The 72,089-nt window shown below is 39.7% G+C and overlaps 3 protein-coding genes and 2 long non-coding RNA genes across 6 annotated transcripts; 3 read left to right on the top strand and 2 right to left on the bottom strand.

Annotated features, from left to right (window-relative positions):
• The first annotated feature begins 2,250 nt into the window (after positions 1 to 2,250).
• Positions 2,251 to 3,030, top strand: LOC147514825 (uncharacterized). The gene has a single exon (XM_086592700.1). The coding sequence runs from the start codon at positions 2,251 to 2,253 to the stop codon at positions 3,028 to 3,030; it is 780 nt and encodes a 259-aa protein (XP_086448826.1).
• Positions 3,031 to 3,107: 77 nt separating this feature from the next.
• Positions 3,108 to 7,329, top strand: LOC147514824 (uncharacterized). Its single transcript, XM_086592699.1, has 5 exons — positions 3,108 to 3,677; positions 3,750 to 4,320; positions 4,433 to 4,672; positions 6,467 to 6,480; positions 6,562 to 7,329. The coding sequence occupies exons 1-5, from the start codon at positions 3,108 to 3,110 to the stop codon at positions 7,327 to 7,329; spliced, it is 2,163 nt and encodes a 720-aa protein (XP_086448825.1).
• A 30,208-nt stretch (positions 7,330 to 37,537) lies between these two features.
• LOC147514823 (uncharacterized) lies at positions 37,538 to 38,541 on the bottom strand. Its single transcript, XR_015209694.1, has 2 exons — positions 38,408 to 38,541; positions 37,538 to 38,337 (listed from the first exon to the last, which is right to left on the bottom strand). It is a non-coding gene; the product is annotated as an uncharacterized LOC147514823 (long non-coding RNA).
• A 1,122-nt stretch (positions 38,542 to 39,663) lies between these two features.
• Positions 39,664 to 52,774, top strand: LOC147514822 (uncharacterized). Its single transcript, XR_015209696.1, has 2 exons — positions 39,664 to 39,785; positions 49,393 to 52,774. It is a non-coding gene; the product is annotated as an uncharacterized LOC147514822 (long non-coding RNA).
• A 637-nt stretch (positions 52,775 to 53,411) lies between these two features.
• LOC147514821 (DNA-3-methyladenine glycosylase 1-like) lies at positions 53,412 to 70,096 on the bottom strand. 2 transcript variants are annotated; one of them, XM_086585259.1, is made up of 3 exons: positions 68,698 to 70,094; positions 61,539 to 61,607; positions 53,412 to 53,859 (listed from the first exon to the last, which is right to left on the bottom strand). In XM_086585259.1, exons 1-3 carry the CDS (start codon positions 69,717 to 69,719, stop codon positions 53,838 to 53,840), a joined length of 1,113 nt encoding a protein of 370 aa, XP_086441385.1. In that variant the 5' UTR covers positions 69,720 to 70,094; the 3' UTR covers positions 53,412 to 53,837. The 2 variants fall into 2 exon arrangements, with proteins under 2 accessions (XP_086441385.1, XP_086441382.1); XM_086585256.1 differs by lacking the exon at positions 61,539 to 61,607 and having other exon boundaries at positions 68,698 to 70,096.
• Between the last annotated feature and the right edge of the window lie 1,993 nt (positions 70,097 to 72,089).

Genomic DNA, 72,089 nt, shown 5'->3' with positions numbered 1-72,089 from the left:
TTGGAGGGATTTCAAATCCCCACTGGTCCGCTAGAACGATGCAAGATTTGGGGCTATCGCCAAGGCTTTGTAGAAGTCCGAGAGAGGAGTCTCTTTCTTCCCCATTATATCGGTGGTGTGTGTGAAATAGTAGTTAGAGGTGTAGTGGGTGGTATACTAGATAGATTTGATTGTTGATGTTGTTGTGTATTTACGCTCGGTGTTTTGTTCGGCCGGACCTTAATCTCATGCAAGACTAAGTCGAACTTAACTAAACATGCAACACTCCAAACAATTCGATATACTAGTATAAACCTCTAACGAGGAGACGCGAGGTGTGGAAGAAAGGAATACCGACAAGGTCCTTGCTTCGGCTTATGAATAGCGTCTTGTTTACGCTTTGTTCAGGTGTATATATAGCGAGTTAGAACACTGAAAAATATGAAAGATCAAAGTTTGAATCAAAACCGTGGAAACCGGAAATTTTTTCGGCGCTTCAAGGCAGATAGAAGCTGGCGGTCGCCGCTCGGTAATTTTCAGATTACAGTGTTTTTAGGTATGGTCGCGCTCCAAATGGGGCGGGGTCGCTTCGGGAAGTCGAAGTTCAGTGTTTGAGCTGGTCGCTTTTGGTAAGGCGCTGGCTTCTTTGGTAGACTTAAATTCCAAGAACTTAGCGCTGGTCGCTCTCCTTTGTGCGGTGGCTGCGCCCGTATTTTCTCGAATTTGTCAACGCTGAACCGGGCAACCACAAGATGAAACAAACAAGGGTGGGTGGGTTTAATGGGACTTAAAAATGACTACTTCTACAAGGAAAACAATGCTAAAGTGTAACTAAGATGGCAGCGGCGCCATTTGATAAAATGGGAATGTATAGTCTACCTACGAAATGAACGATGAATTCACAATGTAAGTAAACTAAAACTGGACTTTTACTAGTCTATTTATCAAATCTTCTACTCTCAATGCGAATTGCACTAAGTGGAGTAGGAAGTTCGTTCCACTCCTAGTTCCCTAGCATGGATTGTTTTCTAAGTCTAAGAAATCGTTCTTAAGTCAATGAGAGATTTTACGAATTACAAACTAGACTACGATGCAACTACCCACCTAAATGCAACTAGTCGATTATCGACAACTAAGGGAATGCTACGTTGATTTCGATGATAAGGAGTTAGAGGGGATTGATTCCACCTTAACTCAACTTAATCCACTAGCTTAATTTAGTCGTCAGTAATCCGAATTGAACTACTACACGTAACAATCGGTTCTTCCTAATCCCTAATTACACATGGCATTTCTACCAATTTATAACTAGCATGTGAACAATTAAACCCATTCTCATGGTGAACTAATTATCCTGGCGTGGAATAGGAATTACGACGACTCTACAATAAACGGAATCAAGCTTTCATCAAGGCTTCTCAACCCCTCTAATGGAGTTTAGCCTTGAATCATTCCATAATCATTCCCATTTAGATTAAAACTAAACATAATATAAAGCATTGAAATTTACTTAATTAAACAATAATGAAATCTAATTTAATGACTAAAATGAAATAAGGACAGAATTGAAATTAGATCTAGAATTGGAAATGACAAAACGAAATTGAATACTAATAACTATTTTATTGATCTAATTAAATGAAGAACAAGATTCAAAGGTTTAATCTAATAAAGGATTTGAAACTAATTAAATAAAACAATTAAATCTAGATCTAGAAGCTATTTTAATGGCTACTTTCTAAATTCTAAGCTATCTACCTAACCTAAGCGCCATTGACTGCCATTCTGCGTCAAGCTTTTGTTTTATACATCCAGATCCAAAAATCGTGCATGGGCTTGGAGCCATGTTTTGGGCCGAGAATCAGCCCAAAACCCAATTCTTTTCAAATTCCAAAAGGCCTCTTCAGCTGCAGTTGGCTTCCACAGACTTTTCGTCCACTTTTGCTCCTCTGATTGGGTCAAGGCTTGGACCATTGCAAAGCTCTTTCCAAGCCGGTCGTTTTGACATAAGGTAGGCCTCAATCCGAGGTCCGAGTCCAAAGATATGGCATTAGGAAGTTCTCACGACGTTTGCTCCTTTATCTCGCTAAAGTGGCACATTTGCGTACATAATGGACTTTGAAGCCTGAAATGCATAAAAACACGTAATCAGTATTAACTCTTACTTATTATTCACATAATTGGTCTAACAGTATGATTATTAAGGGGTTAAAACTACAGTTTTGGGCTCTTATCAGTCATCTAGCATATTTACCTTTGCACTATGTGTTAATGTTTCCTCGTGGAGAGCTTGGGTGGTCACCAGATCTGAGGCGTTCGGACCCCTCAACTTCAACCACCACTGCTGACCGCCTCACACAGATGGACTTCTATTCTTACCTGCTATTTCAGCGCCCCAACGAATATTCTTCTATTCTGCGAGGGAAAAAACTATTTCAGGAATTCTTAGTTGATGCATGGGCTGCCACTGAACAGAACAGATTACGGTACTACAGATTTAGGCAAGATGTACTTCGTGCTGAATTATATCAAAATCTCACTGATGTCCCAGCAGAAACCTTAAATCCAGATCAAGTTGGAAGGCGCGTAGTTCTACCAGCATCATACGTCGGCAGTCCAAGGCATATGTTTGAGATATTCCAGGACTCAATGGCTATAACTCGGTTCAACAACCATCCAGATATATTCCTCACCATGACTGCGAACCCACATTGGGAGGAAGTTAATAAGGCCTTGCAGAAGAACGAAACTGCTACTGATCGACCGGAAGTGGTAGCCCGTGTGTTTGAACTAAAGCAAAGAGCCTTAATGAGAGAGATCAGAGACAAGGGTGTGCTTGGTATTGCTGTTGCACATGTTTACACAATTGAATTTCAGAAACGTGGTCTACCATATATGCACGCCCTTATATATCTTCGACATCAAGACAAGATTCGCGGTGCCCCTTTCGGGTTGACCGCATTGTTTGTCTTGAATTTTCCGATCCGGACATCGAACCCGATTTGTTTTGTAATGTTATCAAATGTATGGTTCATGGGCCATGTGGCTTAAAAAATCCAAGTTGTCCATGTATGGTAAATAGGCGTTGCAAAAGTCAATATCCCCGTGCTTTCGAAAATGTTACGACCATGGATAATACTGGATATCCTATCTACCGTCGTCGTAACACTAGTAAGAAATATAATGTTAGAGGGCATGAAGTTGATAATAGAGATGTTGTTCCATACAATCCTTATCTTTCTAAGATGTTCGATTTCCATATTAATGTCGAAGTTTGTGCCAGGATACGTTGTGTCAAATACATTCACAAGTACATATTCAAAGGACACGACAGGACAACAGTGGTGTTCAATGACTTGGATGAGATACAACAATATTTAGATGCACGATATATCGGGTCACCTGAAGCGGTTTGGAGGTTGTTCGGGTTTTCTCTTCACCAAGAGAAGCCGGCTGTTGTGAGATTGGCACTTCATCTCCCTGGAATGCACCGAGTAGTTTACAATCCTAATGAATCAACAGATGCTATTCTCTTAAGGGCTCAGCAACAAAAGTCAACTTTAACTGCATTTTTTGAGCGGTGTACTTCAGATCCTGATGCACGAGGGCTTACATATCAAGAATTTCCAGAACATTATGTTTGGAGCAAAAGGTGGCATAGATGGACAAAAAGGACTCAAGCACCGCTATTGGCGAATGTACTTTGCAAGTCCTAACTCGGTGAGCGGTTTTATTTGCGGTTACTTTTAACTGTTGTAAAAGGTCCGCAGTCCTTTGATGATCTAAAGAGAATTGGAAATGGTCCTCCGCTTCGTACTTTCAAAGAAGCGTGTGTTATGCGTGGACTTCTTGAAGACAACAGCGAATGGGTGCAATGTTTACAAGAGACTGCAATCATGCAAACTGGGTATCAACTTCGTCGACTTTTCTGTATTATTCTCACGGAGTGCAATCCGGTGCAACCTGAAGCCTTATGGAATGAATTTTGCAAAAGCATTTGTGATGACCTCCTATACAAGCTTCAAACCATGTTCTTCATTCCTCATCCTACAGATGCCCAGGTACAAGATTATGGCTTATTTCTCCTAAATGATATTCTCTACGAGTCAGGTGGTCGAACTCTTGCTCATTTTCCTACAATGCCGCTCCCAATTAGAAATTGGAGCTTGGTTGTTGGGAACAGACTTATATGGGAGCAAAGGCAATTTCAGTTTGACCCACACAATGAAGAGGCACATGCTAATGCCATCCACTTAAATGCTGAGCAACACTTTGCATATAGTGAAGTGATGATTCAAGAGCTCACAACAATGACGACTATTATTTTTCTTGAATGGGGCAGTCGGCACAGGAAAAACTTTTGTTTACAACACAATTGCTGCTACGTGTCATACTCAAGGACACATTGCTATTATGGTGGCTTCATCTGGAATAGCTTCCTTACTATTGGCAGGTGGTCGGACTGCTCACTCAACCTTTTGCATCCCATTAGATATTATGGATAACTCTGTATGTGGGTTCAGTAAGCGTTCACCACAAGCTGATTTATTCAGACAAGCTAACCTAATCATATGGGATGAGGTCCCGATGCAAAACAAGTTCTGTTTGGAAGCTGTTGATCACACATTTCGTGATATTCGAGACAATGACAACCCATTCGGGGGAATCACTGTTGTTCTTGGTGGTGACTTCCGCCAATGATAAGTGCTCAAAAAGTGCTATTTAACCCTCGATTATGCCTCTTGTTTAGCCATCTTAGTGGACTAATAGTGTTTATAAGTTGTGTTTTAAGATTCTACAGGTGAAAAAGAGAGTTTTGTAGAATATTAGAGAAAATAGGGTAAAACGAAGCAATTCCGAGCATCAATGATCACATGGGAGGTCCGTGGACAATCATGGAGAAGGCCAAGGAATTGGAGCTATTAAATATGCGACTTGGACCTATTTTAAAGTCTATTTGGAAGCCCAAGGCCAAAGGATTCGTTGCTTGGACCAAAGCCCGCAAAAGAGGATAGAAGGATAGAGTAGAAGAGAGAAAATCGGCTTATGCGTCTGGGACGCATGGATCGAGCGTCCAGACGCATTGATTGCATCTGGGACGCATAGATCGAGCGTCCAGACGCATTGATTAAGTCTGGGACGCATGGATAATGCGTCCAGACGCATGAATCGACACTGTAGCCAATTCCTTCTCAGTTTTGAAGACGAAGTCGGACTCTGAAAGAAACCTATTTGTATTAGGAAACAAATGACGGTTTGGAATGCTTCTAGAACTCATTGTAACCCCTATAAATAGAGGACCTAAGTGCCTCATGTAATTTGCCAATTCACTTATATTCTTGTCTCCAGAACTTGAGGCAGAGAGAGATTAATAATAAAAGATCGGTTTTAACTAGCTGAGTCTTAATAAATTAGTCTTTCTAGTCTTATGTTCTTCAACTCTTCTTCTTCTCGTTCTTCGTGTTCTTCCTTCTATATGGAAGGCTAATCTTCTCCTTCAAGGGAGGAGATGAAGCCAGTGCTTAAGGTTTAATGATTCTTCTAGTTCATGGTGTTCTTCAATCAGGTTAGTTCTTTATGTTTGTAGTTATTAGTTCCATTGCCCACACCAGGGGATGGAAGTATAGAATAGGGTTTATGTTTTGCAATATTAATATCATGCTAGTGTTCTTTACTTTTCTTCTAGTAGTGTAATTCTTTAGAATTAGGGAAGTATTCTTTGTGTTGCCTTAGAAGGGGTAGCTCAGGAGTGGTGCCTAGGGGAAGTATTCTTTGTGTTTGCCTTAAGTGGTGATTCATTGAATGGCTGCCCTATTAGGAAGTACTCCTTGATGTTGCTCTTGGTAATACATTGAATGGCTGCCCGAGCTTACATAAAAGGAAAGAAGATATTAATAGCATAAACATAAGAACAACCTTAAGTAGAGTTAATTGTTAACGATGTTTCATCCAAAGGGCATCGGCACTTTCATTTCGATTGCCTAATTGTAGTCTACTTGTAAGAACAACCATGAAGCAGAAGGTCATAGATCAAAAGTATTGGTGGATTCTAATCTCTTGAATTCTCTCTCTTATAAATTCTCAATAGTTTAGTTAGTTTAGCTTAGTTTAGCATTAGAATCTACAATCTCTACAATATTAGTTTTTAATCCCTCAAACCTCCTTTCCAGTCCTGTCCTTCACATAACATACACTTAAAAGTGGAACGATACCCTACTCATCCTTTACTTAGTGAGGGATAATTAGGTTTTGATACGCTTCTCTTTTGTTCAACGTTCATCATCTATCTACATCATCCATACACCATCTAAACACACAAAAAAGAGGCAGGTCAGCCAATGCCTGGCAGTTATACCCAGAGGGTCCCGAGAGCAAATTGTTCGTGCTTCCTTGCGATGCTCTTTTCTTTGGAATCACGTCAATGTTCTCACCCTAGTACAGAACATGCAATTAGAGCGTGGCACTTATGAGAATTTACTTTTTGCAGAGTTCTTAACAAAGGTACGAACATTCATGTCCTAATTTATAATATTCCTCTATTAGAATTCTCATAATATTCTATTTCACATTTTATGTCATCAGGTTGGAAACGATCCTGAAGCGGTTATTGAGCTACCCTCAACGATCCATCATTACACACATCTTCAGGACCTGATTTCTGCTACTTATCCTAATTTGGATGATATTTCCACTGTCACCCCTGACTATTTAACTGAGCGGACAATTCTTTCTGCGAGGAATGATGATGTCAATGCCATTAATGCAACAGCTTTACGTATGTTCCCAGGAGAAACTAGGACTTTTCTGGCTGCTGACAAGTTGGATGAGGCAGATGCAAACAATCCTAGAAATATTAATCAGTATCCAAATGAGTACCTAAACTCACTTGATCCCATGGGTCTGCCACCATTTCAACTCAATCTAAAAAAGGGTTGTCCAATAATGTTGCTGCGCAATATTGCACCCAGAGATGGGTTATGCAACGGGACTCGCTTGATGGTGTTGCAATGTCAACCACACGTTATCTGGGCCAAAATTCTTACAGGTGAAAAATCAGGTAACCGTGTATTTATTCCAAGGATCTCTTTGTCACCATCCTCTTCAGATTTTCCTTTCAATATGACAAGAAGACAATTTCCTATCCGTTTGGCTTATTCCATGACTATAAATAAATCACAAGGACAATCCGTGAAGTTTGTGGGAATCGATCTTCGAACTGAAGTTTTCAGCCATGGCCAGTTATATGTGGCATTATCCAGGTGCACTTCCACAGCCCACATAAGTATTCTTCTACCTCCAAACACTGAAAAGCTTACTACAAATGTCGTATACCCTGAAGTCTTGCTTTAAGCATTTGTCAGGTCAGTGCATACGTAGTTTCTTTTCCTTATTATTAGTTTTATTTTATTTTCATGGTTGTTTACATTTACTTATTCAACAAGTCGATCTATTTGCACTCACTTTATTATTAATTCTTTTTTCCTTCTTATGTATTAAAGTAATCCAACCGACCAAATGTGGATAAGGGCAAGCGCCCAATGCACCCGTCAATAAAGACGTATTTATATTCCCCCACAAGATAGGCTGATTCTTCAGCCACCTCATGGCTTCTAGGTGTTACTTTAGTTACCTCATGGGTTACTATCTGTACAACATTGTTTTGTTGCATTGCAATTACGTCTATTATTTATTTATTTTATCTTTCATAATTGTTCAGCGCCCAACGGATAACATTCCTCCGTCTCTTCTACTGTCGTTTGGTGCTCACGTAAGAATTTAATTAAACTTTCGCTATTAATATTGTCCAACGTTTTATTCTACCGTTGTCTTGCTTTAAACTTTGTATACCCTTAATTCTTAATATTATTGTTTGTCAAGTTCAAAATGCTCTGGCCTGAATCAAACTGATTACATCTTGGATCTTCAATGCTCAGAATTACCCATGTGCGCCGATGAAATGAGGAAGAGCAGGCACTCTAGGAGGATCGAGGTACCTGTTCACGAGACTGTATATAGTGGAATGACAAAAGCCCAAGTCTTAGAAGCTCATGATAAAGAGCTTAGGTTGGTGCAACAGGATCAAATTATGGAATGAACCAAAGACAAAAAAAATGCTTTGGAAGCTTATGTCTATGACATGCGTAATAAGGTATACCATTGTAGTAAACAATGTCTGGAAGCTTGATATAGAAAATAGGACAAAGTGGCCATATAATTGAATTGAAGAACTTAACATAAATAATATTATTTAACACTGCATTACAGCGCTTACATGTGAGTTTATTTTCACGTTAGATGTCATTTTGTTATAGTGAACAAAGTGGACAAGAAGACAATTTCCGGTCCGTTTGGCTTATTCCATGACTATAAATAAATCACAACGACAATCCGTGAAGTTTGTGGGCATCGATCTTCGATCTGAAGTTTTCAGCCATTGCCAGTTATATGTGCCATTATCAAGGTGCACTTCCGCAGCCCGCATAAGTATTCTTCTACCTCCAAACTTACGGCAAATGTTGTATATCCTGAAGTCTTGCTTTAAGCATTTCTCAAGTCAGTGCATAAGTAGTTTCTTTTCCTACTTATTAGTTTTATTTTCTTTTCATGGTTGTTTAAAGTTACTTATTCAGCTACTGATTTTTGCTTTGAACCAGTTGAGATATTATATCATGCGCTACAAAGCACAATTGTTGACCTAGGAGAGAAGGCATTTAGATGGCAACATCGAGATGTCACAGGACATATTGTCGAGATAGTGAGATTTTATTTTTAGTTGTGTTCAATGTTTTCGTTTCAGTCTTTATGTACATTTTTCTTGAATGCATATAAAGAGAGTGATTTGAAGAATCTTTCTGTCACAGTGGCTTACATTGATGAAGACTACGATAAAAGAGTCAGAATGGATGGAAAACAAGTCAGTACCCACAAAGAGCTTGCAAAGACTTGTTTTGGATGATGTGTAGAGTGGTTCACCTCTTTTACATGAGCGACAATGGATTCTCATCAACCAGAACTAATTCAAGTAAGAGAAGTATATATATTTCACTTCTTTTGAGAATGATTAGAATTCTGTAGTGCATGGCAAATTAAAAGAGGCTCATGTTCTATTTTGTTCATTTGTGCCCACATTATGCATAATGAGTGTGATTCTATAAAGAAAAACGCCCTGATAAACTGAGTAGAATTCCACTTTTGCTAGATCATAACACTATAAGAGTAGGACCCTTCAATTCATTTCACGACCCATGCATTAGAATGCTACTACTGATCCACAGATCCAGCTGCCGCACGAATTAGATCTCAAGTTTAGTACAGTTTGCACTTGAAAAAAATGTCACTTACTAACTACATCGGTAATGCTTAGTATATGGAAACTAATAGACTAACATACTAAAAAAACTTTTAATCCGGCCTTGTCAGGTTCCTTGACAAAGTAATGAGTTCAGCAGTTGTCACTTCAGATGATTGGGAAGTTTGTAGCATTACTCAGGTGGAATAAGCAAAGGCAGTGTTGCGTTTAGCTCCAATTTGGGCTACTTGTTTGATTTATGGCATTGTATTTGCACAGTCCTCAACCTTCTTCACCAAGCAAGGCAGGATTATGGACAAATCAATAGGATCGAACTTCAAGTTACCAGCAGCTGCCCTCCAAACTTTTATTAGCCTTTCTATTGTCATCTTCATTCCCATCTATGATAGAGTCTTTGTTCCTATTGCAAGAGCTATTACCGAGAAACCCGCAGGAATAACAATGCTGCAGAGAATTGGTTGTGGAATGTTCTTATCGGTGATTGCCATGGTGGTGGCAACTGTAGTAGAGAAAAAAAGGCTTCAAGTTGCTATAGATTCTGGGCTACTTGACATTCCGATAGCAATGGTTCCCATGTTGGGTGCAATTGCTTACTGGTATTTTGCAAAGTCATATAGGTATATAACAAGGTAACTGGGTAAACAAAAATAACCTGTCTTTATCTTGGCACATCTTTCTACTGTTTCTGTTGTTTTTACAATTGTTCCACATTTGTATGTGTATCGTAGGGAACTGGGAAGTAGAATGTCTCAGGGACTCTATCTTAGGATATTCACTGCTATATCTACGATTGGGTCTATGTTGTTGTGCTTATAATGATTTTGATTACCGTAACGATCAATTATATTTCTTATTTGTGTTGTAGTAATAACATTCTACACAATTATAAACGCTGTAGATTTGTAACTATAACAGTATTTGGACCGACTTTGTTTCAATTATCATTATGCAATTTTGTTTATTAAAATGATTTAAGCGTTAACATTTTTTCATGCCGTTGTCAATGGTGGAATTACATCCCATGACCAGATAATTTTTGTTTATGCACGTTTTACATCTCTCGAAAGTATGTTGTTTCCTAACCACCTTAACAACGGGAATAAATTTTATTGAGTTCCCACAAAGTGTTTTTGTGCTGTCCATGTCCAATAGTGATTGTAAGCGACAAACTTCTTCACGCCAATTAAACAAGACAAACAGATGCGTCAAGGTAGCGCCGCAGGCGCGTCGACACTTCGTGGGCCGTAGGAACAATAAATGTTCACACCCAAACAAATATCAACATTGATTGTTCATACCCAAAAAAAACATGAACCTAAAACAAATATGAACATTGATTGTTCATATACAAAACATATATGAACAATAAATGTTCATACCCAAAACAAACATGAACATTGATTGTTCATACCCAAAACATATATGAATAATAAATGTTCATACCCAAAACATATATAAATATTGATTGTTCATTTTTTCGAGGCGCCCAAGAAAAGGCCGAGGTCTGGGGCGTGAGGCAACGGACATATCCTAGAACTTGTACCTACTGATTGAAATTTCTGCAAACCCAAAATCAGTAATTCTAAAACCACATCAAGGAGTTGAGATCTAATAACGACGATCGAAATGAGGAGGCGACTTTAGCTAAAAAACAAAAATATACTGAATACGAATATGGGTCGGGTTCGAGGGACGTGGTGTAAGAAAATACTTGTCACTTTGAATTAGATCTAGGTTAATCCAACTTTAATTAAATTAAGATAGGTTGCCAGAGGTAGACAACTGCATGCATAGTGGTACATATCCACTACCTTATATATATCTCAAGTTCACCAGCTTTTATTCCGAACAAATTGTACAAGTCTAACTTTTCAAAAATATTTGTAAGCACATATCAGTTTCAATTGAGTAGTCAAGCTAAACCTTATATCAAGTACTTGCAATTAGTTAAGAACTTATTAAAACTTTGTGAGCTGAGTTAAGCTAAGGTGATCTTAATGCCTTAATGGGGATTGAGGAGGTGACTGATTGACTTGAGAGCCAATGCCAACTTTAAAGATAGTGATAGAGTGCAGATTTTCATACTCTAATACTTTGCTTGTCAAAGTTAACCTGATATTGCTAAATAATTGCTCGGGAGTGCTAAATAATAAATGTTCGTATCCAAAACAGATATGAACATTGATTGTTCATACTTTCTTTATGTATGAACAATCCGTGTTCATACCCAAAAAATACATGAACCCAAAACAAATATGAACATTGATTGTTCATACCCAAAACATATATGAACAATAAATGTTCATACCCAAAACAGACATGAACATTGATTATTCATATATATGTTTTGGGTATGAACAATAAATGTTCATACCCAAAACATTTATAAACATTGATTGTTCATTTTTCGGGATAGAGCTGCAAGCGCGTTGAGGTCTCGTGGGCCGTAGGCACGGGCATACCCTTTTGTATACAAGTCCATTTAACTTCTTTAACCATCCCTGATACGTTTCACTTGAACATGACGTGCATTTCATTTCAGTCTTTCTAATTCCATTGTCTTTTCTCCTTCAAGTTCTTGTAATCTTTAAGTCTGTTTAAAAGCACAATCCAAAGCTGTCTTTTCCTACACACTTTACTAGCTAATAAGCCCATAAGGAATATTTGTCGTTGGAAAGCATGGGGTGTGTGACCATTTCTTCATATATTTTATCACATATATAGCTTCTAAATCAACTATATAGTTGTTCTTCATCAACTGCTTATTAAAATAGATATGAACAATAACTGTTCATACTCCAAATTATGAACATTAGCTATGAACTATGTTGCACGGACGTGGACGCAGACACTGACGTGGTGACTCGGTTATATCTCAAAAAAGTAGGACGTGGACACGGCAAAGGACGCGAAAATTAATTAATATTTATAATTTTATTTTATATAAATTAAACATTAAAAACTTAATTAAATGTATCAACATTCATAAATTCAAAACTATTAAAGATAAATAGCTACAAAATTAAGTTTAATATTTCCTAATCAAACTTTAAAAACATGTTATAAGTCTTAACAAAACAAAAAAATGAAAAAATTGAGTTTTTTAATATTATTTTGATTTATTTTTTATTTTTTTAGGTCAAAATCCGCGTCCTGACTGTGTCTTGACCCGCGTCCTGACCATGTTGACCACGTCCTGACCATGTTGACCGTGTCCTGACCATGTTGACCATGTCCTGACCATGTTGACCACGTCCTGAGCACGTTCGACGGGCATCCATGCTGCGTCCGTGTCCGCGTCCTAACCATGTTGACCGCGTCCTGACTGTATCTTGACCCGCGTCCTGACCATGTTGACGTCTTTTCTCCTTCAAGTTCTTGTAATCTTTAAGTCTGTTTAAAAGCACAATCCAAAGCTGTCTTTTCCTACACACTTTACTCGCTAATAAGCCCATAAGGAATATTTGTCGTTGGAAAGCATGGGGTGTGTAACCATTTCTTCATATATTTTATCACATATATAGCTTCTCAATCAACTATATAGTTGTTCTTCATCAACTGCTTATTAAAACAGATATGAACAATAACTGTTCATACTCCAAATTATGAACATTAGCTATGAACTATGTTGCATGGACGCGGACGCAGACACTGACGCGGTGACTCGGTTATATCTCAAAAAAGTAGGACGTAGACGCGGCAAAGGACGCGGAAATTAATTAATATTTATAATTTTGTTTTATATAAATTAAACATTAAAAACTTAATTAAATGTATCAACATTCATAAATTCAAAACTATTAAAGATAAATAGCCACAAAATTAAGTTTAATATTTCCTAATCAAACTTTAAAAACATGTTATAAGTCTTAACAAAACAAAAAAATGAAAAAATTGAGTTTTTTAATATTATTTTGATTTATTTTTTATTTTTTTAGGTCAAAATCTACGTCCTGACCATGTTGACCGCGTCCTAACTGTGTCTTGACCCGCGTCCTGACCATGTTGACCACGTCCTGACCATGTCCGACGGGCATCCATGCTGCGTCCGTGTCCGCGTCCTAACCATGTTGACCGCGTCCTGACCATGTTGACCACGTCCGACGGGCATCCATCCTGCGTCCATGTCCGCAGCAATGATTGTTCATAGTTCATACCCAAAACATATATGAACAATAAATGTTCACACCCAAAATAGATATGAACATTGATTGTTCATAGATGTTTAGGTATGAACAATCCGTGTTCATACCCAAAAAAAACATGAACCCAAAACAAATATGAACATTGATTGTTCATACCCAAAACATCTATATTAACAATAAATGTTCATACCCAAAACAGACATGAACATTGATTGTTCGTACCCAAAACATATATGAACAATAAATGTTCATACCCAAAACATATATGAACATGATTGTTCATTTTTCGGGGTAGCGCCGCAGGCACGTCGAGGTCTCGTGGGCCGTAGGCACGGGCATACCCTAGTATATATATAGTCGCCGGCTAGGTAGACAGCAGAATTCAAAACAGCATCCAAACAGCAGAATTCAAGCCGTTGGATCATAGCTTATCAGATCAAGATGAAAATGCGATATTTCAGAATTTGGGTTTCGAAATTCTTCTTTTACGAAGGGTTTGGGTTTCAAAATTTCTAAACAGAAAACAACAAACTACGAAATCAAACCACCGAAATCATCAACAACAAACCCAAAAACCCAAAATTCAAAACCCAAATAATTCGCAGTTCATGGGCGAAGCAGTTTGTGGATATCAATTTCGATTGTATATGGCATGTTGAATTTCAGTTGTTAGCTTTGCCTTTTAACTTGTTAGCTAGTATTTCAAACCCAAAATTTAGAAATGGAGTCAATGGGAGATAATCTAACAATCAGTATCGACAATGACAATGACGTAGTTGTTGGGTCTTCATCGAATAAATCCCCGGATAGACTAGTTGCTCCGTTTGTAGGTATGGTTTTTAGTAGTGTTGACGACGCAAAGACATACTACAGACAGTATGGTCAACAAGAGGGATTTGAAACTCGTATTCGGTCGACAGATTGGAAAACCGGTGTGGATTTGGCTAGAGGTTATTTAATAGTTTGTTCACGTGAAGGGATCCATAACAAGAGAGAAGTGGGAGAAGTGAGTGTTTCTAGAAATACTAGTACTGTCAAGTGTAGTTGCCCCGCTAGAATGCGTGTTACAAAACGAAAACACGATGATATATATACTATGTAAGCTGCGTTGAAAATGACCATAGCCACAGTTTGGTTAGTCCAGCAAAGAGAATTCTCATGATATCGAATAAAAATATGTCTGAAGCAGCGAAGAAGTTGACTGAGATTTTTGGTGAAAATGGTTTACCTGTCGGTAAAGTTGCAGCTGTTTTTAGTGGGGAAGAAGTTGGGTTTACAAAGAAGGATTGTTGGAACCATCATTATGGTTTGACTAGGAAGATGCCTAAAGAGGGTGATACAACTGCCGTGCTTAAATATTTTATGCAGAAGAGTGTCTATGATCCCCAGTTTTACTACGCTATTGATCTAGATCTGAATGGGACTGCAGTAAACTTTTTCTGGGTTGATGGGAGGTCTCGAGTGCAATATGAGTATTTCGGGGATGTTGTCTCTTTTGATACCACATATCGTACGAATGCATACTCTATGCCTTTTGCACCTTTTACTAAAGTCAATCATCATATGTAGTCGATTTAGTTTGGTTGTGCGTTGTTACTTGATGAGACAGAAGATACATTCATATGGCTGTTTAAAGCCTGGCTTGCAGCCATGGGTGGTCGTGCGCCAACTGCAATCATTACTGACCAGGATAGAGCGATGACCGCAGCTATTGCTAAAGCATTCCCTAATACTCGTCATCGTTACTGTCTCTGGCATATTATGCAAAAATTCCAAGAGAAGACGTCCTTTACCAAATTTGATACATTGGTAACTGAGTTGAAGAACATTATTTCTTTTTCGTATAGGATTGCGGATTTTGATAAAAGATGGTGTACAATCATTGAGAAGTATGAGTTGTCTGAAAATCATAATTGGTTAACAGAGATATATTCAATGTGGAAGAAATAGGTTCCTTGTTATCTCAGTGACACCTTTTTTGCTGGCATGCATACGATTGGGAGGAGTGAATTGATGAATTCTCATTACAACCAATTCGTAAATTCGAGCACTATGCTAATGGAGTTTGTACATGGTAATGAGAGATATTTGGCTTTGATTGCTAGGAATGAAAGAGATGTTGATTACCGCACTGAACATAGTTCACGAATTGTGGCTAACGATGCTTTCCTCCTTATGCATGCTACAAAGGTCTATACGATTAATACATTTAATAAATTTAAGGAGCAATTCGACAAGGCAAAGATGGAGTACAAATTTGATAGGGATGAGATTGTCAACAATGGAATCGGAAGCTACATGGTGAAATTTAGAGACTCGCAGAAGAAGTCCGTTTGGAAAGTGAGTTTCAATAGAGGAACCTTAGAGGGGAGACTGTGAATGTAAGCATTTTCAGTTTATGGGGTTATTTTGTGGTCTCATGTTAAAGCTTTTTCAGCGTTACGAGATCGAAGAGATTCCAAGGCATTTTATTTTGAAGCGGTGGTTGCAAAAGGCAAACACGTATAGAGCGGAGTTTCATACTAGATTAGTGGTCGGTCATGAAAACCATAAACTTTTGAGAGTGGCTCATTGTATCAAGGTTGCTTCTCAAGTGGCTTATGATGCGGGGAATAGTGTTGAGGCTTATTCATATTTTATAGAAAAGAGGGATGAAAGGGTTAAGCATGTTTCAACGTTGAATAATACTTCCAACGAAGGAGACGAAGATAGTGAAGATGATATAGTTGAAGAGTCTTTCGTTGATACCTCACAAGTTATGATTGTGATGTTTAATTTGATATCGGTTTAGTGTTTAATGTTATTTGATTTATTTTAATTTTTAATTTGATATAAAAAATTATTTGATTTTGACTTCCAAATCTTTATTTCAGATATTGATTTTGAATCCCAATATATCTCAAACAAAAGGGAGGAAGAAGAAAGCGGAGAGATGGAAATCCCCTAAAGAGATAGCCCTAAACAATCCAGGAAGAATGTGTAAAACCTGTGGAAAGATTGCTAACCATGACTCGAGAAATTGTCTAGAGAAAAATAAGACGTAATTTGTGAAATGTAAGTATTTTTGGTTGCTAGGTTGCTTGGTTTGTTAGTTAATACGTACTTGATGCTTATGAAGAATCTTTGCCATTTTGTGTAAACTAATCCTTCGATGCTTGCAGTAGCTTTGGATTGAATCTTGCGGTGTTTTAACTTGTTGGGAAGACTTCGGCACTTACGATGAATGTAGTTGGTGTTGTGAAGGATTGGTTATTGATGCAAGCTGAGTTCTGTCAGAGTTAAGGGTGTGTTCTGTCAGAGTTTTCAGTTCTGTCAGAGTTTTTAGTTTCAGTTCTATCAGAGTTTTTAGTTCTGTCAGAGTTAAGGGTGTGTTCAATCAGAGTTTTTAGTTTCAGTTCTGTTAGAGTTAAGGGTGTGTAATAGCTTATCCAATTTCGAATTTTGTATTGATGACCATACTATTGCATTTGGTATTTTGTATTTTGTATTTTGTATTGGCTGTCAAAGTGGACTGTCAGAGTTTTGTATGATGTGTTTGTATCTCTGCAAGTTTTGGTGCAAGTTTTGTATCTCTACATACATAATTATTTTTAGTGCAGATATAGGTCCAAGCCCAGCTCAGCTCGGCTTAATAAGCTAAAACTGATCAAATGGAATTCTGTCAGAGAATATAGAGACTAGAACCTGATCAGAACAAGTTTTGTCATAACATAGCATATTGGTTTCGAACTGCATATGAGAAGCTATTAGTTTTTGCATATTGGTACTAGAAACTGATCATAACAAGTTCTGTGAGAGAAAATTTTGAACTGCCCATATTGGTTTTTGTTGTATATCGAATTTTGTTTATTTTTGCCAGAGTTTATTTCGAACTTCAATGAATATGTGATGGCTCTAAGCACCTATTTCTCATGCCTGACATTGTTGGGTTTAAGTTTGTCTCAAATCTAGTAATCCAAGATTTAGCTGCAGCCTGACACAAATCAATCCACCATCAAAGCAATTCAAACTGGGAATACACATTAACAGATTGGTAATCCACGATTCAAACTGGCAATCCACGATTTGAACAAAAAAAAAATGGTACACTAAAGCAGGAAAAGAAATAGAAATGTCAGGAAAAAAAAATCCTCTACATTAACAACCAATCTGTTGAAAGTTTACAAGAACGATACTCCAAAATTCACCAATGCAAGAAATCCCACACTCCAAAATTCACCAATGCAAAAAAATAATGAGTGAAACAACAGAGAATTATTTGACAATCATCTTCAAGATCAACAAGGAATCTCATCAATGAACCATCTGATTATACTAATTGGTAGCTTAATGAGAGACACCGTGAAATTTGTCAATCCAGCACAACAGCAACAACATGGGCACAAGCAACTAATGAATCTGTGATAGCTCTAAGCACCAAAGAGAATACTCAAGGGTACAGCTGTTTACTTGATTAACAGATTACCCTCGCCTACATTAGCGCACTTGTCTCCACTGGAAAAGTGATTTGGCACCAAACCAGACTACCATTTGTTACCCATGTTGCTGCTACATCTATGCCATGTCCCTCAGTTGTCTCTGACTGTGCTCCCTCATCCGCTATTGATCCTGGCCCCTTCTATAGCAGGTGTACTACGGTCTCGCCCACATCCTTTGTTTTCTCTGGTTGAGATACCTTCACTCCGTCTTTCTTCTTGGGGGCAGTCTTCCTTGAGGTGTCCCGCTCTATCACATCCGAGACATAGATTTCTGATATGCAAAAGTACAACCATACAGCTTTCTGATATGCAAATACTCAAGGGCTCTAAGTACGAGAATGCATTCATGCCAAATACAGTTATGATGTTGTCTTTAATGGAGCTGATTCCTTGTGTTCGAAGTACCACAAATTTTGCGTTCTTTCTAGTTGTGTTATTACAAACTAATCGAACTCCTTTAGCAATAAGGGCATACGCCTGAAATATAACAAGGCTGTCAAAACCAAACTACAATCCCACAGTTTCAAGATGAGTAAAGAAATTAGCTAAGCACTCACATTCAATAAAGAAATTAGCTTTGCATACTCCTTTCGGATATTGCGACTGAATTCCTTGCTTCGAACAGGCAAAGAAGAGAATAACCTCTCAACAAGAATCGTGGTACCAAATGGCGGCGTCTTTGTTTTCCTTTCACATGTCAGTAAACCTGTATGGTCAAAATTCAAGTGTGTTGCCGTTGGTTCATCTTTGGTTCTTGTTTCAACAGTCAAATTCCCAAGTGCACACAGGGAACTCAATGCCTCCCCTCGAAATCCAAATGTCACCAAAGACTGGAGATCAGGAAAATCTGATATTTTATATGTATAATGCTTCTCAAGTACCAGAACCTGCCAACAAATTATAACCAGGTTAAACTAACTCCGGGAAAAAAATCATGAAACAAATCTACATCGATTATAATAACCATCCGAATATCATGTCGATCTACATCAAATGCATATAACAAATACAGTTGAAAAAAAAACAAATAACAAGAAGCAGAAATATTGTGTCACAAGATCGAACTAAAAATGATAAATTCTTACCAGATAAATTAAGAATCAAGCACGAGATGATTTGTTTTGGGGTTTGAATTTTGGGTTTTTGGGTGGTTTTGATTTTGTTGATGATTTTTGGGTTTGATTTTGGGTTTTTCGGTGGTTTGATTTTGTTGTTGATGATCGTAGTTTGTTGTTTGCTGTTTAGAAATTTTGAAACTGAAACCCTTCGTAAAATAAGAATTTCGAAACCCAAATTCCAAAATATCACATTTTCATCTTGATCTGATCAGCTATGATCCAACGGCTTGAATTCTGCTGTCTACCTAGCCGGCCCGATATATATATATCTTAATATTAAAGCTCCCACCTAGGGTATTTTTCGAGCTCTATTAAAATTCCACATCATCATCTCCTATTAAAATGAGAATTCCTCTCCTATTGAATTTTTTTTTAGGCACTTCTAATTAAAACAGGAAAAAAAAAATTCTAGCACTTTTGATTAAAACATGAATCATTCTCTTATTAAAATATGAATAATTCTCTTATTAAAACGGTATCTCTACCCCAGTTAAAAAAATGGGTTTTTAAAACTTAATTAAAATAATTTGTTGAGAAATTAAAACGAGTTAGCGACGAAAACATGAATCACGATTTGTTAGAATTACGATTGTTGAGCAAGTTTTTAAAAGAGCCGGTGCGTATGCACGGATCTACTTTCTAGTCTTAATATTAAAGCTCCCACAAAGGTATTTTTTGAGCTCTATTAAAATTCCACGTCATCTCCTATTAAAACGGGAATTTCTCTCCTATTAAAACAAATTCTAGCACTTCTAATTAAAGCGGAAATTATTTTCCTATTAAAATGGTAATTCCTCCCCTATTGAAAAGGGAAAATCTAGCATATCTAATTAAAACAGGAATTATTCTCCTATTAAAACAGGATCTTTCTCCCAATTGAAAAAACGGATTTTTAAAACTTAATTAAAACTTCATTTAAAACAATTTGTTAGAAAAATAAAATTGGTTAGCGACTAAAACGGTAGTCCCAATTTTCTAAAAAAAATATAAATGTTTTCAAAAGAGTCGGTGCTTATGCATGGGCCTACAAGCTAGTCTTAATATTAAAGCTCCCACAAGGGGTATTTTTCGAGCTCTATTAAAATTCCACGTCATCTCTTATTAAAATGGGAATTTTTCTCCTATTTGAAAAACGAGAATCTTTTTTTTATTATTATAATTCTAACACTTCTAATTAAAGTGGGAATCATTCTCCTATTAAAATGGAACTTTTTTCCCTATTGAAAAGATAAAATTTAGCATATCTAATTAAAACGGGAATTATTCTCCTATTAAAACAGGATCTCTCCCAATTGAAAAAATGAGTTTTTAAAATTTAATTAAAACTTCATTTAAAACAATTTGTTAGAAAATTAAAACGGGTTAGCAACTAAAACGGTAGTCCCAATTTTCTAAAAAAAATCTAAATATTTTCAAAATACCCGGTGCGTATGCACTGGCCTACAAGCTAGTCTTAACATTAAAGCTCCCACAATGAGTATTTTTCGAGCTCTATTAAAATTCCACATCATCTCTTATTAAAACAGGAATTTCTCTCATATTTAAAAAAAAAAAAAAAAAAAAATTTATAATGGGAATTCATCTCCTATTAAAACAAATTCTAACACTTCTAATTAAAGCGGGAATCATTCTCCTATTAAAATGGGAATTCCTCAAAAAGAGAAAATCTAGCATATCTAATTAAAACGAGAATTATTCTCCTATTAAAACATGATCTCTCTCCCAATTGAAAAAATAGGTTTTTAAAATTTAATTAAAACTTCATTTAAAACAATTTATTAGAAAGTTAAAACAGGTTAGTGACTAAAACGGTAGTACCAATTTTCTAAAAAAAATCTAAATGTTTTCAAAAGAGTTGGTGCGTATGCCCGGGCCTACAAGCTAGTCTTAATATTAAAGCTCCCACAAGGGGTATTTTTTGAGTTCTATTAAAATTCCACGTCATCTCCTATTAAAACAGGAATTTCTCTCATATTTGAAAAACGATAATATTTTTTTTTACAATGGGAATTCATCTCCTATTATAACGGAAATTCCTCTCCTATTAAAACAAATTCTAACACTTCTAATTAAAGCGGGAATCATTCTCCTATTAAAATGGGAATTTCTCCCATATTGAAAAGAGAAAATCTAACATATTTAATTAAAACAGAAATTATTCTCCTATTAAAACAGGATCTCTCTCCCAATTAAAAAAACGGGATTTAAAATTTAATTAAAACTTCATTTAAAATAATTTATTAGAAAATTAAAATGAGTTAGTGACTAAAACGGTAGTCTCAATTTTCTAAAAAAAAATCTAAATATTTTCAAAAGAGCCGGTGTGTATGCACGGGCGTACAAGCTAGTCTTAATATTAAAGCTCCCACAAGGTGTATTTTTCTAGCTCTCTTAAAATTCCATATCATCAACTCCTATTAAAACGAGAATTCCTCTCATATTAAAAAGAGAAATTTTAGTACTTCTAATTAAAACGGGAATCTTTCACATATTATAATGGAAATTATTCCCTTATAGAAAAAGAAAAATATAACACTTTTAATTAAAATGGGAATCATTCTCCTATTAAAAACGGGAATCATACTTTTAAATTAAAACAGGATCCCTCCAATTAAAAAATGGGGTTTTAAAACTTAATTAAACCAATTTGTTAGGAAATTAAAACTGGTTAGCGACAAAAACATAAATCACAATTTGTTGTAAAATTTATATATGTATAGTTATGATTGTTGAGCAAATTTTTAAAAGAGCCAATGCGTATGCACGGGTTTATTTTCTAGTCTTAATATTAAAGCTCCCACAAAGGGTATTTTTCGAGCTCTATTAAAATTTCACGTCATCTCCTATTAAAATGGGAATTCCTCTCCTATTAAAATGGGAATTCCTCTCCTATTATAACGGGAATTCCTCTTCTATTAAAACAAATTCCAACACTTCTAATTAAAGCGGGAATCATTCTCCTATTAAAATGGGAATTCCTCCCCTATTGAAAAGGGAAAATCTAGAATATCTAATTAAAAAGAGAATTATTCTCCTATTAAAACATGATCTCTCTCCCAATTGAAAAAAATGGGTTTTTAAAACTTAATTAAAACAGTTTGTTAAAAAATTAAAACAGGTTAGCGACTAAAACGTTAGTCCCAGTTTTTTAAAAAAAATCAAAGTATTTTCAAAAGAGCTGGTGCGTATGTATGGGCCTACAAGCTGGTGCGTATGTGCGTATTTTCAAAAGAGTCTAGATGCATATTACATACATCACTAGGTCCTCGATATATATATACTAGCTTGTAGGCCCGTACATATATACATGAAAGTAGACTCGTGCATACGCACCGTCTCTTTTAAAAACTTACTCAACAATTATAATTATACATATATAAATTTTCTAACAAATCGTGATTCCTATTTTCGTCGCTAACCTGTTTTAATTTTCTAACGAATTGTTTTAATCAAATCTTTAAAATCCATTTTAATTTCTCAACAAATTGTTTTAATTAAGTTTTAAAAACCCATTTTTTAATTTGAAGAGGGATCCCATTTTAATTTAGAAGTGTGATTCCCGTTTTAATTAGAAGTTCTAGATCTTTCTTTTTCAATAGGAGAATAATTCTCATTATAATAGGAGAATAATTTCCATTTTTAATTAGAAGTGCTATAATTTTTCTTTTCAATAGGAGAGGAATTCCCGTCATCAAGCTACCCAAGTCGAGTTTTTCTATACTCGAGCTCGACTAGCACATGCAGAAGCTCGACTCGAACTCGCCTTTGAGCTTAATATTGAAGCTCAAGCTCGACTCTTCTAGTTATACTAATAGCTCGAGCTCGAGCTCGACTTGTTTTACACTTCGAGCTCGAGTTTAGTTATGCTCGTTTGAACTCGAGTTCAAACTCAAATAAAAATGTATATAAAATATTAAAACTAGTATAAATTGTAAATTATAGTTGGGTATAAATAAAGTATAAAATAGTGTATAAATTATATACTATGTATGGGCTTATAAAACGAGTAGCTCGATTGCGAGCTACTTGAGCTCAATTCGAATAGCTCACGAACTACTCGAACTCGAACTACTCGCTATCTAGAATGAGCTTTAAATTAAGCTCAAGCTCGACTCATACTTTTGTGCGGACGAGTTTGAGTCGAGCCTTTGACGAGCTGAACTCGAATTACTCACGAACAACTCGACTCGATGACGAGCCCTATTGATGACGTGAAATTTTAAGAGTGCTAGAAAAATACCCCTTGTGACCTTTTTAATTTCTCAACAAATTATTTTATTTAAGTTTTAAAAACTCTTTTTTAATTAGAGGAGAGATCCCGTTTTTAATTGGAGAAGGATTTCCGATTTAATTAGAAGTGCTAGATTTTTCTTTTTCAATAAAAGACGAATTCCCATTATAATATGATAATGATTCCCATTTTATTTATTATTATTTTTTTTAATTAGAAGTGTTAGAATTTTTCTTTTCAATAGGAGAAAATTTTCCGTTTTAATAGGAATTGATGACGTGAAATTTTAAGAGAGCTAGAAAAATACCCCTTGTGAGAGTTTTAATATTAACTAGAAAGTAGACTCGTGCATATGCAATGACTCTTTTAAAAACTTGTTCAACAATCATAACTATACATATATAAATTTTTTAACAAATCGTGATTCCTATTTTCGTTGCTAACCCATTTTAATTTCTTAACAAATTATTTTAATTAAGTCTTAAAAATCCATTTTAATTTTTCAACAAATTGTTTTGATTAAGTTTTAAAAACATGTTTTTTAATTGGGGGAGGGATATCATTTTAATTTAGAAGTGTGACTCTCGTTTTTAATAAGAGAAAAATTCTCGTATTAATTAGAAATGCCTAGATTTTTTTTTTTCAATAGGGGAGGAATTCCCATTATAATAGGAGTAAGATTCCTGTTTTAATTAGAAGTGTTAGAATTTATGTTTTTAATAAGAGAGGAATTCCCGTTTCAATAGGAGCTGATAACGTTGAATTTTAAGAGATATAGACAAATGCCCCCTTCTGGTAGTTCCGCTCTTAGAAGTACATACTTAAAATAAGTACGTAAATAAAACTTCACCTATAAAATAAATTCAAACCTAATTTTTTATGGATGTGATGAACTCACTATAAAAATCATCTCCACAAAATTTCATCTCATTTGGAAATCTTGAACCTAGGCAAAAAATGATTGCAAAAACTCGGCATTTCTAAACCGTTAGATTTTTCTTTAAAGATGACAACAATTTTTATCTAGGTTAGAGGTTTCCAAATGAGATGAAATTTTGTGGAGATGATCTTTACAGCGAGTCCATTATATCTACAAAAAAAATTAGATTTGAATTCATTTTATAGATGAAGTTTTACTTACGTACAAGTATCTAATTCTAAAATCGGGACTATATATAATTAACAGTGTGGCTCTTAAAAGGACCTTATACTAAGCACCAAACTTAAAACAACCCACAACATCGCCCACAAAATTAATTAAAACCTAATTTTTTGTAGATACGATCTACTGACCATAATATCACCTCTATAAAAATTCAAGTCGTTTGATATTCTCCAACATAGATAAAAATTGGTGTCAGTTTCTTTTTTAAAAGAATCTAACGACCCATAAATACATAATTTTTTGCAATTATCTTTTACTAATCTTAACATTACCAAATGAGTGTTGGGTAATTGGATTTCAAACTTTGAATTGTGAAGAAATAGGTGAAGATTGATGGATTTAGTACCCATCCAAGATTTTCCAAGATAATTCGATAATTCGTAATATTGTCTCACTTTAGACCACAGTTTGTGATTTCGAATGGAATCTTGGAATTCCGTTAAATATTTTAGTTTTTTTTAATTCTGAATCATGAATCATATGTTATGGGTCAAAATATTACAAATCTCGAAATATATCCAAATACCGGCTGAAATTCCAGTTTTAGAGTTGTCTGCCAAGTCCGAAATCTTGATCATATTTAAAATTTACTTTTTCCTAAACTCATTGTACTTATAAAGCATCCAACGCGTTGTGCTTAACTTTGATTACTTTGCGAACATAAACAGTGATCATATTTAAATTGTTATTGGCAATTTTATAAAAGGTACGTAATGCGTGCAAACTTCCTAGTATATATATTATTACATGCCTTCTCCAAATCTAGTGGGAAAACCATGCAGGACTAAAACCAGGCCTTCATCACTAATTAACAACTATTTCCTTTTGATATCATTTTATAGACCAACTAAAATTTGCTAATTTATCCAAATTCTCTTACCCAAAATAGTATAGTTCTAATGATAAAAAGTACATAACAGTGTATCTAAGTAGGAAACAAAAGATCTAAAAGTACAGGGTTAGTTTAATCTGAAAATTAAGAGGAGTAGAATAATCCAACGCGTGATGAACTTAACCACACAATTTCCAAGTTGATTAGATTAATTTATTGGATTAAACACTATAAAATGCTTAAAATCAAGTGATCCTATTACTTAGCTCTTATTTAAAACATTGATAGGTCAACACATACTGTCTTTCCAGTGGACATAAAAGTTGGGTGTCAGACTTTGAAAACTAACCCATGTGCTCAAAGACCACTACCAGTAACAACATGGCAAGTGTCACATCACTAACTTAAAACCAATCTTACTCGTTTATTAATCAAATTTCTTAATAACTAAAGAGGTTTGAGAAATAAAAAAAAGACAAAAAATCAGAGTTGAAATGAGATAATGCCTGGTCTTAGGGGACACGTGGCAGAATTCTAACCACAGCAGTTTAATCTTAAAGTCTGTGCCAAAATTATGGTGTCATCACTCTGTTGCAGTCCGTGAGTTGTCATGGTTAAAAGTAACAGCTTTCCTTATTTAATGAACCTGATCAAGTACTACACGACGTATGCAAATTATCTACATAGTAATCAACACTGTTGTTTCACATTACGCATACACCACGTGGAGATTTAGTTGGTTCAATGGTGTGTACGTGTGTTGAGGATAATAGCTGTTGAAATTATCGAAAAAACTAGCTGTTGAAATTGATGACAAGTCATGATTTGCTTGTGGACGCGTAAATGCGTAATGTGTCAGGGGAGCGCATGCAAGTCTCAATCAATGTCAACTAAGCTATCGTACGCTTGTAGTGTAGTTTTGCATCATCACCGCTCCGCACGAGTTGTATAGTACAACTTCTCCAGCAAGCGTTGAAGTTTGCATCGTGGGCCATGATTGAAGATGTTGATGATGGAATTGTGGATCTGGCGGTAAACTTATGGTCCCCCAGTCTGTGTTTCAAATGTCAGCTTTCAAAGCAACTTGGTTCATTGGAAATATATATATCGATGTATCAAAGTATAACAGAGATATATATTAGTTCGACATTTTTCGACATATCCGTGAGAAATTCATTTCCCAATTCCCACCTCACCTTTTCATTAGGATGGTTTAATTTTTCAAGAAATTGGTCCTCAGATCTATTTTCGAGTGAAAATCACTTTCAAAATCAGCGATTTTTTTTAGAGCCGCAATATTGGCACCCCTATAAATGAGCTAGCACCTTTTTGACCAATTCAACGATACTAGCATCCCTCCATTACATACACAAAAAACAATAACGACAAGCACCTGCCGCGAGATCACACAATCCACGGCATCGGGTTGCCGCGAGATCCCATATCCCACGGAAGGTGGGTGCCGTAGGTCTTTTTAAATTTTTTTTTTAATAGCCACCATAAAAAAAAATTAGTTACCGCGAGATGATTTTGTTTACTAAAATAGAGTTTTTGTTTGTGTTAATTATCAAAACCCTTCTTCATTAATTTGATCACAAAATTTCCTTATAGCATATGAAAATATTTGCCGCGAGATAACAAAATTATGACTCGATTGTATTTTTTTTTTGTCATGGTTTTGGTGTTGTTCTTGGAGTGTATAAAGAAACTTTAAAGAAGAAAATGAGGTATCCATATATCGTGTGTGTTCAATACGCAAAATTTGAAATGAAAAAAAACAAAAAAACACAAAAAAAATATGTTGCGGCAACTGCTTGCCGTGGGATATGCGATCTCGCGGCAACCCAATATCATGGATTGTGTGATCTCACGGCAGTTGCCTGCCATGGGATCTGAGATCTCGTGGCAACTGCCTGGCGTGGAACTATGGACATGTGGGGTGTAAAAGGACATGTAAGGAATAACCATTATTGTTTTATTTTTTGTCAAAGAGGTGCTAGTCCCATTTATCGGGTGCCAATACCGCGCACCTTTTTTTAATCACTCTCAAAGACAAATTTCGGGTGAAAATAACTCAAAAAACCATTTTTCGAGTAAAAAATAACCTTTAAAGACAAATTATCCAGATTTGAAATAAATATTTTTCGATTTTACCCTTTCTGTCGTTTTGCTATGAACAATGAGTATTCATACCTTATGTTAATGTATTAATAGTGATTGTTCATACCCCAAATAAATATTAACAATGATTGTTCATAATTCATGTTGATGTATGAACAGTGATTATTCATACTCCAAATAAGTATGAACAATCAATAATGATTGTTCATAGGTCATGTTAAAGTATGAACAGAGATATAAACAATCACTTTTTATATTATATATACCGAGTCGTTTCGATTGGGCGGGGCCGTTTTTAACTTCACGTCAAGAGTATACTTGACCTTTCATCTACTCTGTCATTGTGAGTGATTAAAAAAAAATGTCCTCTAGAGTTATTTTTTCCTCCGATCTTTCTTAGAGAGTCACTCACAGTTAATTTTTCATGTTACATGGTGGATGTAACATAATTATGTAAGTATATGTAACCACCACCAGGCCACACCTTAAAATCCACATCCACCAATCCACCATGCATTTGGAATGCCGAATGCCTCCTATACCTATGAGTGAATTTTTATTTTTCATGTAGTTTCATTATAACCAGAAATCCATAAATCAACACTCAAATTAAGATTCAAGAAGAAATCACATTACCCAGTCAAGAATTCAATTGATTTAGATTTTAGAGTAACTAGAAAATTTTGACATACTGTTTGGGCATCTTCCCAAAATTTTATTTCATCCTTCCACTTATGTAGTTTATCCTGTACCATTTTTTGGAGAGTATTTATGGTTTCCTTTATTTAATTCTTCCTCTAATTCTTACCTGTCTTCTCAATTTCTCATTGATTTTCCGCATATTGTAGATGTGGACACAAGGTGAGAAGAAGTCAAGAACATTCGATATCGTGGTCGTCGTGCCGTGCTTAATCATTCCGATTAAACACTGAAACATCAGAATGTGGACGCATCATAAGGGGTTAAGGAACTTGCTAAGGACTTAAGGACGTTTGGGTGGGTTGCATGTTCTGAATTTCTGAGCAGTCACAAATTAACTCCTTACCTTTTACTTTTAACCCATGTCCGCATCACTGGATGGGAGATTCTCATATATCTTCTTTGCAATAATGCAATCCGTTTTTCAAGTGTGAATTATCCGGCGTTGAGACTTGAGAGTACCATTCCCTTGTAATCTTGGAATATTTGTCGTGCCTAAGACCTATTTTAGTGGAAAAAAAACCAAGACCGGCCAATACTTAGAGCAAGATTACCCACCCATTTTCGCAACATAAGTTGACATTTTGCCTTTTTTAATTCGTTGCTTCAAAGTCGAAATCTGGCCTCTAATAATAATATGATTGCTAAAATAACAGACAGTATACCAATTTTTCAAGAGAAACAAAATAGAGGAGAGGAGAAGCATGCTACAAATTGCGATTAATTATTATTTTTTATTTTTCACGTTTTATTTGTGTTCGTACCTTTAGTTTTTTGTGCGCTAAACACTACATTTGTCATTGTAACATTGTCAGTATTACTCTATTGAGAACTGACTTTCTAAATTTTAGGTTTTCTAAATTTTGAACAAAGTTTACGGTTATGAGCTGAAGGCAAAATCTCTTCTAAATTATAACCACAAATCTGTGGCTACCTTTTACATTTATTCCAAAGCATCCAATCCAATTAAACGAGCTGATTTATTCCAAAGCATCCAATGCAGTTACCAAAAAAAAAAATAAACGAGCTGATTTTTCAGTAAGATGATTTCCATAGTATCCGAGTCATCATGCCCTAGTTCCACGTCGTTTCTAACCAAGATATATGTGTTTTATGAGGCTAATGTCCAACGAAGTTGGACAGTTTAATCTTTCATTATAAAAAAAAAGATAATTATTCTGCCGAAAGGTAAGAGCGTGTATTCCTGGTTTGGGAGTTTGGCTGGATGAAGCCCTACATGTATATTCCTATAGCAACTAAGTTGTGTGCACCAAAGTCTTATCTCTACATCAAACATTACACAAACAACAACAACAAGAGAACATCATTTGAGAATTGAGATCACATTAGAGATACTGTGGTCCTAAATACTTATATTCTTAAATGACCCCATTTGGGATTTGAATCATTTTAATTGCTCTTTCTTTTGATCAGCAAGACAGCAACAAGACTTCGTAAGCAGCTTTTTACGGTCCCAAACACATCCTCAGAAGATATTCAAAGTGGAGAGATGGATAAAAAGAAAATACCCCAATGGTTGATTTTTGTTTCTTTGTTAGTGAATAATATTCGTCCTCAAATGTATATTGATTTGCTGATTGCCTACACCATCTCACCTTCATTTATAACTTCATTAAGTCTCTTCCAGCAAAAAAGAACTTCGTTAACTCGCGCCTACTTATTCTCATATATATAGGCCAATGTTGTTAATTATGGGCCTGCATCTCTTTGCAGAGCCCATATTCAACACGATCCTTAGCTTTCTCTCCTGTTTAGGCCTGTGATGCAGACATGCAGTGGGTTAATTAATTGACTATTAAACTTTCCGAACAGAGCCCATATTCAACACGATCCTTAGCTTTCTCTCCTGTTTAGGCCTGTGATGCAGACATGCAGTGGGTTAATTAATTGACTATTAAACTTTCCGAACCTTTGTTATATCTGGACCAAAGGTGCAGTGGGCTCAACATTTTGTTCAGATGATGCACTCATGTACGTGAGCCTGTCAAAATTGTCATCAAGCCTCAAGCTTTTTAAGAACGGGTGTAAGGCCCAAATTTGAGCATTCCTCAATGTTTTTGCTTCATATAACCGTTGGTATATGTAAGGATACTTATATGTTTGGTGTAGTGTGTGTACTAAACACTGGTGATAATCAATCAAGTTTAGTGCTTATAAGGTAAACACTTTGTGTACTCCTTCGAGGACTAAGGACTTGGCAATGTATGATTGTATGTACAAAATAACCTTTTATTGATACGGAACTTCCTTCACTAATCTCATAAAAAAGACTGTAAGGACAGACGGCCTGAAATTGCGGACGAGAGAAAAACTCCATCTCCATCTCCATCTCCATCTCCATCTCTTGCAATCATATTCCCATGTCCCCCTTCTTCCTTCCCTTCCAATTTCTTTGCATAAACTGTAGAATCCAACGAAAATAATAACAATGGGCTTGGGCCTTGACCAGAATAAATCTGACCTAATACTTGAATTTCACCTCTTAGCAGCTTATCCTTGGCAGCCCATCTTTGTATCTTACCTGATGTTGTCTTAGGAACGCTGGCACTTTTAACCAACACCACTAATCCTACTTCAATCTTCTCTTCAATGGAAACTGCCTTTCGAATTCCTTCACATATTCTTCTCAACACTCTGAGATCACCTTCACTTTTCTGCATCTCAGCGACAATAACAATTGTCTTTGAAACTGCAAATGCAGCTATACAGCCCCCTCTTAGAAGTTTGGGGGAGCTGTTGTAAGCCGTGGTTTCGATAAAATGTGGATGCCTTTCTCCTACACTTTCAACATTAATAACATCTGACGTTCGACCCATCACAAAAAGATACCTCTCTATTCCTATAACAACTCCTCTATCACCAGTTCGAACAAAACATGGACTTAACCTTCCTTTAACCCTCGCTTGAAACACTTCGCGAGTTAATGACGGGTAACCAAGATAACCAGAAGCGTTACTTGAAGAAGAAATCCAGATTTCTCCTTCGATACCATCTTCAACTGGCTCAAGTGTATCTTCATTTACAACCATAATATTTATCTCATCTTCTTCATTATTTTCTTCTGAGGAGGTTGATGCCAACCTTGCACTAGGTATGAGATTTTTGTAGAATGGCATGTTTGGGAAATGATTAGTGCTGCCAGCACTTCGCCATGAAGTTGACACAAATGTGCAATTTTCGGCCAACCCATAAGATGGAGAAATACAAGATGAACTAAGTCCAAATGGAGCAAATTCATTGATGAATTCTTCAATGGACCCCCTATAAATTGGTTCGTTGATGATAATTAAGTTCCTTAAGCTCCAAAGGTTTATTGGTGAAGTACCTTGATCAATCCCACCTCGACGAATCACAAGAGGCAGAGTGAAGGAAGGTACTGGTGTACAAGTGGCCTTAAACTTAGTGATTAGCTCAAGCCATATTCGTGGGCGACTCACGAATGCACTAGGCGAGGTCAGGACGCAAGTTGCACCCGAGACAACTGTGAGTAACAAAAACATTAGACCACAGTCATGGTACTGAGGTAGCCATGACACAATAACACTACTTGGATGGAGATCATACGCCTTTCTTGCTGTCCTAACATTATGCGCGGCAGCTCCTGCAGTCACAAGTACTGGTTTTGGGATTCCAGTTGCACCAGAGGTATACTGAATCAGGTAAACATCATCAGACTTGCAACCAAAGTATGTTGAATATGAATTTGAATCCAAAGAAAATGGATTTGAAAAATGTGTCATTTCGTCTTCAATTCCGTCTATGGAAATCCATCTTAACTTTTTCAACAAGTCGCAAAGCTGCTCATCTTTAGACGGAGATGAGAAATATCGTTGCAAGCTTATGATATAGTCTTGGTGAGCTATGGCTGCTTTGGGGTTAGTTTGTAAAAGAACTCTAAGAAGGTGGTGATGGTTTTGGTTATTGAAAGATGGGTGAGGTGGGGAAATGGGAATACTAAGAAGGCCAGCTCTTTGACACCCAAAGAGAGTCTGAACAAGTTGGAGCCCTGGAGAGCAAAGAATGAGGACAGTCTCCCCTTTCTTTAATGTGGTGAGAAGGTGAGAAGAAATGCATTGAGATGAGCTATTGAGTTGAGAGTATGTGAGAAATGAGGACTTTGATTCACTAGGTGATTTACCATCTACAGTCCAAATGAAAGCTGGTTTAGAGTGGAAAGAAGGTTGATTTGCCCAGATAGGGAGATAAAGGTCCACTACAGGTTGATCAGGAAAACAAGGGTCGTAGTTCTCGTTGCTCATTCTGTTTAATTTGTGTGCATGAACATGAGTATCTGCATGGTATTTAACTATTTATAGATTGATTATAGTTAACAAATTATGTTAATTTAACAATGTATTTAACTTATCGCATTGGCTACAATAGATTCAATATATAATAGTACTCCCTCCTTTCATGTTTAAAAACTTCTACGCTACCCTTCCGCATTTGACATTAGTTCCATAACCGCATGGTGCAAAGCAAAAGACTGCAGAGCACTATCACAATTTCAAGTTCAACGTCATGCAATGGATGCAAAAAAATTCAATCAAACTTTTGTGCTTTGAAGTGGCAGCAAGCGTCTGTGTAGTATTCTTTGTTAGGAACTTCGGTGGCAGACCAACTACCAAAATAACCAAAGCCCTCGTAACAAATACTTTGCTTAAACTTTAATTAGGAAACTTGAATACATTTATTTGGAGACCAGTTTCTCAACAATGAAATCAAAACTTATGGGGAGGTTGGTAAATTTTCAGAGACTGCCAACATAATTATCCCGCTTGTAGGGTGGGGGGAACAAAGAAGTCAAGATCAAATAATATCAATTTGATCACCATAGGACACCTCTACAATATACCTGTTTCCGAGGGTCCTGTAATGAAAAATGAAGTCACATAAAATCTTTTGTTTAATTGTCTGTATCTCCATATATAATCAGAGTACAAAGACATATTCTCTGAGTATATCCCACTCATAATCATGAGCTGGTCTATGGTAAGTCATTGAAATTTCCATGGAGACGTTGATATGTATGCTGTACTAGACTGCGCCAAAATGTGACACAAATTTCAGACCCATTTATCCAGCCGTCCTCCTGTCTCTTTCAACTGCTTTGTTTGTAAGTATATTGTGCCACAGTTCTACACTTCTATGTGATCCATATACAAATATATCATTTGCAAAGCCTAAATTTTAACGAAAATTTAAGGTTTCAGGAATTTAGCATGGAATATACAGTATATACGAAGACACTCTGTAGTCTATACAAGAAGCTGACAGATAGTCCAGAAATGTGCCTGTAGTGGTAGGATCTGCGATATAAAAGATGAGTGGTAATGCGACTTGATGCGAGCTATGGTAGATGGAACTGAGGAGTAGGAGATCGACAGGAGGATGGCCCCGAAACAAGATATGCGGGGATACGCGTGAGTATAATAGCAGACCGCGGTCACGCGGGTGCACGGTAGGAACCCTACACATGGCAGAAAGGGGAGCGAAGGATGAAGGGACAGGTGGACGGTTGCGATGGGCGAGAAGGGTGTATAAAAAGAACAGTGAAAGAGAGAGAAAAGGAGAGGAAAAATCTAGAGAGGCGAGACTTGGGAAAGAAAAGAGAGATAGTGAGTGTGATATTTGGGTTATAACATTTGGCGCTGTCTGTGGGGAATGAGATCTAGATAATTAGAGAAATGGGCACAAGAGTGAAGAGACGAGTAGGAAGGCCAAAGAAGGTGGCGGTTGTAGAGGAGGGGGAGTCAGTGAGGAATGATAGGGGAGAGCAAGGCGGAGGGGAGACCACCGCGTCCGTGTCGGAGGGAACACGACTGTTACGTGAGGAAATAGCGAGGTTGAGGGAAGAAAACGACGGGCTCCGGAGGGAGAAGGAAACCATAGAGGAGTCAGAGGGAGAGGCGTCTGAGTCAGAGAAAGAGGGGAGGCCCAACTTGGCGGACAATGTGTTACCTGGACTCACGAGGGAGCAGACCTAAAAGCGAATCTGGGGCAAGCTAAGGGTATAAGTGGAGCAGCGAACCAGGTGGTGGCGGGGCTGAACCGCAACCCATTGGCTGACATAATCTGGAAGTCTGAGATCCCAAAGCGGTTCAACCAGCCCAAATTTGAGAGGTATGACAGGAAGGGAGATCCAGCATATCATATCCACCACTTCCGACAACAGATGCCATTGTGACAAGAACCTAAATATGATGGATTGCGGTGTATGATGTTCCCTGCAAGCTTAAAGGGAGGAGCTTCCGACTGGTATTACCGGTTGCCGTCGAAGAGTATAAACAATTTTCAAGAGTTAGATCAAGCTTTCGTGGACCACTTCATACACCAGAAGAAGCAGGTAGTGGATATCACGGCTCTGTTCAACATAAGACAGAGATCCGCGGAGTCGGTGAGAGACTTCTTATGTAGATTCAAGGCGGAGACCCTGAAAGTGGAAAATTTAGATAAAAGAACCGCAGTGATTGCGTTTGAAAGGGGGTTGCGCCTGGGAACTAGAGTACACGAGTCTGTGGCCAAGAACGAGATCGCGACATTACAAGATTTGTATCAGAGGGTGGAGAAATATATAAGATATGAGGACACTATGCAAAAGGAGGTGAAGAGGTCGGGGAAGGCCATGTTGTCATTGGAAAGAAGCGAGGATCGCGGAAGATACGAAGCATTAGACAGGGGAAGCAGAGGGTATCGGGGATACTCTTCGCCACCCGAGAGGGGGAGAAGCGAAGTCAGAAAGGAGTATAGGGAGAGAAAACCTTATCGTGAAATGGAACAGACACCGTTGAACCGGCCACTGAGTGAAATATTGTCGTTGATTCAGAAGGTGCAGGGCTATGAATGGCCGCGGAACACAGAACCATGGGCCGCGGAAATGAAACAAACTAGATGAAATACCAGGTAAGCCTTGTTGTGCTTATCATCAGATACATAACCATGAGATGAATTAATGTTACGCACTTAAGTGGTTAGTACAGAGGATGATAGAGAAGGGGTTACTGAAGGAGTTTACAACAGGGAAAGGGGAAGAGGAGCAGGTACCCAATCAGGGGAGGATACTGGGGACAATCAATGTCATTTTCAGCGGGGAGATTTTGAGTCACAACGCCCATCGAGATAGGATAAGACGAACTGCGAGCATACAACAAGTCAATGAAACATCATAACACTCGCGGCCAGCCCCATGGTCTGTTGCTGAAAAGGGGAGCACAGTGTTTACTGAGGCGGACTTAAAGGCGGTTGACTCCCCGCAGGAGGACGCGTTGGTAATCACAGTGGCAATGGGTAACTACATAGTGAAAAGAGTACTAGTTGATTGCGACAGCGCTGTGGATTTGTTGTTCAGAGGGACAATGGAGGAGATGAAGATCGACAAGCAGTTGAGGCCATCGTAGACTAATTTGTACGGTTTCAATGGAAGCATGACTAAGCCTTTAGGAGAACTCTTGCTCCCGGTGACAACGGAACCGGTGACAATGTTCTCTCGATTCAAGGTGGTGGACGCCAAGTCGCAGTATAATGCCATTCTAGGGAGGCGGTGGATTCACGAGATGAAAGCAGTACCATCCACTTACTACCAGGTGATCCGATTTTCCACCCCAACAGGGATGTACGAGGTTCGCGGTGATCAGGTGATGGCAAGAAATAGTCATCAGGGGACAGTGAAGAGGTTGATCCGAGGGGATGAGGGAGAGACATCGAACCCTAGGAAGAGGCAGGCATAGCAATTACAGTGTGCTTCTGCAGAGGGGGAGGCAGAGACGACGGCGACACCGAAAACTCTTGATGAGGTTGAGATAGTAAATTTGGGAGTGGGGGAGGAAGAGAAGTTTACTTCAGTAGGATCCAGTTTTCCTAAGGAGTGGAAGAACAAACTAATACAGTTCCTCTCTGACAAAAAGGAGGTCTTTGCTTGGACAATAGAGGATGTCATCGGATTAGACCCAGATTTTGCATGTCATCGTTTGCACATGAGGGAAGATGCTAAGCAGTGAGACAAAAGTTGCGAAGCGTGAGGCCGAAGTATGCAGAGAGAATCCGCGAGGAGGTTACAAGATTAAAAGTAGCAGGAATAATAAGGGAAGTGGAGTTCACGGATTGGTTGTCTAACATCGTCGTGGTACCAAAAAAAAATGGCAAGATACATATGTGTGTCGATTTCACAGATGTCAACTCAGAGTGCCCTAAAGACAGCTATCCTATGTCGCGGGTGGATGAGCTAGTAGATCGAACAACGGAATTCAAAATATTCTCATTCATGGATGTGTCGATAGGGTATAACCAAGTCGCAATATATGGGTCGGATCAGGAGAAGACGTCATTCATAGTAGAAGGAGGTACATATTGTTATACGAGGATGTCGTTCGGTTTGAAGAATGTCGGGGCCACTTTCCAGCGGCTGGGAGAGAAAATGTTCGAGAACAAGATCCAAAAGAGAATCGAAATATATATAGATGACATGGCGAAAAATAGTATGTCGGAGGGGCGGGCACCTACAAGCTGCGGACTATGGAAGGGAAGCTGATAGAGAGGCCTTAGAATATAAGAATGTTGAAAAAGTTTTATGTTTAAATGTAACACCATTCTAGGGCAAATGACTGGGGTTGTTTGCACATATATAATACAATGACACTTTTGAGAAATTGACAAGGCGAATCAAACTTAGGGGCAAGGTGTTGCCCCAGCAGGCTCGTTAGCCTCAGAGAGACAGAGGGGGGAAGAGCCCTTCGCGGTGAAGGTCCGAATCAAACTTAGGGGCAAAGAGAGTTGCCCCCTAGCAGGCTAATTAGCCTCAAAGAGATAACGGGAGCCCTTCACGGACAGCACGTCCGAATCAAACATAGTGGCAAGTGGAATTGCCTCCAGCAGTTCATCAAAGATCGCGATAAATGGGCGGTGTGGCTTCGAACCCTTCGCGGACAGAAGGTCCGAATCAAACTTAGGGGCAAAAAAGAGTTGCCCCCAGCAGGCTCATTAGCCTCCGAGGGATAGCGGGGGGAGGAGCCCTTCGCGGACAGCAAGTCGAATCAAACTTAGGGGCATGATGTTGCTCCCAGCAGGGTCATCAATCTTAAAGAGACAGCGGGGGGACAAACCCTTCGCGGACATTATGTCCGAATCAAACTCAGGGGCAAAGTGAGTTGCCACCAAACTGATTCATGAGCCAAGAGAATTGCCCTAGGGGGTTGCCTGAGGAAGAAGAGGCATTCGCGGACATCATGTCCGAATCAAACTCAGGGGCAAAGTGAGTTGCCACCAAACTGATTCATGAGCCAAGAAAATTGCCCTAGGGGGTTGCCTGAGAAAGAAGAGGCAATGAGAGAGACAATTGGGAAGCAAGAACGGAATACGAAGGAGATTATCTCAAACTATTGTGCATAGAGAGAAAGAGCATACATATTCTAAGAGGGATTAATATTTGATTACACGAGAACATGAGCAGTAAAAGATGATGCAACTTAAGCATAGGAAAGGAAAGAAAATATTCGTAGTGTCAAGTACATGCCCAAAAGCAATGGCATACAAAACATCAAAAACATCATAAACTTAACAACATGAGCCTTTCAAGGGTTAACAAGAGACAGTTTCTTCCAAATTCAAAAATCATAACCACTGGTTCAGAGTGTGTCGGAGGGGGGCTCCGTAGAGGATGGGTCTACAGCGGTAGTTACTGTTTCAAGGATGATGACCTCCACAGCGTCTTCAGGGTGCTCCTCTGCTTCATTTGGTACCTCGGTACTCACAGCATCTTCAGGATTCTCTTCCGCACCCACTTCAGCAGGGGTGGATGGCTTCTCGGGCAGGAGGCGACCCTCCTTGAGAAGTCGATCTTGTTCCTCTTGAAGTTTCCTGGCCACCCTCTTGTCTGCCAGAGCTTTGAAGCGGCTTTGGAGAGCGACCATATCCGTCTTGTGCTGCTCTAAAAGTGCTACAGTATTAGCTTGATGCTGCAGAACAAGAGCATCCATAGCAGATTGGTGCTGCCGGAGGAGTGTTGTACGCTGGTAACTTAAGCGTTCATTGACCGTATCCATATATAGCTGATGGTTGGTTTCCGCAGTCTTCAATTCATCCTGAGCCTGGGTTTTGGCTAGATCCGCGGCTTCTAACTCTCACTGGAGTCGGGCACAAGTGGCTCTCAGGCCATCGGGACCGCTGGACTCCTTCTCCAGATAATCCACCTTGGCCCGCACGTTGAAGAGACTGCGGATCATATAGGAGATGTCAAAGCTCACCTAAAAGCAAGAAGAACAACAAGTCAGAAATGAAAGAGGAAAGAACAAGGGCGGAGATAAGAGAGGGTACCTTCTCCCAGTTAGTGTATAGCGAAGTACGATGGAGATCAAAGGTGTCGCCTTCTGCGTAGGCCATATCTTTAGGCAAATGGAAAACGTAGAAGAGAGGAGGCACAGTAGGATTGTCGAGAGCCGAGTCTGCGACATTCACCTTACGGTTACGCACCTTAAAAGTTGGGGCAAACACTGCTGGGGTGATATCTCGGTCAGAGGGGAGGGCTGTTTCCTTACCTGGCTGGCGAGCAAGCTCAACAGGGGCCTTAGGTGCCGCGGCCCGAGCGATAGGAGCAGGTTCCTCGGTCACTTACTAGGCGGCCCATCAGCCGGATTACCCACCGCGGGGGGAGGGATTTCCATCACTTCATCGTCGTCCTCATCACTATCAAACAGCTTCATTTTTGTGACATACATGTCAGCGGAGGGAGAGAATGGAAAAGTATACTGGTCTTCCCAGGTGGAAATGGACTTGTAGGAGGGAGGGTTTTCTGGAGCGAGGGGGGAAAGGGCTTTACTGGATGCAGGGGTAGTGTGAGAGTGAGAGGAGTCGCGAAGTGGGCGACGGCAAGAGGTATGGTGTCTGGAACACTTTCTGGAATGAGGCGAGACTCGTGGTTTTCTTTCTTTGGGGGGAGGAGGACGCTAAAAGGGAGCAAAAAAGCCTGCGAAGTGGTGAAAGGACGGGGCCTCTAGCAGAGGGGTGCCTGTGGTGGGATGGAGGTTCAAAAGCTCAACTTGAGCTGGGCCGAGACCGCATAGCCTTTCAAAAATGGGACAGATGGTCCCTGAGTAAATTCGAGATTTGGAGTCAGGCTGCCAACCTGCAAGGAAAAACAACCGGGAAAATGTTAGTAGTGCGGATAAAATGCAAGAAGAGACAGAGGCTATAGTGAGACTCACCACTGAGTTGGAAGGCAAGATGGTTAAGTGTCAACCCGAATGGGAGGTCTACGGACAAGAAATTCTCGGAGACGTACATCGGATAATGATGCCATTGTTTATCGGAGGTGATGATGCGGAGTACAAAGGATTTTTATTTAGAGCGGACATAAAAGGACTGATACCCCACACTAACGTTCTTGGTGTCTGTCTTTATGAAGTAGTGGGAAACCATATCGCGGTATGTCAATTTAGGATCGCCGGATCTATTGTAGTATTTCGCGGCATACATCAGCCTCCAGAAGTTTCCAATGCCTTGGCAAGGAGGGATGTTGAAGTGTGTAATAAGGTGAGTGGAAGCCGCAATCCGGTGACAATTTGGCCTATAGAGACTACAAGATACCCCGACCGCAGGGGAATTAGATGCGGATAGTGGGTGACGGATAGCACGTGCTCTATAATTGTATTAGCCAAATTCAGGACCAACAAGATGACACGTCTCATGGATCGAGGTAGTATAGAGGCGGGGAGGAGGGAAACCACGGGGATCGAGTCCATGAAATATTAGAAGGGCGTGGACTCAAGAGATACGTGAAGAAAAGGAGGGTTCATGAGCTAGAGTGGAGGCAAGTTAGTAGAAGAGACGTCATGAGTAGGGGATCCAGGCCGCGATACCTAAGATGGTAGGTGGGCGGTTAGCGATCGTGGGGAGAGAGAGGTGGAGATCATAAAACCAAGAAGCAGTTAGCGGTTAGAGGGTATAAGAAGAGAGAAAAAGTGAAAAGGAGGGGGAAAAGAGAGATTGTAAGAAGTGGATTACATTCTGATTTCAAAGGTTGTAAAATCTGATTATACATTTGGCGCCGTCTGTGGAGAACGAACGAGGTGACCTGCGATCTAGTGATAGGAAGAGAAATTTACAGAATGACAACGATAGCTAAGAAATTAAGAGGGAGACCAAAAAAAGTGAGAGCGGAAATCGAGGAGGAAGAAACCCTGAGTGTAGAGATGGAAGAAACGCATGATGAAGTTCAAAATGCGGCAGTGGAGGCAACCAGACTTCTGCAGGAAGAGATAGTGAGACTGAGGGAGGAGAATGATGGTCTTAGGAGAGAGAAAAACTACACAAAGAGAGGAGACTAGAGAGCCAGAGAATAGCGAGGTGGGAGGCCAGAACGAGGAAGCATTTCAGGGGTTGAGAGGTGATCTAGAAGGAGGGATCACGCTGGAGGTGGTCCAAGCAATGATCGAAAAGGATAGAGAAGTAAATCGAGCGGCAAAAAAGGAGAACCAAGGGGCGGTGAAGAAGGTGGTGGCAGAACTCAATCAGAACCCGCTAGCAGATGTTGTCTGGAACTCCGAGGTACCTAAGAGGTTCGAGCGATATGACGGTAAGGGTGATCCTGCGGACCACTTACACCATTTCAGTCAGGAGATGCCGCTGTGGCAAGAGAATAAATATGATGGACTCCGCTGCATGATGTTTCCTGCTAGCTTGAAAGGGGGAGCTTCGGATTGGTATTACCGATTGACATCACGGAGTATAAATAAGTTCGAGGAGTTGGAGCAGGCATTTGTGGACCATTTCATTTATCAGAAACGGAGGGTAGTGGATATCGTAGACCTCTTCAACGTCAAACAGAAATCCGCCGAGACACTAAGGGAATTTTTGTGTAGATTCAAGAAAGAGACGTTGAAGGTGGAGAATTTAGATGAGCACACCACGGTCATAGCATTCCAGCATGGGTTGAAACAAGGAACTAGAGTCCACGAATCTGTATCCAAAATCGAAGTCACTACGTTACATGCGTTGTATCCGAAGGTCGAGAAGTACATACGCTATGAGGATATGTTGCAAAGAACTACCAAGGAACCTAGGAAGACAGAGAAATCAGTGCAGAGAGTAGGACATGACGACCGGAAAGACAGAGGCAAGGCAGCGGCAAGAGAAGGGGGGTCTTACAGGGAAGAAACACATAAAGCCGAGAGAGGTCGGGACCAAGGTAGGAGAGACATTCGCGAGAGAAAACCATACCGCGACATAGCGTCAACTCCTTTGAACAAACCCTTGGAGGAAATCTTGCCGCTAATCAAAGGGATGCAGTATTATGAAGGTCCGAGAAGTACACCTAGAGAGTTGGAAGAGAAGCCGTTACGCGGCCTACCACGGATCGTAAAACAACAAAACCAATGAATGTTTCGCGTTACAATGGTTGATAGAGAGAATGATAGAAAAAGGGTTGCTGAGGGAATTCATCAAGGAGAACCATCCGGTCGAAGGAGCGCCGGTCATGGCAAGGATTCTAGGTACAATCAATGTTATCTTTAGTGGAGAAACAATAGGAAGGAATGCTCACAGGGACAAAGTAAAGAGGACGGCCAGCGTACAGCAGATAAATGAGGTCTCGAGTATTCCGCGGCCGGTTCCAGGGGCCACTGCGGGGGATGGGAGGATAGAGTTCACACCGAAGGATCTGGAAGCGGTAGTCTCGCCTCACGAGGACGCACTGGTAATAACGATAGCAGTGGGTAACTACATGGTGAAGAGGGTATTAATAGACTGTAGGAGCTCAGTCGATTTGTTGTTTAGGGGCGCGATGGAGGAAATGAGCCTCGAGAAGAAGCAATTGCAGCCCCCTCAGACTAATTTGTTTGGATTCAACGGTAGCATGACTGAACCCATAGAGGAACTGGTGCTACCAGTGACTGCAGGTCCGGTGACAGTGTTCACTCGTTTCATGATCGTGGACGCTACTTCGCAGTTTAACGCGATCTTGGGAAGAAGATGAATTCACGAGATGAAGGCAATCCCATCCACCTAATATCAAGTGATCCGTTTTCCGACTAAGGGAGGAATGTATGAGATAAGAGGGGACCAAGTCGCGGCTCAAAAGATTCACCAGGTGGCAGTTCGCGAATTGATTCGCACACCGGATAAGGATACCCAAAGAGATGGCGAACCCCGGACATAGCAATTACAGACCGCGGTAGAGAACGGGGAATTGCCAGTAAGGGCAAAGACAATGGATGAGGTGGAGACTATGAACGTAGGTACTGAGAAAGAAGAGAAATTTGTGTCTATTGGGGCCGATTTATCGGAGAGTTGGAAAGCAAAGTTGACCAATTTGTTAACAGAGAACAGCGATGTTTTCGCATGGTCCGTAGAGGATCTGGTGGGGCTGGATCCAGAATTTGCTTGTCATAGGTTGCATATGAGAGAGGGAGCCAAACCCATCCAGCAAAAGATGAGAGATTTAAAGCCGCAGTATGCACAAGGAATACGAGAAGAGATACATAGGTTGAAAGCAGCCGGCATAATTCGTGAATGCCAATTCACAGAGTGGCTCTCAAACATAGTTGCGGTTCCGAAAAAGAATGGAAAAGTGAGAATGTGTGTCGACTTCACATATGCCAACTTGCAGTGCCCAAAAGATTGCTATCCAATGCCGCAGATAGACGAGCTGGTGGATCAGACAGCGGAGTTTAAGTTTTTCTCTTTCATGGACGCATCAATGGGGTACAATCAGGTGTTCATGTATGAGCCGGACCAGGAAAAAACCGCGTTCATAATAGAAGGAGGAATCTACTGTTATACCCAAATGCTTTTCGGACTGAAAAACGCCGGGGCCACATTTCAGAAGGTAGAGGAGAAGATGTTTGAGAGCAAAATCAGAAAGGGAATGGAAATCTAGATAGACGATATGGTAGAGAAGAGTATGACAGAGGAGGAACATCTAGAAGGATTGAGGGAGACGTTCTCTATACTACGGAAATACAAGCTGATGTTGAATCCGGAGAAATGCACCTTTGGGGTGACATCGGGAAAGTTTTTAGGTTATATCGTCACATACCGCGGAATCGAAGCAAATCCGGACCAGATCAGGGCTTTGGTGGAAATGCAATCACCACAGAATGTGAAAGAGGTCCAGAGGTTGGCAGGGAGAATCGCGGCTCTCAACCGGTTCATTTCAAAGTCTTCAGACAAGTGTAGACCTCTGTACCTACTCTTGCGGAAGACAACCGACTTCCAGTGGACCGAGGCGTGCGAAAAGGCTTTCCAGGAGTTGAAGGTTTATTTGGGAAAAGCCCCAATCCTGTCGCGACCAGGGCGAGGAGAAAAATTGTATCTTTACTTGGGGGTGTCAGAGTACGCAATCAGCTCTGTGTTGATAAGAGTGGTGGACAAAGCGCGAAAAGGCAAAGTGTGTTTTGAGCAAAACCATGCTAGATCTTTGAAACCGATATCTGATAGGATCGAAAAATTTGCATTGGCGTTGGTTTTCTCAACATTGAAGTTGAAACCTTACTTCGATGCTCACTCAGTAGTGGTGGTGACTAACTTGCCACTCAAACAGGCCTTGAAGGCGGACAAGTCGGGAAGAATCTTTGAAATGGGCGGTAGTCGAAGTTCATACGATATAAGTATCAGATCAGGACAGCGGAGAAGGCACAGGCTATGGCAGAATTCCTGGCAGAATTCCCCGTCGAGGACCCTACGTGGGGGGAAGATATGATTATGGAACGAGAGAGTGATCCCAGTCGGGACCCATTCAATCGCGGGATATGAGGAACGGATGGAGTGGTCTTCGCAGTCGGGTCCATGGCAAAACCGGCCACGAAAAGTGGAATTGGGGTAGTATTGGTTACACCAGAAAATAACCGGTTAGAATTGTCAATGAAATTGGGGTTCACAGCTTCGAATAATGAGTCAGAGTACGAAGCAGTAATAGCAGGATTGGAAATGGCCGCTGAGGGAATTGACGGTGTATTTAGATTCCAACTTGGTAATATGTCAAATGAACGGAGAGTTTGCGGCCCGATGCCCCAGGATGGCGAAGTATTTGGAGGTATTACAGAGAAAGGCTAGCAAATTTACTAAGATCAAATTTGCTCATCTTGGCCGCAGAGAAAACAGACACGCCGACGCTTTAAGCGTATATGCAGCGGCGGTTCTTAAGGAACCGGAGGCGAGGTGGAAATCGGGGTGCTCGCCGAACCAAGTACATCCGAGGATGAGCGGATTTGGGAAGTCACCGAGGAAGGGTCGGGGATGGATGGGACCCATAAAGAGTTTCCTTCTGGCCCGGAGATCGGACAAACGAGAGAGGAAAAGAATGGAGCGGATGTCCCAAAGATACACTTTGATAAATGGTGACATGTCTGAGGCGTAATGTCACGTCCATTGTTGAAGTGTTTAGGGCCTCAGCGGAAGAAGTCATGGGTGAGATTCATGAGGGAGATTGCGGAAACCATTCGGCGGGGACGCGCAATTGCGATCGGTTGTTATCGCAAGGGTATTTTTGGCCGCACATGAAGCGAGACGCAACCGAGTATGCCAAGAGGTGTGAGAAATGTCAAAGATTCTCACCGCTAATACATGCTCCTGTGGAATCCTTGCATAAGGTGTTTAGCCCTTGGCCTTTTGCCATGTGGGCGCTAGACATCGTCGGACCGCTACCCATGGCCAGTGGCAAACGAAGGTTCATGTTGGCCGCGACTGACTATTTTACCAAATGGGTAGAAGGTGTGGCATTACAACAGGTTAAGGAGGAACAAGTCAAGAAATTCCTATGGGAGAACATAATTTGCAAATTTGGGCTGCCGCATACTATAATCGCGGATAATGGGACTCAGTTTATAGGGGGTAAGGTACGTGATTTCCTCCAAGCGTTCAAGGTGAAGCAAGGGTTCTCAGCTCCTTACAATCCGGAGGGGAACGGACAGGCAGAATCCTCAAACAAGACTATAATGGATAATTTGAAGAAAAAATTGGAGGACCGAAAGTGGTCTTGGGGCGCATTAATTGAACCAGTCTTTATGGGCATACCGAACCACACCGCGAACGTCTACTCAAGAGTTGCCATTTGCCATGGCATATGGAGTAGAGGCAGTGATTCCTGTGGAGATGGTGGAGGCCACTACTAGAACCAGAGCGGTAGAAGAAGTCAACGAAACTATATTAGCTGCTGAGTTGAACCTTACAGAGGAAAAGAGAGACATAGCTCGCATCAGATTGGAAGAATACCACAGAAAATTGCATAGGCAATACGACAAGAGGGTAAAGCCACGGCAGTTCCAGATTGGAGACCGCGTTCTGAGACGAGTGACCCCGGCCACCAGAAAAGAGAAAGACGGAAAATTGGGGCCCTACACTGTGGTTGATAAGGGGAGCGCTGGGACCTATCGGTTGCAGACTCTAAAGGGAGAGGACATCGCGAGACCTTGGAACATCAGGATGTTGAAGAAGTTTCATGAGTGATGTTTTGTACAGTGTTATTGTAATTAAGGACAAACTCCTAAACCACCAGAGATTGTTATTCGAGTGTATTGTGTTGTTTTGTGTTATATGTTTTATCATTGAACAGAGTGCAATTGGGACCAAAGGATATGGTGTTTTTATTAGCCGCGAACTGATAGAATAACTTATTCGAGGGACGGTTTCCAACTTGCGGAAAAACTTAGCTGCCCTAAACAGCTTCATGGCTGCCGGAGACAACGGAGGGGATGAGCCTTTCGCGAACGACGAGGTCCAAAACCAACTGGGGGCAAAATGAGTCGTCCCCAAGCCTTCATGGTCGCGGAACTAGCCGGAGGGATGAGCCCTTCGCGGACGATGAGGTCTAAAACCAACTGGGGGCAAAATGAGCTGTCCCCAAACAGCCTCACGGCTGCCAGACACATCGGAGGGGACGAGCCCTTCGTGGACGATGAGGTCCAAAACCAACTGGGGGCAAACTGAGCTACCCCCAAACAGCTTCACGGCTGCAAGAGACAGCGAAGGGGACGAGCCCTTTGCGGATGACGAGGTCCAAAACCAACTGGGGGCAAACTGAGCTGCCCCCAAACAGCCGCACGGCTACCAAAGGCAACGGAGGGGGTGAGACCTCCGCGGACGATGAGGTCCAAAACCAAAGTGGGAGCAAACGGAGCTGCCCCAAACCAAGTCAATATAGACGGCTAAGCAGAATACAGATAAATAGAGTTGGCGCAAATTGGTAAAACACATTCCAAATGAGATACAGCTAAAATACGTCAAGTCAGATGAATGGGGAACAAAGAGTGAGTAACTTAATAGCCCACTGGGAACACCCAGAAATACGGGACACAGAGTATTAAGACATAGTTAGGAAGCAAAAAGTATCGAGACATAAAACAAAAGAGTGAACTCAAGTTCTCGCTCCTCCGGCCCGGTTCCTTTGGAGTGGGATCTTCGGCACTTTTGTGGGTGAGCCTTCGATATTTCCACCACCACCGCGTCGTCCGTCGCGCTGGTGGGTCCGAGTTCTTCTTCAAGCGAAGCCAGGCGGAAGTGGATTGGATCGCACGGGCCCGGACAGAGCGAAGGTGGCAAGGGAAGGAGTCACCCAGCTGCAGTGAGCTCATCCAGCTGACGTTGGAGTTCTCTATTGATTTGCTTTTCGGCCAAAATGCGGAAGCGATCGAAGCGGCGGTGGATCGGGTCGAGAGTGGCTCGGCGGCGGCCTCCATTGTTGCCTTCGCTCGTCATTTTAGCTGGGTCGTCATCAATTGTTGGCAAAAGAGCCCTTCCGCTGGTCACGCGATCATTGTGAGCCTTCAGAGCCGCGATAGGATAATCATCGTGTTCTTTATCCAGCGTAGCATATCGCGCTTTCCAACCGTCAGGCCCATGGATCTCCTGCTTCGTCGCTTCCAAAGTGTCTAGGGTGTTGGTCAATCCGCAGATGACATAGCCTATATCCAGGTTTAGCTGAACAAAAAAGGGACATAAGATACGTTACAAGAGAAAAATACAAGGCAAAAAAAGAGAATCAAGGCGAAGTCACACCTTCTCCCACCCCGGTGTAGATAAAGCCACGATGGAATGGCAAAGGTTCCAGAGTCGCCATAGACTTGGTCTCGTGGAAGATGAGGGCTGAAGAATAGTGTGGCGGCCACTGCAGCGTTGTCCAAGGCCGAGTCTCGAGTGGTGACCGGGCGATCCCTAGCTTTGAAATCGGGGTGCCATATTTCGAGCCCAATAGGCAAAGGATCTTTGCCGTGACGGCATGAAGAAGCCGGGCGTCGTGGGTGTCAGAAAGAACCGGGCGGAGGGGCAGCAAGGGCAGCGGTACTTCCCATTGTTTTACATCTCTTAGCAGGTGGACCCTTCACCGTCGAGTCATTGGGATCGTCTTCCGGGTCGCTGTCCCACAGCTTGAGCTTGGAGACATCCATGTCTTGGGTGGGCAGAGAGGAGCCGGTGACCGCAAAATCGTCTTCCCAGTCAGCAAGGGAAGAATAAGAGCCGGGGACACTTGCCGGAATGGATGAGACAGGTGCAGCGGTAGGAGAGGCGTTGGACCGAGCAGCAGCAGCTCTTAGGGCCGCGGCTTGAGAATGAGAGATCTTCTTGGTATAGCCCCTCTTCTAGTCTTGGGGGGAGAAGGTTTGGGTAACCTCTCTTTGGGGGGAGGCAAACGGTAGAAAGGACCTTGATACTTACCAAAATCTTTTAGAGTTGGATCAAGGAGAAGAGGAGTGGCTTTATCAGGATCGATGCCAAGAATATCACACTGATCGTTTCCTAAACTGCGGAGTTTCTGGAAGATTTTAGAATAGACATCGGCGTAGATTTGAGAATGCGAGTCGGGACTCCAACCTGAGACAAGGAAAGTTAAGCGCGGTATCAATGAGAATAGTAAAAGGACACTTAAGCTGATGAACTACACTTACCGCTCTTGAGAAAGTGTAAATGCCTTAGAGAAACGTCCGAAGGTAGGTCTGCTGACAGAAAGTTCCCGGACACATACAAAGGGTAGTGGTGCCAGACTTTATCAGAGGTGGTGATGTTGAGAACGAAAGACTTTTTCCGCGGACGACTACAAAAGGATTGATAGCTTATACTGCCAAACTTGGTACTCTTTTTTATGAAGTAATGGGCAATGATATCGCGGAGTTGGATTTTGGGAGAATTCGTTTTGTTATAAAAGTTGGTAGCATACATGACGCGTCATAAATTGTCAATACCTTGACATGGCGGAATGTTGAAATGATTGCATACTTCCACATCCAGCAATGACAAGGGAAATCTTAAGCCGGCCACTATTTGACCGATAGTAGCAACCAGGCACCCTGGCCGCGGTTCTACAAGATGAGGGAAATGAGTTATTCCAGACACATGTTCTAATATCACATCGTCAGGGATGCCATAAGCGGCCTTAACCACATCCAAGTTGGGTCTGCGGTAGTATGAGGGAGGTGGAGGAAGCTTAAACGATCTCCCGGAGGTAGAGGGGACAGCGACAGGGCTCGTCGACCCAGAGGCCGGGGACACAGACTCATCCGCGACGGAGCTACTAGACCTAGAGGGTGGGGTTTCCGATCTATCAGATCTGACGGCGGAGAATTCGATGACTCCGTAGCAGACATAATGCACACAGGACAGATAATTAAGGCAAGAAAGGTTACTGTTTCCCAATAAGCGATAAGGTTGAGAGATACAAAGGGGGACACGATAAAGCCTAAGGAGCAAGGGGAAGAAATAACTGTGATCGGAAACTAGAAAAATGAAAATAGAAAAGGGAAAGGAACAAACCTGACTTTCAATGCAGCTGCGAGCTAAGGAAGAGAAGGCGTAGAGGGCTGGAACAAGAACAGGTAAGAGTATCACTAGGGAAAGAGAGCTAACGGAAAGAATGGGCCAGATGAGAGAAGGGCAAAAAAGAGGAGATGGGTACTGAGTTAGAGAAAATGAAAGAAAATGGAAAAATGGAGAGAAGATGAAGTGTTTGAGCGGGATTTGAAGCATCAGGGGTAAGAGGGTAATTTTCTTGGTGATAAAACCCAAAAGCCAGAAGAGATGGACCGGAGGATGGGCGCCACGTGGATTTCAAGGAACGAGGAGTCAAGTTCTGCAGGTAATCATGATGCTTGGGGGCGTGCTGAGCACGCATGGGAGGGGACAGAGAAAACACGTGTCAGTTGGGAGGAACACGCACCAACACAAAGAAGCTGAGGGAATAAAGGATCGCGGATCAAGTGAGTGGAGGAAATCTCGGACCCCGGAACAGAATCTTTCACATGGTTCTGGGGACCGAGAGGGGGCATCTGTATCAGCCAAATTCAGGACCAACAGGATGACACGTCTCATGGATCGAGATAGTATAGGGCAGGAGAGAGGGAGAGCACAGGATCGAGTCCGCGAAATATTAGAAGGACGTGGACTCAAGAGATACGTGAAGAAAAGGAAAGTTCATGAGCTAGAGTGGAGGCAAGTTAGTAGAAGAGACGTTATGAGTAGGGGATCCAAGCCGCGATACCTAAGATGGTAGGTGGGCGGTTAGCGATCGTGGGGAGAGAGAGGTGGAGATCATGGAACCAAAAAGCAGTTAGCGGTTAGAGGGTATAAGAATAGAGAGAAAAAGTGAAAAGGGGGGGGAAAAAAAAAAAAAAAAAATTGTAAGAAGAGGATTACATTCTGATTTCAAAGGTTGTAAAATCTGATTATACAATAATGATGTCAGCGGGGATTCCATAGGCAGCCCTAATCGCATCCAAATTAGGTTTACGATATCGGGACGGGGGCAGCAACGGGGGAATGAATCGTCCGGATGTAGACGGGCCGTAGCAGCGACCACAGGAGGTGGAGAAGCCACCTCGGTAAATCGGGAAGAGGAGGCTTCGAAAGCCGTTGTCGGCATCGAGAGGGGAAGATGAACAGATTTGAAGAAAGGAGAAAACTCCAACAGTTACAATGCAAAGAGAAAGAAAGAAGCAAAAAAAATCACTAAGACAAAGGGGAGAAAAACAAAGAAAACACACCTGAATTGGAATCCTAATGTAAAAGAGTCGGACCGGAGCAAGCGCCGAAGGGTCAAATGGATCGGAGTGAGTGGGAAGAGGAGGAGTGACTAGAAAAGGAGAGGAGTGTAACTGAAGAAAAGAAACGAAGTGAAATGAGGGAAGAGGAAGGAATGAGCGGGACTTTAAATAGGGGAAAGATACAAAAGTAATATCCTTAGGGTGAAGAAACCAAAGAGTCGGCAAGTGGTCTAACAAATGAGCGGCACGTGGAGACTCAGAATACGAAGGGGCAGTGACAAGACGCACATGATGAGTACTCATTGCAGGACACACCTATCGATGTGTTGTCAGAAAAGGGGCGGCGGGGTTCCGCGGCAAGCAAGGAACTAGAGTTCTCGACCCCGGGCCTATATCAGGCCGTGGGGTCGAGAAGGGGCATCTGTAGTAGTAGGATCTGCGATATAAAGAAAGGGGAGCGAAGGATGAAGGAATAGGTGGACGGTTGCGATGGGCAAGAAAAGTGTATAAAAAAAACAGTGAAAGAGAGAAAAAATCTAGAGAGGCGAGACCTAGAAAAGAAAAGAGAGATAGTGAGTGTCATATTTGGGGTACAACAGTGCCTAAATTTCTGTCAAATTTTAGATCTTTGGATTGTCGAAACTCGAAAGCTGAAGTATTTATTCTAACTTTTGTTTGAGGCAATCATTACAAGAACTCATCATGAATCTTCATGTATTTTCCTTGTGAAGTGGACAAATAGTGTTTATTTTTAACAACTTCCTCTGCCTTTGTTGCTCTGAGCGTAACAATCCTTTGAAGTAACTGGTCTACTCTTTTTAAAGAAAAACCATGTCTTGGTGTTTTTTTTTTTTGGCCATGTCTTAGTTGAGTTGAAAGTTGAAAGAACTCCAATTATTTGACACAAGTCAAGCTCCTTCTGTATTATCGAAAAACAAAAAAAAAATGTAAGAGAGATTCCATTCGCTAATGGGCATTTCCTTGGAAGACGGAGAAGGCACAGTATTCCTTAATGCCATAGGAATCTCACACTTCATGCAACACTTTTTCCTTTTTCAGGCTAAGCCGCTAAGGACCTACCAGAATAATATCAAAGACGACGTCCATGCAGCTAAACGCCTAGACTAAACCAAGATGCTTCTCAACTCCATGTGGAAGACTAATATTTCATCATCAGATGCTACAACCAACGTCTAACTGTTACCTTAAAGTTTCAAGATTCAAGATCCCAAAAACAAAAAAATTGATCCCAAATTAATAGTTTTGGATCAAATGGTGGACAAGATACGTGATTGCCTATACATACCGAAGGATGTGTAAGGTATTAATCTTCACTTCACGATCTAGAATAACGACTCCCAAAGATGCTAAAAGCGCAAAACTAATGCAAGCTGCTGCTCACACACTTTTATCCAGTCTCCATTGGCTCCAGTAAGCACTGCATGCTACAATCTCTCTCTCAATCCCAGCTCCATACTTCGGTTGTAAAATTCTCTTCACACATTGATTTTTTCCAAACTTCAATAACTGTATAATTATACTTTCAGCTGCATTTTTCCTTGCCGAACTACTGTAGATGTACCTGTAAAACCTTTCTGTTCGTTTACGACACAAGCAACACTATATTTGACAGTGAGTTCGGGCATATCAGAAAAAATATTTCAACCATCTCTATGATGTAACTATAAGCCATCTACTCTCATGTCCCACCTATGCAGTGCTCCAAGCTAAATAATCGACCCCAAGCATGGATGATTGCGGTTGCGAGAAAAGGCACCAATTTCACGAGATCAAAAGACCTTTTCTCTCTTGAGCAAAAACAACCACACAAAAAGGGTGATCTCGGACACACCCATAAAAATACTCCCATACTCCATATCTAACATAAGTTTTTGCTGTACCCCAATAACTATATAAATCCAATAATATCTCCCAAATTAATTTGGGGTATTTCCAATAGGGGCATAAATATTAAAAAAATACCAAATCTACAATGCGCACAATTTTGTATGCAACTCAATGTGCAGTGATTTGGACAGTAGATTGTCGATCTGCTGAAAGAAAGATGAAAAAATGGGTAAAAACTGAAACTGGAATAAAACCGGCATAAAAATGTCATTGTATTCTGACCTTTCTATATTCGCTTGACTCCTCAAATAAACAACATTATTCGCCAAGACTATTCGACTCCTCTGCCATTCCTTTGGACGATGGCTTGCCCACTGATCTCATTGCTATTGAGGTTGTTCAGTGTCTCATCGAGCATCATAATGCAATTTTCACATATGCAAATGAGACCGTCTGGAGATAATTTTGATCGATTTCTTTCTAGGTCGAACAATGTTGGTGTAGTTTCCATATGCAAATGAGACCGTCTGGAGATAATTTTGATCGATTTCTTTCTAGGTCGAACAATGTTGGTGTAGTTTCCATAAGCAAAATCTATATATTCCAGTATTTATGCAATGGTTTTATTAGTTATGATACTCATATGCTGACCATATCAACATGGGAAGGTGTAATCTATGAGCAGAAAATGGAACTCCAAACAAATTCGAATGGACGGTAGTTTGAGGTGTAAATAGATTAAACTATGTTGGATATCCGCCAAGACTATTCTTTATTGTTCTGTAATTACAAAAATCGGAAATTCTTGGTTGGTTGTACCTGGAGGCTTATAAATTCCTAATTATTGTGATTAAAGGGAATTTGGTGTGTATTATTCTTTTTACTTGTAAAGTTTAGAGCATATAGATGCTTATTTTGGGAGGTTAGGAGTCGAGGTTGGATGAAACGTAGCCTGGCAGTGTTGTAATCTGAGTATCTGACAATTAGAACTACATGAAGCTCATGTACTTGGTTGTTATTGTTTTAGTCGTGTTTGTTTTGAACATTGGAGACTTTTTCTTTAAAAAGAACAGTGGAATGTTGATTTTTTTTAAAAACACTTCAATTATGTTCATAGTTATTCAGACGATAATTAAGAGCCATTATTGATATGAGCTTATGATCCAAAGAAATGATTTCCTATACTGGGCAGTTTTTAATATTAGTTATTTTTCCTTGTTTCCAATAAATATCTTGGGTACGTCCAATAAAAAGAAGGGTAATTTAGGAAACTAAATGTGTCTAAAATTATTTTATTTATTTATTTTAAAATTGGGGTACAGGAGTGTTTTTATGGGTATGTCCAAGATCACCCAAAAAAAATACATTTTCTCTCAATTATTTCCCAACTAAAATGCACTTGTTTTTGCCAACCCTATTTTGTTCGGTTACCAAATATCACAATTTTTATGAATACGGCAGTGTAAATGAACAGAAATTATCAACTCCCATACTGAAGATAAGACAACTACAATTAAAAAGAGATTGTCATTATTCTGATACCAATCTGAAATCCTAAAAATATAATATGTCGATACAGCGTAAGTGCATCTCTGTAAGAACACTCCACACGCTGCTGTGAGAGAGTTGAACATTATAAAATGGAACTTGCAACTTGCAGAGATGAAAGGACAGAGATGCTGTGAGAGAGTTGAACATTATAAAATGGAACTTGCAACTTGCAGAGATGAAAGGACAGAGATGCACTTTATTCAAACCCAGAAACAGATAACAAGAGAAAATCTAGAGGGACTCATCTTTTAAAAGCACCTGAAGCGATGAATTCCTTAGTTCTGATAGAGCTTGCATAAAAGGTCCGTTTCTCAATTTGCATCAAATACATCTTCATGGAAGAAATGATACAAACACATAGAGCATCTAGTACTTCTTTCCAATCATTGACCCCAAGCACAAGCCCTGGAAACAATATAATGGAAGATAAATTTTGGATAAGTTAACAGTTGTGAGAAAGTTAGTGCATTAGGAAGAAGTGTCTTCGTTGTTAAATACAGGAATATGAAAAATATAAAACAGTATCACATAAGCATGACAAGGGAGAAAAGGTGACATATCAGTGTAAAATATTGATCACAAGGAAAGGAATATAAATATGAGAAAAGGTGAAAGTCATGTCCCTTTCCTTTGCAACTAGTTCAAGTTCAAAGTATCTTTTTTCTATAAATAAATTCCAAGCATGATTGTATAGAACTAAAATAAAGCCAACATTGGTGACAATTTCTTTGGCAGCTTCAGTGATAACACAAAAAAAAGAAGTCGTGTTCCACTAATGGAGTCGTGGATTGCCTAACGTTTATATATATATATATATATATATATATATATATATATATATATATATATATAGGGTTTACAAGAGATATTGGACTTCACAGATAAGTGGAGACTGTTGGCCAAGTTAAAGTCCATTAGAATGCTCTCATCAATTGCCGGGTTCAACGAATGGAAGTGAAGACGACAAACAACAATCTCAAGGAGAGCACTTATATGGTCCAGCACGAAGGCTGGCTCCCAAACATGAGAATAAAGTATACAGACTACAAATTCCATTAAGGATTTAAATAAACAAAAAGTGGTTAGAATACACATTTTGATCAGAAAATCAAATTGTTTGATTTCGATCAAAGCATCGAGGAACCATGTATTTGCAAGAAAGGGGATGATAATGCAACACTTTTCCAAAGGTAGTATGTAGATGGTACGAAAGAGAATTCCCCACATTAGACGACCAGCGATGGAGAGTTGAGAACGTTCACTAGAGCATCAGGTATAGCACTATAGCCACATGAGAACGGTTAATTTACTCCGCAATGTCACTAGGTCGTCATGTAGATGACATGAAAGAGAACTCCTCAGCTTGGCCACACATGACAAGCCTGTTTACTGTTATGATGCCTCTTTTCTTCAGATTATCTGTAGTTAAGAGTCCTGCCCCATATAAGTGACCAAAAGAAAAAAAACCTTACGATTCCACACCTTGTAAGGGAATTCAGGAATACTAATTTGGAGTTCTTAAATTCTCTTACCTTCAAGCACTTCGTATTTCGTACATGGAGTTCTGAAGGTAAATGGCGACTTGACCACACCAACACCTCCCGAATCCTATCAGGATCATCTTTGGTCTTTACACCACTAATCAACTCAATGAAGGAAGCTGGTTGTTGCATTTCTCTTTCAAATAGTCCCCTTCTAAAGTTCAGATCCCACTCATGGCTACCATCTCTCAACACAATATGCCGCTGAAACGTTCCATTCTTAATCCAAGCAATAGCATACATCTCACTAAAAGCTACTTTAAGAGGGTCTATCCAAGCACTATCTATCATCCCAAAAGAGAGATTTTGACCGTATACCAATTTTATAGCTCAACTGATCCTCCTCCATCATAATCTTACATTTCATTATATGTTTCTCAGAGGGAACAACCATAGGTATTAGTAATCTTCTTTGTATACCAGCTCAGTAGATCTGCCCCATACTTGTCATTATTAACCTCCTTAAATAATGCTTCTTCATCACCCCCAAACCACCAAATCCATTTGCAGAGAAGAGAGTCGTTTACTTCTTTAAGGCGTCGAAACCCAAGACCTCCAAGTTCCTTTGGAATACAGACCTTATCCCAAGAAATCAGATGGTACCGATGTGTCTCTCCTTGAGTTACCCACAGAAAAACACGCATATATTTTAGAATTACTTTTGCTACACTTATCGGAATACTGAGAAGCGATAAGTAATAAATAGGGAGACTAGATAAAGTAGAGTTAATCAGAATGATTCTTCCACCTATTTTACTTTCCATACAGCCAATCTCTTGGTGAAGCCATCAAGCACAGGTGCCCAATCTCTTGATTTCAGGTCTAATAACGAGCAGCCAAACAGAGCACCAAGTAAACCGAAGGAAGAGAACCAACTCTGCACCCAACAACTCTGAGTAACATGACATGCCGGGATCATTATTGACACCATAAACAATACTTTTTCTGAAATTAAAATGCAACCCAGAGATTTCTTCAAACCATATGAGTATGGCCTTTAAATTCGCATTTGCATCTCCTCACAATCAATGAAAATCAGTGTGTCATCAGCATATTGAAAAAAAGGAACTGATGGACTATTGCTCGCAACTTTAAAACCTGAAATCAGACCACTATCTTGGGCTTTCAACACCAAGAGCCTCCACAACTAAAATAAATATAAACAGATAGAGAGCTTGCCTCAACCCTCTGACACTTCTAAATGGCCAGAAAGAGATCCATTTACTAAAACTGAGAAGTGAGAAGTGAGCTGTAGACAAACACACCTTATTCCACCCACACCATTTCTGTCCAAAGCCGAATCTTTGAACAAATAATCAAGGAAAGACCAACTTATGCAATCAAATGCCTTTGCAAAATCTAGCTCACAAACTAACCCAGGGATTCCCATCCTTCGTCTCGAATCAATAAGCTCATTGGCAAGTAAAACCTCATCAAGTATCTGTCTTCCTTCAATACATGCACCTTGATGTTGGTAAACAATAAGAGAAATAAGGTGTTTCAATCTAAGAGCAAGTGTCTTCACAATAATTTTATATACACCTCCTAACAAGCTAATGGGGTGATAATCTGAAATTAGAGAAGCACCCTCAATCTTCGGAGGAGCTAAAGTAATGAGAGTGCTATTAAACCTTAAGTTTAAGAATACACAGTCTTGTAGCGCCTTTACCACCTTCATAATATCGACCTTCATAAAAGACCATACACTAACATAGGGTAACCATCTGGTTCTGGAGACTTGTCTCCAATTAAAGCATTAAGCCATATCCCTTAATAACCAAGTAGTATCCTCAACCCCCAAAGTTTGACTATCAACCCCTTCAAGAGTTGGACTAATAAAGAACTCTTCCTTGTACAAGTTGTTGTAAGACTCTACTATATGATTTTTTAATTAGATCTAGATCTTGCATCAAATGCCCATTGATGTACAATTGAGAAATAGAATTAACTCAAACACAGGCATTTGCTATGCTATCAAAAAATCTTATGCCACTTTCTCCCTCCATTGCCAATTTATTTTTGGGTTTTTAGGTTTTGGTCCTACTGTTAGTTGGTTTATTAGGCTTTAGTCCAGAAAAGCTTAAATATTAGTCTTTGGTCCTACTTCCGGTACTTGACCGTCAGTCAACTCAGTTAACCGTTGGTCTATATATAAAAAACAATCAGCTTTGGTCAACTGAGTGAACTGACGGGCAACTACCGGAAGTAGGACTAAAGACTAGTATTTAAGTTTTTCTAGACCAAAGCCAAATTACCATACTAATAGTAGGACCAAACCCTAAATACCCCTTTATTTTTCGTTCTCAGTCCCCCGAAATGTATCTTCCATATTTTCCATATTGAGACAATCATCTAACATCCTCTTAGTATCAACTCCTCGACTAAAAGGTTAACCAATCCCTCTCTAGCTTCAAGCATTATTGAAGGATTCTCGATGTTCTTTTATTGTAGCATCAAGCCTTTCAAAAGTTTACTTCGTCCAATCAATCAATTGGCTTTAAGGAGTTGCAACTTTTTACTAAGGATAAAGCCCTGTCTACCTGTAACTACCATATCTTTCCACCAACCTTCCATCAACAAGCCAAGTCTTTCTTCTCAAAGCACATCAATCCAAATTTACAGGGGTTTAGGACCGCCCACATCAATTCTAATTTGAAGGGTTTAGAACTCATTCCTCATAACAAGATATACATTCCATCAAATAATTTGATAGCATTCTAACAACATCATGTTTCATATATGGCCTTCACTGGCAACAATTTTTAGAACATGAAAAATACATCATTCTCTTTTACAGTCCACGACTAATAAATTCCAAGATAGTCGACGCCCAAAAAAATTAATAAAAATTCAGAATACTCAAATCTCCTTTTCAGCAAGCTTCAATGGTGTCTTGAAACAGAGAAATGAGTTTGAGCAGCAGTAAGAATGGAGCTTTTTGTCTTTTCATTTCGCCGCGTCTTCTTCAAGTTTATTTTCTAAAGGGAAATCACCGAGAAAGGATTTTGAGAACTTCGGCTTGAAGGAGGATCAAAAAAAGAACCAACAATTAACCATAGAAAATTACCAATCATTTTTACCAATCCCGTCGAAGGAAATTAGAATATGAAGAAAAAAAGAGATAAAAGGGATTGATATGGTGAGATCAATGAGAGAGAGAGAGGGAGTCTGGTTATTTTTTATTGAATTTGTGAAAAGAGAAGAAAGTTCTTTGTTAGCTGAGGAGGAGATCTGACCATAGATATTGAGAGATCTGGACGGTGAGAGAAAGTTGTTAACATCTGACCATGTATACACTCAACATCTCACATAAACGTATTGAAGCAAATTACGACTCGAAATAGTATACAATCAATCCTACCCTAACGCACTGCTTCTCACCCCAAGTAGTCCCGTATCGAAACAACCCACATTTCTGGTAACCATGTTCTTGATTACTATCAAGCCTGTTTCTTACAACAATAGAAATTAACCTAGCATGTGGACCCAACGTTTTGAAAAAAGAACATCTTAGCCTCAAAGCACTCTGTCTCGGAGGCGCTTGAGGCTAAAACAAAAACAAAATAAGATTTAACTGTATCTTTTTTGAAATGAAATAAATTAATTTCTCATATGAATAAGGGTGTTTTGCCCATTGAACAAAGTAAGGATAGTTGCGAGGAGATAATAAAAATTAAAATAATAAAATATAAAAAAAAACAAAAAAAAAAAAGTGTGTTTAGAATCTTGGGGTACTTTGCAATTGAGGCTTAATCCTCAGTAGTGTGCTAATATGCAAAAAGGCTTAAGGCGAGCCTCAAGGCGTAAGCATCAATGGTTTTTTTAAACACTGGTGGACCATTACCAGTATCAGCATTTGAATTTTGAAAAGAAGTACCATCAGGTTGGTCTGTTACAGAGTGAGATCTGCTACTCCTACACTCACTAGTAATAACCCTTTGATCCAATCCATTGCTTTGGGATCTGGTAACATCAGCAAAGGATCTACTATCTACTAGTAAATCTTCTTTCCGATTCACGATTCCACTCATCCCTACCATTCAGATGCTTCCCAAATTTAAATTCATTGAACTCTGTCAACACACGTATAAGATAGTGACACCTCCATTATCGGTAAAATAAGGGAAATTTTAAGCATGTCCCAATTGTCAATTAAAACCTCATTATCTATGCCATCGCTTTTTTCAACGTTCACCATCACCCCAAAACTAAAACAAACTTGCTTAAACACTTCAGTCAACCATAATTACAATGGAATACCCAAAACACCCACCCAGACATTGTCGCAGACACGAAGGATCAATAGTATTAGCAGAAGGTCCCTACCGAGATAACTTCAATCTACCACCTTGAAATTCCACACCATGGGAGCCCGAAGGAGGAGATCCACTTCAGCCTCAATCTCCATTTCCACTAGATATTTTGCCTGTTAATCATAGTTACATGTGGCAATCAATCCAATCAGAAAATTTCTTCAAATGCTTTCGGAATCTCAGCTCAGTTAGAGATATCCTTTTTCGCCTTCACCACTAATGCAAAGCCTCTTCACTTAATCAGCATAGCTGTTTTTCAACAGAACTCTCTGCACTCTTGCCAACTTTCTAAGTCACCACTCCAAGGACTTGCACAGCTGATTCAAGAGTCAAGCTGCCACCATAAGAACAGAAAAACCCTAGAGCATCTTTGAAAAACAACCAACCTTGAAGATTATCACTAGCAGGAATACAGATTGCACATGACCCTTTGGGAAGATTTTTCCACAAAAAACAAAGGGATAAGAACTTTCCAAATCTGTTATCATTGAGTTCAATCAGCAGATCCACAACACCAACTCTATTCTTCCCAATAAACCTAGTCTAGCTTCACTGCTTCTAAGCTGGTCTATCTTTTCCTGTAATCCATTTCCCTAAGACTAGAGGGAGATCTACCTCTTTCAACAAATCTGAGCTTTTCTCCAGCATTTTCTTTAATTTCAAAGGATTTCCAATCAACGGTGAATACCTTCTTTTGACTTCCCATCCTCAACGATCTGGTTTTTGACAACATTTACACAAGAAAATTACACTTGCAAATAGGCCTTTAGTGTGATAAGGTAACAACTGACAGATTTCTTTTGATTTAGGAATCAATGACTCATACTAATATGTTGAAACGCAAAAACAAAGAAAAAAATAAGAAATAATCCCAAGACAGAAAGATATCCATCATAGATGCTACATTGGATTTTAAATAGAGTTAGTTTGATTTGATAGCCTCGACGGCACTATAATCCTCTTGGTGCTTTAAGAAACACATATTGCGGTTGATTCCGTTCCAAGCTATGCTGGCAAAGCGCCAAACGATGTTGCCTAGGCGCTAGCCCGTAGAGGTGCTCAAGGCAGCAGTTGTGGTGAATATTGTTGCAACTTCTTGTCAAAAGTGTTGCCACGGCGCCGCAAAGGGCCAGTTGGGAAGCCTAGCGACTTGCCTCGCCCCTGACAAGGGAGGTTCCATGTAGTTATGGAACAGGATGTCATAACCATTGATATTATGGGCTGTGCAGTTAAATCGCTACTCGTTTGAAGAGCGAGTAGCGAGTAGGTGTAATCGGTCGGGGATTAATCAGGATTAATCGGACGATTTTCCATAACACTATATTTTTTTACAAATAATTATTAAATAGATTTAACTTTGAAATACCAACATAATGAAGCCAATTAAGAACCCAATCAATCAATAAACAATTAAAACACTCAATCAACTAAAATAAATATGATTAAAGTCTAGAACTTTACAGAATCGAGGGTTGGTCGAATCGGCAAAATGTCGAGTTCAATGTTTAACATTGAAATAGTTGAAATAGTGAACACAATTACTCTGCTAATCAGCTAATCGGCCGAGTACTCGGGGAGTTTTTGAGTCCGATTGTGATTGGGGATTAAATTGTTAGTCGGGTCGGCTAAGCACCGATTATTCGGCGAGTACTCAACGATTTAATAGCCAATCTGGACAGGATAGCTAGCCAATCCGTTATTTCTACGAGTTTGGATTTGTTCTAGAACAGCTTTCAATTCTTGAGTTCAAATCATACGATTAGTTCAAATTCGATTGAATGGAAGATTACAATTTTTTTGTGTAAGCATAGGCAATTTTCCTACCGAACCACTTACCCCCCCCAACACACACACACAAAATATGAAATGCCTGTGATTACGTGTTAGTACAATGTTTTTTGAAGACCATCTCTTAAGCAACCATAAATCCTAATAGATAAACCATGTGACTACCAAATGCTGGCAAAGAAACGATAAGCTAAACACTCAGCTAAACAGTCGCTCAATTTTAATTTTCATTACATAACCCCGTGGTTGAGTCACATATCATAATCTATAAAAATGTCAATCCCACTCCAACTAAATAAACTTATAACCACAAGTGCAAGTGAAGAAATAAGCTATATAGCATTCCAAAGATATAGTCATAGAAAGGAACAGCTATAGTAAATGACTTCCAAGCAAATTTAACATGTATACGCCATAATTTTGTGACAGAGACAACTCATACCTGCTTGCTACACCAGTATACATGTCCTTGTCACATAGCTCCAACATAAGCTTACTAGATCCTCTTTCCCTGTGATTTTAGGTGTTCACGTGTTAGGACGTCCACAACTATAAACTTTTGCGGCGAATGAAAAAACATAAATAGACAAATAGTTAAGACTAACGCTCAAGCATAAATACCATAGTAAGTTCTCTTAAACATTATGAGCATCCAACTTGGGACCAATTGGTCATAAGCGGAGAGGCAAACATTTGTACTACACTACAAGGTTTCACACATCCCATGTGGGACTATAGCAGACATCTCAACAAACCCCCTCACGTGTGGTATTACTTGAGCCTGAGCCTAACATGTGGAACACACTTAAGTGACATAGAATAAACAGGCCCTTTGGGTCAAACACAATAGCATGCTTTGATACCATCTTAAAAATTATGAGATTCCAGCAAAATGATACTCTGGCCAAAATTTCATAGTATAATGGTCTTTAGTAGTGTGCAGAAAGGACTTGTCTTTCTAGAATGAAAGAATTGTGCTTTTAAGATGAAAAAATATGGCACTAAATGCACATCGAGAAAATTACAAGTATTTTGGTTTGTACTATGAAGTTTTAATCTATGAGAAAGAATCTAGACCGATCCATGACATGTCGTAGGTGATCTTTCTTATGATAACACCAAATCTCTATCAATGATTTACAACAAAATTGATGCAAAGAAGACTGGAGGAATGGAAAAGGAAGATTCCTTTTTAAATGTAGATTGGCCTTTAATCCTTAATAAAAAACATGATTGTTACTTGTTAGCAAAACTAGCTACCTATGTCTCTTATAACCAATGTTGTCAACTCCTGAATCGAAACGGGAATCGTTTTCCATTTTTACTGAATCGTAAATCGTATCGAGTCGTAAATCGTAAGATTCAAGCCATAATATATATAGGGGTTGTAAATTTTTTACATATATGAAAAATATTATATATACGTGTGTACCAACAAGAAAGATGCTTACAAATCTCCATTCCACACTTATAATACTCTAAAAAGTATTATATATGTATGGAATGGAGACATAATGGTCAAAATTTATGAAAAAATACTGAAATTTCGTTGAAAAATGAAAAAATACTGAAATTTCGTTGAAAATGAGTGAAATGAAATTGGTCTAAGGAATAGAATATGGGCTTAAGTTATATGGACCTGACCCACCCAGGTCTAACCCAGGTCCATATAAGTATATAACCCATATAAACCCTTCGCAAGAAAAAAAAATCGAGAAGGAGGAGACCACACCGGAAAAAAAAGAAAAGAAAGGAGAATAGAAGAAGAAGAAGTAGAAGAAGAAGAAGAAGTGTATGAAAACGTACCTGGTAAGTTCTCTGATTTCTTTCTATCTTCTATTTTCTTCTTTCTTCTTTCTATCTTCTATCTTCTATCTTCTATTTTCTTTTTTCTTCTTTTCTTGTTCTGTACTGTTGCTTTTTTTTTAATCGAAGGAATCGTTATTATTTCCGATTCCTATGATTTTGCGATTCGAATCCCGATTTTTTACCGAGTCCTGTCATTAACGATTTACTGGTACAATTCTAATCTATTGAATTACGACTCGACTCGAGTCGTACGATTCAAGTCGAGAATCATACGACTTTTATAACACTGCTTATAGCTATCCCATAAGTGCAGCTACCTATTTATTATGTGTCTCTAGTTACATCTTGGAATAGGAGGATAGAGTGGGCGCTCTGATAGTTCCATGGTTTTCAAAGTCAGGTCTTTCTACTCCGGCCCTTACCGGAGCTAGGCCCCTGATGCATGTACAGTTGATAGAGTTACCTAGAGGATAAAGATTCCTGCTAAAGTTCACCTTTTGTTTAATGTCAAAATTATTCGTCGAGTGGGTCAGCTGAAAAAGTAGGAAAATTAGTATCCCTAAAGGGCGTGCTTTATGCAAAGATGGTGAGTAATCAGGGGATTACATTTACGAAGAAATGTGTTGTAATCCTGCACCTTCAGGTACCCCTTGGACTGAAACTTCTATTTTCTTCTTGAGGCTAAAGCCTCAAACGTACAAGTGAGGTTTATACCGTTAGTGAATTGTTGGTGAGGTATATGCCCTGCAGCAAGTAATGATAATTGTCTGAAACCCGACCTGCCCTAAAATTGTTGGGCTTGACATAATATCAGCTTATCCATATCATTAAAGTTCGGCTGTGGACATTTCCCTTGAAGTCCCGAACCTTTGCAGGGATGCAATCATATTCTAATTCTCTTATTCAACAGCAACGTAATTATGTTTCTAATTTGAATATTGAAATAAATCACCGCTACCAAAGTACCAAGTAGCAAAATTCTGTCCCTCATCTTCCACGATAAAAACAAAATGCAGCAATTTAGTAAATGGCTTTTTGTTGATAACATCCTAACCTCTATACACATTTTCTAAGTGAAGTTTGTCTCTCAAAATTGACTGGATGTCCCAACCTCCTGCTGTGGGCATTGACCATTTCCTTTCACCACATATAGAAAGATCCACGAACTACGTCTTTCCTCCTTTAGAGCCAAATTAGCAAGCAGTGTTAAAAAAAACAACCTAGGAGGCCTTCTAGGCAGTGCCTAGCCAAACTTTTTAGGCCTATAATCAGTGAGAAAATCGGTGGTCCGATTAGACAGGCCCAATTGGTTTTTTAGAGGTTTGTCCAAAATAAAAGGCAGACTTAAAAATTTAAGTTACAAGCCCAATTTGAAAAAACCCACTATGGTTTAGAGGATAAAATAAATCAAATGTATTCTCTCATCTCCAACCAGTTCGTGCTCTCCCATTTCCTGGTCTCACTGTTCCCTCTCTTGGTCTCTACTCTTCATGAGCATTCTCCCCTCCTGAACAGCTCGGTCTCTACTCTCTCGGCCTCCTGAACTTCAAGCCACCATCATGCACTTTTTTTCTTCTTCTTAATCTTCTTTTTCTCCTTTTGCTTCTTCTTCTTCATAGTTCTTCATATATACATACACATTTACACTACTACATATAAATAAATAAATAAAACCACCTAGCCAGTCTAGGTGCCACCTAGAAGGCCTAGGCATTGGGCGCTCTCCCATCGTCCGCCTAGCGCCTTTGAGAACACTGTTAGCAAAAATTTAGGGGCAATGTGCTTTCACTTTTAGAGTATCACTATTAACTACAACAACTATATATGGTTTATCAGCTAACATTTGCTTTGGTTACTGTGAACTCGGCAACATCAAGGATCTATTATAACAGAAGGTAAGTCAAAGCTTAAATTTAAGTCAGCTGATTTATCAGTGTGATTCACTATCCTTCACTTAACCAAAGTTTAAAGGCAACACACATACCAAATAATTGTTTTCAATTTTATCTCCATCATTTTTTCTAGATCCGTAAACATTTGATTTCGTCCCCAATAATAATAAAAGTGTTGCAATAAGATAGCGAGCACTTAGAATGAAACTAAGAGTAGCTAACTACATTCCCACAGAATTCCCAAAAAACAATGTTACAAAACTACAATCCCAATTACAAATAAAATCAAGAAATTTCAACACCCTAAAGATTAGATGGACATGTTCCTCGATAATATCTAAAAGAATCTAGTACGTATCCTTTTCCTTGTTCTCAAACACTCTCCAATTGCATTCCAACCAAATCCCCCACATTATTGCCTTCGAAAAGATGTTCTGCTAGCCACTAGGCTCTCTGAGAAAGAGCCGCAATGAATATGTCGCCACCAAGAGCCTCTCTAATATCACCCGGACACCTCCATAGTTTATTGAAAGATGAAAAGAACCTCCTAGAGTCGCTTAGCCACCGGACAAAGGAAGTAGGTGGTCCACATCCTCCTAACCACCTTACAAAGTGAATATACATTATCAATACCCACACCTCTTTTATTTAGTTCGTCAAAAGTTTGAATGCGCCTAAGATATGCCATCCAAGTAAACAAAGCCACTCAAAATGAGATAGAATTCACCCATATCTTCTTCTTATGTGGAAAGTTGTCAAAGATTTCATTCTCCTCTAGCTCCTCTTGCGCCTTTTGCTTGTCATTTTACTGACAACACCTTCCCATCAACCTCCTCCAAACCCCTCTCTTCTTGATAGATTACCAACAGTAAATCGGCAAAGATTTCCAATTTCCACTCATCTAGACAAGTAGTCGGCCACTTTGGCATTCTTATTGACTGCCAAATCATAGATACTTGGGTAAAGTTCACTAAGCTTCACTTCTCCCACCCAAATATCATTCCAAAAGGATATAGTCTCACCTCGCCCCGGTTGAAAGATTATGTTGTTATTGAATTGATCTCATCCACTAATCATCATGTATGACCCTCTTGGAATTTTAGGTTTACACACACTATCACCCTCACCATATTTTCCACCAATCACTTTTCTCCATAATTGTTCCCTCTCCTCCCCATACCTCCATAGCCATGTAGACAAAAGAGGACCATTCATGGATTTGACATATTTGCAACCTAGCCCTCCTTCCTTCTTATAAAGATAAAGCATATCCCACTTAACCCAATGTATTTTCTTCATCTCACTACTACTCCCCCAAATGAACCTTCGGGTATTGGGTTAAAAAAATGAAAGTATTTAGAAATTTGGCTCAATTGTTGATTTGAGCAAGGTCATTCTCCCCTTTTTGTTAGACACCTTCTCGAGCACCTTGACCCATATATCTTTAGACTAACTTTTTGCCCCAAATGGTAGTCCTAAATAAGTAGACAGCAAATGATCCACCTCACACCTTTAGAAGATCTATCTTCTAGGATAGCCTAGTTTGTAATTCTCTACAATTTTTTTGTTGCTCTCAAATCGATTCATTGTTACCAATAAGTCTATATTGAAGATATTAAGTGAGATCATCAAAGTCTAGCTGTGAAAAAGCAGGCTTTATTTCAGTAACAAATGTGGAAAGTGTAAATATACATGAATTTGGTAAGAGAAATCATACCAAATATTTGAATAACTAATATGCTTCAATTACAGGAAGATGCAAAGCGAAGGAAGCAACCCTACTAATAAAATGAGGAATAAGTTTCAAATATAGTTGCTCAATTTCAAACCTAAAGGGAGGTTATGAAACAAAAACAGCAAAGCATCAAAAAAGACTTGACAATGTGCTGTCACTTTTAGAGTATCACTATGAGCTATGAATAACTATATAACGTTTATCGACTAACATTGTTACGTTACAGTGAACTCGCCAACATCAAGGCTCTACTGACTACCGCTTCCCTATCACAGAAGGTTTTCATCAAAAGCTTAAATCTAAGCAAAAGTGCTTTATGACTGTGATTCAATATCCCTCAATTAAAAGATTGTTCTCACCCTTTTAGACGAACTAATCGAGATTGATGAGAACTCCAATAGGTCACAACAACTATAAGTCACATATTTCATGCTTTCACGGATACTCAAAGCGTGGAAAGACCAACAACTGTACTCCATTTTTTTCTTTTTTTCGTTTCAATCTAAAAGCTTTGTGTTTCTAGGGTAATAGAATTCCAATATCCCTACCTTGTAAGAAATTTCCTTCAACCCAATAGCCTGTGTTGCTTGAGAGATACTTCGGGTGGGGCTATTAGAGGGCTACCATGGGTTTATGCCCCGTGAAGATTTTGAAAAAATCAATAACATCTTGCCCCAACCATTACAAATAATTAAGATATTGGGCTTATTCCACAATAGATTCTTAGAAAAAACTCAATCTATGCCCAAGGTATGTTCCTGGCTTCATCTTAGGCCGCAGTCACATTCTCTAGGCTCCACCCCTGGAGACACTTAACATGATATAGATTGGGCTGTGCATCAAACATTGGGCAGTCACATGCCTAAGACATTCGTAGGGTGGACTGAATAAGAAGTTAACCCCCACCCCCCGGTCTCAGTAACATTGTTGGAATGTTTAGTCAAGTCCACGACCTATCTAGACCTACCACTTTAATAGCATGTTGACGAATATTTTAACCCAAAAGCATGAATAGTTGGAGATGCACAACTATATCACAGAGGTAATGAGTCAATATGGGGGAAGGCACACTAACAACACTGGACGCCCTAGGGGTGCGCACCACATCCCAATAACACAGAATTATGACTTCGAAATATAAGTCCCCTAGAAACATTCATCCTTCTTTAACTCTCTGTAGAACACCTAATTACGTTGTATCTTTTATAACCCCTTCCCCAAAAGCAATCGAAGTATAATATGAAGCCCTTGTTACTGTTTCCTCTTCACAACAAGAATGGGTGTCACCATCACAAGAGGTGGACAGATGTCACTTAAAACTAGCATCCCAAACTACCTCCTTAAAAAATGTGGTACTATAGGAAACCTATCCTTCTTCATACATGCCAAGCATGGACACCCCTATTTTATTCTCCATAACACACGGTGCCACCAACATAAAAGATGAGCAGGACTTTCATCACTCCCCATCCTCAAACTCCAAGAAAAAGATTCTGCCACATTGGTCTCCTTCCTTCAACTTGCCCAGCCGCTCCTGTCCCATCACACCCAATTCAAAAGTTCCATTGCGCACTTCCAAAATACGACTCCAAGTCTTTGATTCACCGTTTCATTCCCTAAAAGAAAATTTTGTACGTTTCCAAAATACGCCCCCACTTTTTTTTTTCTTGATCGTTAATCTTTCTCCCAATTCTTTTACATCAATGAATTAAATTGACTACATAAATAATATATCAGCCATAACTTTTGGATATTCAAAAGGTCTGATTTTCTAGGATTGCGTAGATCTTAATTTTCTACAAGTTTAGTGTTGCTCTCATAAGGATTCAGTGTACCAAGCTCTAATACAAATTATGAAAGAAACCATATTACAAGGATTCTTTAGCTAATAAGATTCTACGAGTAAGCATCTACAGAAACTTTAGCCTTCGGTCAATAGGAGCATGAAAATACATATAATGTGAAGGTTTTAGCTGCAAAACAATTAAGGATCTATTTCACTACCAACGCCTCAAGTATACCAATTGAGCAAAAAATCATAATGAGTTTTAGTAACCAATATGTAACAATAACAGGCACATGGACAGTGAAATGAAGCCAAAACACTAATAAAAAATGCCAAAAATAACATGGCAATAAGTTTTCAAAGAATGGCAAAAGTTCACCCGAGGCTATTAATCTGGTCTAAAGGCTGTGGCTGCATTTCCGTCTGACTCCTCCGCTGCTGCTGCTGCACTTGACTATCACTAGCCTCCAACGCCCCACTTATCGCAGGAGGTGCTCCCTTTGTTTCAGCAAATCTCCACATATACCAAGACGCAACACTCCTATACGGTTTCCATTTCTCACAAAGTTGTTCCATCTGCGAAGGCCTTGGTAACTGTTCCAAACCATAAAGTAACTGCACACCTTTTCTAACACCAAGATCACCAATAGGTAAAACATCAGGTCTATGTAACGAAAATATCATAAACATATGAACTGACCATGACCCAATTCCTTTAACCATAGTTAACATAGTAAACAGGGATTTATCATCTAAACCAACAATCGACCCATCAGATAAAATCCCACTCCGGTATTTACTAGCTAAGTCGTGTAAATAACTCGCTTTACGAGCCGACACACCAATTTGTCTAAGTTGGTGTGAAGACAATGACAAGACCGCGTCGGGTGAAACACCGGATTCACCCCCACATAAGGAGACGAAACGAGTGTAGATTGATGTCCCGGCTTTGAAAGCTAGTTGTTGGTAAAGGATACTTTTGGAAAGAGCAAGAAATGGTGGGTGGAATGAGTCAAACGTTGGTGGTTGGTGTTGGTCAATTATTGGGATTAGTAATGGGTCGGAAGAACGTAAATGTTTTAACGCTTTTTCGATCTCTCCGGAAAATGATAATGTTCGGGATATTATTTTAGGTGTCGGAATTTGTTTTTTTTCCGAATTTGTTATTGTTGTTGTTTCGGATGTGGAAGTTTTTCGGATTTTACGAGGTCGGAATGGAAGTTTTGATGACGTGGAGGGCTGTTGTTGTGTTGGTGGTGGTAATGCTAGAGGGAGTGGTGGTGGTAATGCTAGAGGGAGTGGTGGTGTTTCTTGAGTAGTTGTGGTGGGGTCAGGAATAGGGTTAGGTTCGGGTGGAATTTGAGGTTGGGTCTCGATTTCGGTTTGTTTTTCTTCTCCCATGAGTGAGAGTGGCTGATGAGCGTGTGTTGCTGTTTTTTGGTGGTGGTTTTTTTAAAAGTGTGGACTCTCTCTCTCTCTTGATGTGTATTTTTGTAATCTGCTGCTTATGTGTGTATGAGAGAGATTCGAAATGGTTAAAAGAAGATCTAAAATGGGATTCGAGTGATAATTAGATGACAGCGGACTCTATCTCAAATTTGAGCGGACGTTGGTCAGAGTCAGACCCAGTAGACATAGCAGATCCGCAGGGTCTATACACAGTGGTTTGGTTTTCGGTGGTTTGAGTTTGGAGCGGTGGGTGTGGAAGGGTCTGATATGAGCTCAGATTATGTACCAGACTACCAGGAGTCCAGGAATTCACAAACACAAATTATGTTTTCGAATTATTTGGGGCACGTAAGTGATTTCTCTCTATTTCCACAATTCCACCTCAATCCCGAATTCTCAATAATTGCTAAAATCTCCGGTACAAGAGCAAGCGCTATATGGCCCAAATACGTAATGACCAAGGGAATTGTCTAGCAAACTGCCAATGGGCTCCTAAAAGGATCCTAAAACCAGTCTAAATTTGAGGCCTTATCTAGCAACTGCTACAATTTTCGCCATTTGTACATAAATTGTGCACAGACGGTATAAATTGTGTCGTCTGTATTAATTTTCTTCACAACTTACCTTAAGCTAGAGTAAGAACAAGTCCAATAGAAAATAGTGTATTTAGCATGCTAGTTAGTAGGGCAAATACCCCCTCATCAATTTGGCACTTTAGTATGCTAGGTATATTTAGCAGCTACAAACGTTCTAATGGGGAATATTTAGTATGTCAATGCAGAATACTTCATAAGCAAAAGATGTACCTGTTTCGACCCCCACCTACGTGGCAAACGTCCATTAGTAGGGGTCTCTATTTTATTCATTTAAACAACAGGGCTAAAGCCCAATTCGCAATATCGTGGATCAACGTATGAGGGCGAATTAACTTCGTGTAATCTGGTGAACCTTAGCCACATGGTTTGCCACTAATATATATTGATTTATGTCCAGATTCATTCCTTATCAAAGAGATAGTTATCAGTTGACAGTTATACTCTATCACAATTACTCAAGATACAAGATTACTTGAGCTACAAGGACTCTCTACTCTACCTCTATATATATCAAACTATTTTTCATAAGGAACTACGTGGAAACTTGATCCCTAGATAATAGATCTTGGAGTGCGTGAAGCGACCATTATTTGGTTCGGTTTTATCTCCCCCAACATCAAAATCCTCGTTGCTTAGTGTGTTCGTCACCATTGCTCGTTGTGTTGAAGCGGTTTATTGCCGAAACATAATTGGCGGCCGTCGTGGGGAATAGAAAATTCATTATCACGTGAAACAATCAAGATGGTAAGCACAAGAAGCGGACCAAATAGTCAACATATTCCTCCTATCGACAAGAATCATGACCCCCGAAATTCAAATCGGCCGATGCATGAACCGTTGAACAATCAAGTTGCTCCTAGTAGTAGGATCAATTCTCAACATCCATTTGTAGAATAAGATCATCGCCGCCTCGCCTCCGCCTCGCCTCCAAAAAGGCGATACAAGTGCCACCCACCCTTGACCTTTGCAACAAGAAAATCGACAAGTCGGTAGTCTCCATGCGGTCCGCCCGTCGTCCATGTCAATCCTTCGGTTGACATGGATATGGACGATGGACATTACTCTCACGCCAACTAGCGGAAAAGGTGATAGTAGCGACCAATTCACCCCCTAATACGGTTGGCGGAGTTACGGACGAGTCAAAAATTTAAACAGAATTTGAGAAGGAAGCCGGCAAAGAGGCAAAGGCGGTGGACGATGTTGCAAATTCAACAACATCAAGGCGACCCGCGAAGGGATGCGAGGCCATTCCATTGTATGGGACCGTCTTGACGATCCACTTCGTCGATCCTCGAAGCGTGCTATTTCTCGAAGCCACAATCAACCGGTCTGCGCTCTAGGAGTAATGACCCTATTACCCGTACTTATGGGGAGAATCGGATTGGCAGGGATAACTACTATCCTAGACATGTCCGATCTCAAAGGGAAGATTTACCTTTGAGAAGCAATTTCAGGGAAGACCGCCATCCGAAATATGTCCGACACGACTGGGAAGGCGGGCATCCCAGACAAGATCAACAAAACATTGAGAAGTGGTATAATTATTCCGACCACCCGGCCAAGGGTGACTACCGGCCTAGACAGGCTGGTTACAGGGATAGACAAAGACAATCACCGGTCGGAGCTGATCATGCATACCGCCAAAGATCTATAACTCCAATAAGAGATAATGGAAGGTATCCTTCTCCACATGGGCACGACCGGGGGCGTCCAGTTGTTCGAGCCA

The sequence above is a fragment of the Coptis chinensis genome, chromosome 2 (genome assembly GCF_015680905.1).
Source record: "Coptis chinensis isolate HL-2020 chromosome 2, ASM1568090v1, whole genome shotgun sequence".
In the NCBI taxonomy this organism is placed as follows: Eukaryota; Viridiplantae; Streptophyta; class Magnoliopsida; order Ranunculales; family Ranunculaceae; genus Coptis; species Coptis chinensis.
This window is presented reverse-complemented; position numbering and strand designations above follow the sequence as displayed.

Excerpts from the sequence above, each read along its gene's own strand:
- LOC147514824 (XM_086592699.1), top strand. The coding sequence starts at position 3,108 with ATGGATAATACTGGATATCCTATCTACCGTCGTCGTAACACTAGTAAG. Across the intron at positions 3,678-3,749 it reads AAGCACCGCTATTGGCGAAT|TCCTTTGATGATCTAAAGAG; the intron begins GTACTTTGCAAG and ends AAAGGTCCGCAG. Across the intron at positions 4,321-4,432 it reads TATTTTTCTTGAATGGGGCA|GTGGTCGGACTGCTCACTCA; the intron begins GTCGGCACAGGA and ends TACTATTGGCAG.
- LOC147514825 (XM_086592700.1), top strand. The coding sequence starts at position 2,251 with ATGTTTCCTCGTGGAGAGCTTGGGTGGTCACCAGATCTGAGGCGTTCG.
- LOC147514821 (XM_086585259.1), bottom strand. The coding sequence starts at position 69,719 with ATGGGAGAAGAAAAACAAACCGAAATCGAGACCCAACCTCAAATTCCA. Across the intron at positions 61,608-68,697 it reads GACCAGATTAATAGCCTCGG|GGAAAGAGGATCTAGTAAGC; the intron begins GTGAACTTTTGC and ends CTAAAATCACAG. Across the intron at positions 53,860-61,538 it reads TATACTGGTGTAGCAAGCAG|GGCTTGTGCTTGGGGTCAAT; the intron begins GTATGAGTTGTC and ends TATTGTTTCCAG.